General features: G+C 39.6%; 3 pseudogenes; all 3 read left to right on the forward strand.

Annotated features, from left to right (window-relative positions):
- The first annotated feature begins 14,529 nt into the window (after positions 1 to 14,529).
- Positions 14,530 to 16,102, forward strand: LOC149216404 (ABC1 family protein YPL109C, mitochondrial-like; annotated as a pseudogene).
- A 5,646-nt stretch (positions 16,103 to 21,748) lies between these two features.
- Positions 21,749 to 23,410, forward strand: LOC149216405 (ABC1 family protein YPL109C, mitochondrial-like; annotated as a pseudogene).
- Positions 23,411 to 29,034: 5,624 nt separating this feature from the next.
- Positions 29,035 to 30,696, forward strand: LOC149216406 (ABC1 family protein YPL109C, mitochondrial-like; annotated as a pseudogene).
- Positions 30,697 to 72,089: the final 41,393 nt, after the last annotated feature.

Genomic DNA, 72,089 nt, shown 5'->3' on the forward strand with positions numbered 1-72,089 from the left:
AACATACATCAAATTTTTAAGCATATTATAAAACATAAAACATAGAGCATATTATGATTTATCTAGCAAGTGAGCAACTGTCAACATTTGTCATGTCCAAAATTCAAATAATAATGTTTACAAAATATGTCACTTGGTCACCGCCAAGCCAAAAAGGTTCAAAATTCAAATTCACAAGTCTACAAGTCTAATGAGTAATCTATGAAAAAAAGTAGTAGATTGTGAATATATCTACTAATCTCTCCTCCTTCCACCACGAATAGAACATGGTGGCGGGCCTCCACATGGTGGCAATGAAGAAGATGGTGCCTGTGGGAGTCATGGCACTGAAACTGATGAAGAAGAACCCCTTGCTGTTGGTGTTGAACCATGGAACCTAGGAACCAAGGGACTAGATGGGGGTGGGGGTGGCATATCAACACGGTCATCATCATCCTAGAATCGCTCAAAAAATTCATGCAAAAAAAAAAACACTAGTTAACAAAAAAATTAAAAACATGAATTAGAGAAATGCTTTATAAGGGAAAATTGGAAAATTCATACCACAATGGACATACCTGGATAAGAGCATCCTCTAATTGCTCTAATCGCAACACTCCATCCCCCAAATTGGGCTCCTCTGGATTCTTGTCCCAAATCAACAAGTCTTTATTAGACTTTGCATCTTCACAGTAATGGGACACCAATCGCAAGTTGTAATGAACATAAACCAAGCTCTCTGCCCGGTCTAAATTCAACCTGTTCCTTTTAACACTGTGGATGAAAGAATAAGAGCTCCAACACCTCTCTGCAGAAGAAGTGTTTACCACCTGTGATAGCACCCACAATGCCAAACTCTGTAGAAGTGGAGTACCCCCTCCATGCATGTTCCACCACTCAAGAGTAGAAAAAGTCTCTCGATCTTTAATTACATGCATGCTCCCAAATGGACCAGTGTTGAGCGTATAGTTGCTCACCTGTCTCCGTACCAATGCAACCTCCTCCTCATCAGGGATTAATTTACTCAATGCAGCCATATATTTTTTGTGAACCTCTTGATCTTGGTGTGGTTTTCTCCTGCTTCCCCCCCCAGGTGCTAGTGTTGAAAGCCATGATGGATGATAGTATTTAGGTGTCAAAACATATGCTAATGCATGCAATGGAACATTTAGCATTTCCCATCGGTTTTCCACCTCTACACGAATATAATTGTACAAGGTGGTATCTCTAGGCTCAACAATGTCTTTAATCTGCCCCAACATGCTATCCATTTGCTCATACACCTCCCCAATTACTGGTCGATCTGAATCTGCAAACTTGATCATGTAATAAATTGGTTTGGTGAATTGCAAAACATATTTAACCTGTCCCCAAAAGTAACTGTCAAGAACAATGTCCTTGACTGCATTAGCACCATCTATGTCAGTGTTAATTTCATCCCATGTTTCAGCACACACCAGATTAGTTAAAGCTTGTCTCACCTTCACTAGCCGCCTAAAGGTGAGGTAATAACTAGCAAATCTTGTCTTTGCAATTTTAAGCAATTGCAACTTGGAGTAAGTGCCATAGAAGTAGTTTACCCTTGTATGCCCTGTGATGAATTTAATGAGCTGCTTCCCTCTCCTATAAACCTCAGCAATCCACCCACATTCTTTGTGTTTCACAATATCATGCATCAAAAGGTTCAATGTGTGAACCAGGCACCCAGACCAAAAGATGTGTGGATGAGTACGCTCAATAATTTTTCCTGCTGCCTTACAATTTGCTGCATTATCTGTGATCACTTGAACCACATTATTCGGACCAACATCTTTGATTGATTTCAATAGGAGATCTGCAATGTTTTGTGCAGATGCAGTGATGGAGGAGGAGTCATGACATGCAATAAATACTGCACCACTAGAAGAAACACCAAGAACATTTATCAAATGTTGGTTTCTAATATTTGTCCACCCATCTGATACAATGGATACCCCAGAATCTACCCACTCATTTGTAAAACGTGTCAAAGCTCTTTGAACCTTAGCTTTTTCTGTTTCTAATAACATTGTTCTAGCTTTCTCATAGTTGGGGGCCTTGTATCCTTTTGGGGCTTCATTGATGGCCTTTACCATTTCATGCCAATAGGGAGAGCGAAGCACATTGAATGGTACACCGCAAGCACAAAGAAAACGGACTATCTTTCCATCCACATCATCCCTCCCAGAAACATTAAGGAAATCCCCTATTGTTCTTCTACCTCCAGAGCTTGCAGAAGTACCATGAGGAGATGAGAAACTACCAAATTTAGAGGTTGCACTTGATTCAGAATGAGTTTTTTGTTTCTTGTTTTTTTGTTGTGCATCCATCTCTATTTGGATGTATTTTCTTCTTTCTTCAGTTGAAATGTTTGGGAAAATTTGTACCCCCACAGGACCCTTTTTTTCATCACTGTCCAGCACCCCACAAAGATGCCTCCTCAGACGGGTATATGAACCACAATATGGTTTTCCTCCATGACAACCATGAGGGCACACAAATTTGTAAGATCCACCACCCTTTCCCCCATCAAGTTTGGTCACATAGTTCCACAAGGGTGTTGATGTAGCTTTACCATCTTGTGTTTCAGTGTCCCCTTCAGGTTCATCCCCTTCCTCTTCAAACCCTTCCTCCTCATCATGCATTGGGTCACTCCTATTGGGACCATCACCACTGTCCTCTTTTGTTTCTTCCCTTCTATTCCTATTCACTTTTTCCATCATTAAAACCAAGAGTGGAATGATACATAGAAGCCAAAAGAACACCATCTTGGAATATGGATATAGGTGGTGGACAACCTGTAAATAAAGGAGCAAGTAGAAACAATGGGAAAGAGTAGGAGAGAGAGGAGAAAAATACAAAAAAATTGTCAAAAAAACAAGGGAGTTTGGGGTTTGAACTTACCTCTTTAGCTCTTGTAGATGAAGTCCTCCAAGCTCTTGCTCCAAGCTCCTCCTCCTTCTCCTAGCTCCTCCTTCTTCACTCCTCCAAGCTCTCCTCTCTTCTCCTCTCCTTTCCTCTCTTCTCTTCTCCTCTCCTCTCTTCTCTTCTCCAACTCTCATAAACTCAAAGTGAGAAAATGAGGAATGAATGGGGGCTTTATTCTTTTCATTCCTCAACTTAACCTCACTCTAACCTCACCCTAACCCACCCCCTTAATGCTGAGTTAACATAACTTAAAAAAAATTAAAAAAAGAGTGTCTTTTTCCCTTGCGCGCGCCCTGTTTGGCCGAAGCGTACGGAAGCGTGCGCTTCCTGCTTCGAAGCGCCGCGCTTCTGAGGCCAGAAGCGTCGTACGAAGCGCGCTTCGGAGGCATGGAAGCGACGCTTCCATCCGACGCTTCGGAAATTCCAGGAAGCGGCTTAAAAAGCCGAAGCGCCGCTTCCGTTGAAGCTTCCTAGGCGCTTCCGTACGTGACGCGCTTCGGAGCTTCGAACCGGGGGGGTGGGCGCTTCGTGCAACACTGGTCACAAGTCAACGGTCAAACATCCTCCAAATGAGCTCGATCAAAGGTCAAAATATTTAGTCTTCCAAGTAATTCAAACATCAATCAAAAGAAACCCCAAACAATTCGATCAAACTTGGTCAATGGAGAGAAAAACCAATGGTTAGACCTGCAGTCAACTGCAGTCAAAGTGCCCAAAAAACCTCGATCTTTGTGCCAAAGAATGCAACCTCCAAGAAAAAATCTAAATCAAAAGTCAAAGTATGCCCAATCTCCAAAAAGGCAATGCTGGTTCAAGACAGATTTCAACCCTCCTGAAATTCTCTCTCTCCTACTCACACACATGAAAAGAAGACCTACAATTTCAGATCGTACGAACCTTCAAAGAGAAGAAGATGTGTGAGATGTGTGCCCAAATGCAGTGCCATTGAGTTGTACTTATATGTGATTTTGGAGACCCAATTTTGTATTTAGGTCGACCTGTACTTTTGTGCACATGTAGGTTTTCTCATTAAACTTGTATTTTTCATGGACCAAATTAAATTCTTACAAGGGAAAAAGGGTCTTCTCTAGAAGAGGAAGGTCGTCCAAAGGAGGGAATTTGTCCCTAAGCTACCAAATTAACACTCCCCCTCAGCTAAGGAGAAATTTTCAATTGCATCATGAATCTCATCTCAAATGTCTTGTCATCATCAATTCAAAAGTTGTCACTGCTCATATTTGCTCATCTTTGCTAAACACTCTCGAGTCTTAAAGAAGAATAATTTGACACCATAGGGGAGCTCAAGCTACTACCCTCTATCCAAGGACAATAGGCAGGATACGACTTACCATGGAAGGTAAGGATCGCAACTATCCTATTGTTCGTTTATCTTCCCAACTTGACCCTCAAGATTTGGTGGTAGAACACCTGCATCCTTTCACTTGGGCAAGATACTACACTTACCATAAATGTTAAAGATCACAGTTATCCCAAGTCACCTCAACCCATTGGCCAGATGGGGAGGTACAATCTCGATAAGCCAGCTTGAGGGTAGGATGCCAACTAGAGTATACTCTGTCAAGTCCCAAAGATGACAATAGGCAAGATGCTAACTACCATGTGGTAAGGATCTCGACTATCTTATTGCGAGACAATAGACAGGACACTAGTTACCATGAGATAAGGATCACAATTATCCTATTGTCCAGAGTTCCCTCAACCCCAAGGGCTCTCCAGCTCAATTCCTCTCCCTGGGGGCTTAGACGGGGTGGAAGAGCATAGCTCAGTGTCCTCGATCAGTCGAGACCCTAACCCAAGAGGCTCACATCCATCAGTCGAAGATGCTCTCTAAAGACCAAGAAGTTTCCTTTCGGCAAAGCCCTTGTGAGTATGTTTGTTATCTGTTCATCAATCGGAATATGATGGAGTCTCACTGCTCCCCTCAACACCATGTCTCGAATATAACGATATCTAATCTCGATGTGCTTTTGGATCATGAAATAGAGGATTCTCTACCAATCGGATCCCACTCTTATTGTCACAATATATGATTGGCATATCAAAGACCTGCTCAAACAACTCTCCAAACAGCTTCTTCAACCAAACAACCTCATAGCTAGCCATGCTAGCAATAATGTACTCTGCCTCGGTTGTGCTTAAAGCTATGGAATTTTGTTTCCTACTCATCTAAGATATCATGGAAGACCCCAAGCTAAAACAACACTGTGATGTGCTTTTCCTATCAATAACGTTTCCGGTCCAGTCAACATCAGTGTATCCATGCAATCTCACATCTCTGGTAGTATATCTTAGACCAAGATTGATCATCCCATGCAAATATCTCAGTACATGCTTGGCAGCAACCTAGTGTCCATGAAGAGGCTCTGTCATGAATTGACTCAAAGTGTTAAGTACAAAACATATGTTTGGATGGGTGTTCACAAGGAACATCAATGCCCCAATCAACTATCAATAATTAGAATGGTTCGTCAAGTTAGGTCTAGCAGCATCTTTGCATAACTTTTTGAAGTTCATCTCCATTGGTGTGCCCAGGAACTTGCATTCTACCATTCAAAATCTTTCCAACAGCTTCATGAAGTAATGCAACAAACCAAGATCCTTCATTTCAAACTCAGAAGCCAACTCCCTCTTACACTCGAGCATCAGAGACTCACTACCTATCAAGAATAGATTGTCAACATATAAAACCAAAAACAAAGGCTTACCTTGGACCACTTTGAAGTAGAGGTTCAGGTTAGCACTGCTTCTTATGAATCCAAGCTTCATCAGGTAACTATAAATGTGGGCATACCAGGAAATAGGGGCTTGTTTTAAAACATATAATGCCTTCTTCAACATGCAAACATGAGTCTTATTGTCTTTTACATCAAATCCCTGAGGTTACTCAACATATACTTCTTGTAGTATGCCATGAAGGAATGTAGTCTTCACATCCATCTAGTGAAGGGTCCATCCTCTACTAGAAACAAGGGCAAGAATAGAATGGATAGTAGTGTATCGGGCAACTAGTGCAAAAATGTCATCATAATCTTCTCCCTCTTTCTGGGAGAAGCCTCTAGCCACAACCCTTTCTTTATACTCCTCAATGCTTCTATCATCCCCATGCTTGATCTTGAATAGCCCTCTTGAGGTCACAATAGATTTTCCTTTAGGTCTCGGTACAACATCCATACATCATTCTTCATGATAGACTCATATTCTTCGGTCATGGCATCCTTCCAAACATGCGCTTACACTGCTTCTTCAAAAGTGGTAGGCTCAACCTGTATGATGGAGCGCATAGTTACAACGTATCACATGGAGGGGGATCTAAAGGGTCCATAGGCTCCAAGGATCATCGACAACATCTTTCTCTAGCTTAGGCACAGAAGGGCCATCTAGTAAATCCATGTCATCATCTTTCTTCTCAAAAGGAGGCAAAGGAAGGTCCCTTGCTTTTCCATGGGCAGTGTCTTCATCAAAGATTACAACACTGCTAAACTCAATTTTCTTTTGAACAAGCACCTATATTCTAAAAGCTTTAAAATTTCACAATACCCAACAAACGTACCTTTCTTTCCGGTGGCTTCCAACTTGTTCCTCTTGTCCTTTGGGAGATGAAATTATACGGGGCAGCCAAATATCCTTACATGTCCAATATCAAGCTTTACACCTGTGAACACTTCTTGGGGAGTTCTGTTATCCAAAGCTCGATGAGGCACCCTGTTTTGATCATAGAATGTTGTAATTTTAGCTTCTCCCCAAAGGAACTTTGGTATCTTTTGATCATGTAACATGGCTTAAGCAGGTTCAATAATAGACCTATTTTTTCTTTCAGCCACACCATTTTGCTCTGGATTGTATGGTACAATAGTCTCTTTCTTGATTCCAGCCTCCTTGTATGGTACCATAGTCTCTTCCCTGTTTGATTCTCTATCAGTGCCTTGAAGTCCTCAGACATATCGAATGCCTCATCTTTATGCTTCAAATAGAATATCCATGTTTTCCTGGACAAGCCATCAATAAAGATTATGTAGTAGAGATGGCCACCAAGAGAGTGCATTGGCATGGGTCCACATAAGTTGGAATGGATGAGTTGTAGAATATCATTGGTCTTATTTTTGTTGGAGGGGAATGGTCCCCTTGACTCCTTTCCAATAGCACATCCCGAACAAACACCATTGTGATTAGATGGAACATCAAGCATCCCTGAAACTAGCTTTCTTACTTTAGGCAGGGCTTCATAATGTAGATGTTCCAACCTTCGGTGCCATAGCTCACTTTGATGATTGTTATTGTAAACCAATGCTTGCAGTGGTCTTCCATTGACTCTATAGAGTCCTTCAATTCTAGGTCCCAAGGTGAAAGCATCTCGCATGTGAGATACCATGGGTTAGGTGCAAACCTTTCCTTCTTTGAAGGCAACTCTCATCCCTTTGTCTTCCGAGGCAGAGATAAATACCAAGTTCTTTTTTAATCCCGGAACATACATTACTTCATGAAGAAGAACGGATTCCCTAGATTCCAAATGAAATTTAACAGATCCAAAGCCCTTAACAAGATATGTAGAGTTGTCCCTAAGGATGATCTTTAGATTTCTCTCCCCATCAACTAGATTTTGAGAGGACTTCCTTGTACCCAGAGAAATGTCTAGAAGCCCCATATTCTACTAACCAACTATCACAAAGTATCTGGAGGAGAGGAACTAGAAAGAGAAGAAATAATAACATATTCATATTGAGAAGCAACAACATTGTTTTCAGACCTTGAGTTCCTTGATCTATTTAGTGGATGATAGTCGCCTTCTCGATCATCAGGGGTATCTCTCCTTCTTCTCTCATCTCTCCTTCGTTCATCACTTCTTCTTCTATCATTGAACCTGTTGTTGAAGCCACGGTTAGACCTTGGAGCATTTCTTTTTTCCGGGCATTCTCGAGCATAGTGACCATGCTTGTGGCAGTTGTGGCACTCAACTTTTGATAATTCCTTTTTGAATCTTCTATTGGAGTCCCTTGGAATCTGGGAGAGGTCTTTTAGATGGTCTCTCTCTTCCTTTCTTCTTCTTGTCTTGGGAAGCAAACGCAAAGGGTTCTCCTTCTTCATGCTTTTCAATCCTCCCTCTGGCAATCATCCTGGTCTCTTTCATTTCCCGAATAGGAGTAAGATCTTGAAGAGTGACCATCACCAACTCTCTATCAAATATATGTTCACCAGCAATTTGCAATTGATCCCTTAGTTGGGATACCCTCATGACATAGGATTGCACATATTCTCCAAGAGTGACCATCACCAACTCTCTATCAAATATATGTTCACTAGAAATTTGCAATTGATCCATTAGTTCAGATACCCTCATGACATAGGATTGCACAGATTCCCCTCATTCATCTTCAGTTCCTTGAGTTAATTCTTCAAGGACAGGATATGATTCAAGTTGTTGACCTCATACATCCCAACCAACTTATCATAGATTGCAGTTAAAGTGTCTAGAAAACCTCAATCTTTGTGCCAAATAATGAAGCCTTCAAGAACAAATCCAAATCAGAAGTCAAACCAAGCCAAAGTATGCCCAATCTCCAAAAAGTCAATGTTCGTCAAAGGCTGATCCAAGGCAGATTTCGACTCCCCTGAAATTCTCTCTCCTACTCGCACGTGTGAAATTAAGACCTGCAATTTTAGATTGTACAAACCTTCAAAGAGAAGATGTGTGAGATGTGTGTCCAAATGCAGTGCCAATGAGCTATATTTATATGTGATTTTGGAGACCCAATTTTGTCTTTAGGCCGACCTGTACTTTTTGTCGTGGCATGTGGGTTTTCTCATTAAAAATATATTTTTCCTTGACCAAATCAAATTCTTCCAAGGGCAAAGAGGGTCTTCTCTGGATGAGGAAGGCTATCCAAAGGAAGGAATTTGTCCCTGAGCTGTCAAATTAACAAGATGAGGGTGGTGGCCACCATGGCCAACACTCTTATTCATCTCAATGAGCCATGTGAAATGGATCACTATTGCAATTAGATGGAAATCCGAGTTCTTGGGTGTACTAAGTGTGTTTCCTCTACAACAGCAGGTTGGTGGAGTTGTGATGATCTAAGATTGAGGATATTGCACTGTGAGACATGAGTTCTGATGGAGCCTAGTGCGAGATCATCATCAAATGAGCTACTTGTTTAGCCAAGCCTAAAAAATATCAATCGAAGAGACTTAATCATCATGACAATTTCCACTGGGAGAAGACCTAAGTGTTGCAGTTGGACTATTGCTGGAACAACAATAACTTTGAGTGGGCAAGGATGTGAGGCTCTAGAGTTGTGCATGCCTTTAATCGAGGTGCACACCATGGGCACGAAGATATTGTAAGCCTGACATCCCCATCACACATTTCACGACAAAGATATTGCAAGAAATGTGACGAAAAAGGATGATGGGAGAGAGTGCACCAACACAAGGGGTCAAAAAACCGACAATCAGGGCTTCCAATGGGTGTGTGTGGGAAGCTTGTGGAACGTTGGATGTGGGTGACCGGGCACCTGACTTGGCCAAATGATGGTGAGGAGGTCTAGAACAACACCATGAGGAGCAGCATGAATGCCCTAAGACATGGACCAAAATGCCCCTAGTTGACCGACCAAGTGGTGGACGAGGTCAATCCGAGACGAGTTGGACCAACGAGATAGTGCCCTAGCCGAACGATGGTGGGCTAAGAGAGCCCAAGACAAGCCGAGGGAAAGTCGGGACGAATTTTGAGGGCACTTGGGAAGAAAAAAAGTCGGTCTAACCCAAAGCACCCAACAGCCAGGCAAGTCGACCCATAGTGTCAGACGAAATGATGATAGTGCAAAGTGAGTGAGCCAACTGAACGTGAACCGCAAAAATCTGGGACACACTGTATAAACACATCACTCACACCATGGAATAAAACAACAGCCAAAGTCGCACACACACGTCGTTTGAAGAGGAACGAAGTGCAAGATGAAGGAGAGGGCAATTTGGGCTTGTGGTCTTGTAGAGCCAAAAAGGCAAAGACAAGCTAACCAAACCGATCCTATCGAAAAGCAGATACAACCCATCCTGAAGAAGGGACAACCCACGGTAAGGTAGCTAGGTGGCCCGATGGGGTCAATAAGTTTCGCATTGGTTTTCTTTGTATATTCTATGGATTCTCGCTTTCAGATTTGGTTGGGTCGAGACATTGTCTTGGGTAGATATTGTACATGTACATTTTAATAAGAGTAGACAGCCTGAGGGCCATTTTGATTGAAATTGTGCATATGTATGATGATGGTGTCTTGGATATGATGGTCATGATTTGCATTAATGGAATATGGAATTAATACTTCTTATATGAATGAAGGTTTAATTGAAGTGACAATGAGATTGCTTGCCCTATATCGAAGAGTTATAATATTCCGCTACATAACAAATGATGTAGAGATTATATAAGTGAACATACCATGAGGCGTAGTCTGGGTGAAGTAGCACTGTGACCTTGCGGGTGAAGTAGCTTTGTGACCCATGAGGCAAAGGTGAAACATGTTGGTGCCACACCTCCAAGGGATCGTGGTATGCCCAAAAGGTGCCTTGTGACCATAGGAGGCCCTGGGGTCGTGACGGGCAGGGTCCGATGCAAGTGGTGCCATAAATACAAGTTGCAGAGGATCATCTCGCGAGTAGAACGATATGTTAGGCATGATCAAGTAACTGCGCGATGCAATGGGAAACAATGAATCATTGGGAAAGGGATTTGTCACAATAGGTTGTGAGTAGAGGTGCCAACAAGGTCAACAAAGCATGGTACAAAGTACAACACTAAGATTTCCAACAAGATTGGCGATGGTCAACCCTCAAAGGGAGAGAGGGACACTGTACCAATCGGGGGATTCGATATATATTAGTGGGTGTCTCAAAGGACTAACACAGACCCACAAGGAAGATCTTCACATATCTATAAACCAACATCTTTCTTACGCATGCTAGAAGGACTTCGCACAGGGGTCACAAGTAGAAGCATAGCAACCATGCATGAAGCAAAGCAGTGATAGAGAATAGGAAACATGCAACTCCAAAGGTTGAGAAAATCAAAGGGATTCAACCTTCAAGTTCAAGAGCGTAGGAGTAGTGAGCAAAATCTTCCCACTCTCTCAGGAAGGTCTATTCGTATGAGATGATAGCACAGGATGTTTAGGAGCAGGAGGCTTTCAGGAACAAGTTCACAAGGAGCACGTCTTCAGGGATTATGGCAGGGAAGTCTTCTAGTTCAGAGGGAGCAGTCATCGCAGCAGATGCTAGTCAGGACCAGGTTGCAGAACTACCTCCCTCACTAAGAGGGAGTGTTGATATTTGTAGCTCGAGCAAGTACTTCTCCACAAGCCTAAGTGTCTAGATGTGTAGAAGTCACCCACAAGATCTCCCTAGGATGCTTGCTCTAAGTTGAGAAAGTTGCTTTGTAACTTAGGAAAAGCACATAAGTATTATGCATTGACTTAAAGTAAACTTAGGAAAAGTGAAGTAAATTACTTTGGTGACTTGGTTTTAATCTTAGCCATTGATCTCAATTGAGGCAAGATCTAATATTAGTCGTTCATCATGTTGAGATTAGGGTTACGGTTAGGGATTTAACTCAATGTAAAGTTATAAAAGAAAGTCGAGGGAGAGGGAGAAGACACCATACAATGGCACTAGCCTTAGGAGAAGTGTGATACTCCAAAGTGTCAATTCCAAGGAGTACAGGAGGGCGCTTGGAGATTGAGGACCGATCTAGGGTGTATCTATTGGATCATATCCAAGGCATTTGTATTTTCTCAGTTGTGCCACTTTCTTAGGACGAGAACCCAAGTAAGTTTTGAGGTTATTTTAATAAAGAACTATGATTAGGAAGAAATATCTGTCATTGTGATTGAGATTTAGCGTGCTTCCACTAAAGTTTTAATGTGTCAATAAACCTGGCTATGAATTTAATCATTAGCTCTGCTAACTCTACTAGAAATTAAGTGTTGAATGCTAGGTTTGCATTAAATTTAACATTGCCCCAGAGGGTCCCAACAAAAGCTACAAAGAGAAACAACAACTCAAAGTGGTATGAACGAGTTTTCCAATTAGAATTGACTAGTTGGGAGACAAGATGTGCACATTACTAAATGGGAGTAATGAAGGAGTGAAGGTAAAATGTGGGAGATATGCCAAGGCAAGAATTCTCCCACCCTTAGGGAAAAAGAGGAAAGGAGGAACTTCCCCAAGAGAGTAAATCAAGACAAGGAAGAGTGGATGCAACCCAAAAGGAGACATCAAATGGATGAACTAAATTAGCACTAACCATAGGGAAATGATGGAATTGCCCAATTTCCTAGAAAAAATGGGAGAAATAACATGCATGCCACTATTCAAAGGAGGGGGAGAACACAATAAAGAAAGATTATGAACACAGGAAAGATTAAAATAAGAAATAATAAGTAATTATCAAATTAGAAGATCTTTGGAAAACCAGCATGGTTTCAGAGCTAGTTCGAAGAGCAGCCAAGAAAAGCCCTAATCTGTATCCTGTAACCCTAAGTCAAAAAAAAAAACTCAAGACAATTGAAGTCAAATCATGGTTCTAAGGATCAGAGTCTTATTCCTTTAAGGGTTGAATTTTGTTGAGGAACGAAAAGCCTCAGTCTAGTTGCAGAGATCTGAAAGGCCACAGGGCTGATCTCAGGAAGGCCGAAAAGGCCTCAAGTCTACTAATAGAAGACCAAGAGGCCTCAGAGATGACCTCAGATCTTAGTGTCTCAGACTGTAACAACCCGTCTCCAATCCCGAACAACATAGCAATATTAGCATGCATGTGAGGCATGCATGTGATAGCTACATATACATGCATCATATACAATGCACTAGTACAAGTATATATATATATATACATCGACTATATATCGACTACTCATGGAGAATGTCTATAAGATAAATGAATTAATTATCAAAGGTGTAACTAAATAACTAATTCTCGTAAATAGAAGAAATATACACTCACTAAGAAATATAGTTGAGTTATTCATATGGTTACATATATATATAACCCAAAAGGTGTACTAATAAAACTAAACCCATAAACCTTATGATTAAACTGGATATTTTATAAGACATAAAATAAAATGTAATATTTAAATCATCATGGTTTTATACTATTAAAATTAAAAGTACCATCTGTCATAAATTAAAGTGGCACCATCCGATGTTGTGGAAATCTGATTCTATTAAAGGCAAATATCAAATCTGATTCCATTAAAGGAAAATATCTTGACAAAGCAGTCACCGCCTAACAAAATCTTATCCTTTCATGAAGGCGGTGAACTGAGGCGTAGAGAGGAGGAACCTCTGCTATAAAAGGGGGGGTGTTCTATGTCTCAGGGGAGGAATGTGAGGAATGTGGGACGGACTGTGAGTGGGAAAACTGAACCGGGGGCTGTTGAAGGGCGAAGGAGAGTGCTGAAGGAGAGGAAATTATCCATACTGCGGAACTATTGAGCTTGAGCCTTACTTGTTTTGAAGTCTCTGGGCACGGGGGAACGGTATGCCTCGGTTGAGAGGCATACTGGATTGAGTATCCAGGTATACTCGGTTTGGCTGGGTGGTTTGGTCATTCGGTAACGAGAGAAGTTTTGCAGCATCTTCATCGCAACAGCCGTAGCAGATCAGGTAAGTACTCCATCAAATCAATTAATACAGTTTCAGTAATCTTACAGTTTCGGTAAGGACTCTTTATCATAGGACAGTCATTACATATGGTATCGGAGCACTGGTTCAACTTTCGGACCTGTTGAGTTTGTTAAAAGACTTAAATTTTCAAAATAAGGTGGTGTTAAAGCCATTCAAATCATGCATTCAATAATAAATCTGACTGAAACTGTCTGTTAGCACTCTGCAAACGTTAGGTAACCAGAACTGTAAGCTATTAATTACAAAAGTAATCCAGTAACTGCTGCTTTGCAATCATCTAAGCAATACTGTTATGCTTCTCCAAAATACTTTCCTACACAAGTTGTCATGGGCTGTGATCTAGATTATTACGATCTGAGCCTGCTGGACTGAGATTCGAAGCTGCTATGACAAATTCAAAGGGGTGCAAAATTCATCTCCTTTGATCATGTTTGCTTGTCCTGCAGCAGCTATGATGATATCCGCCTCACTTATTATACTCTTTGGATCTGAAGTTTTAGAATGCACCATTGTCACAGTTGCATCTAATTTGACTAGCAGCAATGCAACTGGAAATCCTACTATGTTACTCCTTCCATCCTACATCCTTTTTTATGCTTATTGCACTCAGTATCTTCTCTTCATTGATGTGTCGTGGAAGCTGGATCAAGATGCCTATTAAACAATACAATAATTAGAACAGAAATGCATTTATTACTTATTTGTGCAGGTTCCTTCCATTGATTGAAGACAGTGATATTAGATTCAAGTCTCTACTATATGCTATAGGAGCATCTCTTATCATCAATTATATGTAATATTGAGGTGATGCATTTAACTTCCAAGGAGGAATTTGGAAGAGGCCAAGGTCGGTTCGTTTGGCCGGGATATCTCGTCGTATGGATCTCCTCGTCTTGCATGCGAAATCTCGTAGAAATAGAGACAGAGAAGTTTCGACCTTTTTCTCTCACTCAGCAGTAGGATGCTAATGGCGTCTTCAGACGAAACCCCATCAATCACATGGAACGAAATTCGGATCAAACACCTCCAGTAGTAACAGCAACGAGGATGTTGAATACGTAACGATGTTTTTAGCATATGGGCGTGCTAAGAAAGTAGGACGTGGTTTCTCAGTCCGAACGTTCCAAGATATAGAAGTTAGCACACATGGACACCCAACTTCTCCCGGGTTACCTAAACCACTGTGGAACCGTTTTAGATTTTATCATTTACAGTGCCAGAAGCCCCACTGGAGTAGGATAGATGACAAGTATAGTTCTGTCCAGGAAAGTGGAAGAAAGGCACATTATATCCCATTGCTTTCAAGATTCTTCAAACTCATACATGATCTTTGTAGACCACATAACACCAAAGGCGTTTTGTGATGTCTGCAAGTGCTGGCATGACTTGCCATGCTCGAGCTGCATGGTGGAAACTCTCGCTGATATGCTACTATAGTGGTCCTGCATTTCCGAATATTAGTAAGATTGCTTGTGCTGTGAGCTTGGCTTGTTTTAGGTCGCATCTTACCCCTCGAGTCTTGGCTGTTATTATTGGGGAGGCTTCATGGGCACGTAATAGGTGGGCTGAATCGCAAGAATTACATCCCAATTTCTATCTAAAACAGTCAAGAACTCAATAGACATGCCACTTTCACTTCATCTATCTGGTCATTCGTGGAGGGACTGATTTTGGTGCTAAGGGCACTTTATTTGATTACTTTATTCACACCAGCTATTGCCATGGCTCCATTTACCTCTGCGTTTGGAGGAAAGTATAGAGAAATGTGGCTGCAACTTGTTCATAAATCGTTGGAGAAATCAGGGGCTGCCGTTATCAAGTGGGGTCAATGGGCATCTACACGTCCTGATCTTTTTCCCAGAGATTATGTAATGAGCTTACAAAATTGCAGACAAAGGCACCGGCACATAAATTTTCATATACACGGCAAACTATTGAAAAGGCTTTTGGTCGTAGAATTGATGACATATTTGAGGATTTTGAAGAGGAGCTCGTGGCTTCTGGCAGTATTGCACAAGTCCATAAAGCTACTCTGAGATTTCGTTATGCCGGTCAGAAGATGAATCCTATGACTGTTGCAGTGAAAGTCAGGCATCCTGGAGTTAGTGAAGTGATTCGGAGGGATTTTGTGATAATAAATTGGGTTGCAAAGGTTTCTAGTCGTCTGCCGGCACTGAGATGGCTGCGACTTGATGAAAGTGTACAACAATTTGCTGTCTTTATGTTGTCTCAAGTTGATCTTGCCAGAGAAGCTGCACAGTTGAGTCGATTTCTTTACAATTTCCGCAGGTGGAAAGATGTGTCTTTTCCCAAGCCCTTATATCCACTTGTACACCCAGAAGTTTTGGTAGAGACATATGAACAAGGCGAGTGTGTGGCACGCTATGTTGATCAACCGGAAGGGCACAATCGTATCAGTAAATCACTTGCTTTCATTGGCACACATACTCTCCTCAAGATGTTACTGAAGATTGTAGATTAAAAGAGAAAGGGACTCAAATACCGAGGATGCTGTGAATTGGGATGCAGTCAGATATGCTGATCTTGAAGATACTGCAGATGCCATCAAGGACCGAGGGATGAACAATGTTCTTGCAGGGAGAATAAAACGGTTTCTTGAGACGCTTCACACAGACATTGGCAGCATTGACCTAGAGTGGTTGAAGGATATCCCACCTGATGATACAAACTGGCCTTTCCTGCCGATGATGATATGGACTCCTTGATGCTGTGAATTCCTTGATGATATGGATTTCCTGATGAGGATAATATGGACGAGATTAACTCCTTGAAGAGTTGAACGAAAAGGAGTTGACGTATTCTCTAGAGATAAGTACTTTCTTGAATATTTTGATATTATGCTTTTTATTATTAGTCTCTTGTAATTGTAAATTTTGCTTGGATGAATTCGTTTTATTATTATTTATGCTCCAGTAACAAACAAGTGGTAATGATGTTTATATTCTTACAAACTTCTAGATATTCATTCTGTTTAGTCATCCTCCTTTATAATTACTAGAGGACTCACTCCTCAAGCGGTCTTCTTCTATCTTGCATAGAAACCACAAGTTGTTGAATGGTTAGAATCTGCTCTCGCCTTTTATAATCAATGGTGCTCTGTAATGATATATTCTTCACTGTTGGATTAATGCAATTTAGGATCATCTTTAACAATTGTTTGAAGGCTAGTTCTGTTGTTACATGCCTACCTCACACATGAACAGAACCATCTCATAAACCTTAAACCTCACACATTCTACTGCTGGTGCAATTGATTACAGTTAATACAGTCTTTTATATTGGCTCCTATAGTTAATGTTCGGGACATTTCAATCTCTAAGATATTTTGCTGAGATGTGATGATAATTCTACTCTACTACAACCACGTAGATGTTCCTCCTTGATAATTGAGTTTGTATAAAGTTCTTCTATGAGACCTTTCTTCAATTTCGTATGAAAACTTCTGTAGATGTCTTCATAATAGTTTTTACCTCAGAAAATATATATATACTGTGGACAAATAACATTCAATGAGGTCTCTAAAAGAGTCAAATATAATATCTTCCTTACTCAAAATTACCCCAGCTGTTATACATAATTTAGCCATATTATTATCACTATACCACAGTAAAAGATGTAGGATTCCCTCCTGTATATTCTCTTAATTTCTGACAAATTTCTGAGTTTGTGTGAAGGATACAGTGATCCCCTTTTTCACATCGGTTGTTATCTGTAAGCTGTAGATTGTGTATCATGGCATCGTTTGAAACGAAAATGGAAACAAAGGCTGATAAAGATAATCCTTGTTACAAAACCATATTGGTTCCTATTTTGTTTTAAACTGTTTGAGTCCTTAAAACAATTTCAAAGGCCAGTCATTTAACCCTGTTAAGGCTACTGGAATATGGATGGGGCTTGGAAAAATACCAGATATACCTAATGTTATGATGGATGAAGCAAAATCACCAATTTCATATTTCTTGATCTGCCTTTGTCAAAAGTGGCTTTGTTTGAAAGAAAGTAGAATCAGCTCCCCAAAATTACAAAATTGCGAAATATGGTGTTGTGTAACTTGTCCAGAGTGGACATATGCCTTCACAGGAGTGTGCCAAAGCATGAAGTTTTCTATCTGGTTAGCAGACCTACCTCAAAAAGTCTATCTTATCTGAAGTAAAGTCATGAACAAGTACAATCATAGGTGCTGCTGATGATATTCTCGAACCAAATAACATTCTAATCTACTTGCACTGTGATCCAATTATTTATACCAAGTCCAGAGATGTAAATTATACAAATTAAGAATAGGAATTGTGCTTAAATCGCAGGAGTCAGGTTATTATTTTCTAGGGTTCTTGATGTTGTAGAGCACAGTGGACTGGCATTAATTTTCTTTTGTAGCAGGACATGATTATGTGCTTATCTGGTCAACTGACATGAACAAGTGCCTAATGCTCCTAGAGATATTGTCAAGAACGTGCAAAACCCTGTTGGCCTTCCAATGGTCATGTTTGCAACGATTGCCATATTTTGGAATGTTGATGGAAGCGCATGTTCTGCAAATTTTGATGGTTATTCTGTTTCACCAGACTGGTTAGCCCTTTTTCCTCTGTATCGGGTTCAAATTTTGACAGAGGTGTGGGTTCGAAGAATGTCATATCTATATCTATCGATATTCAAATATTTTCAAGGGCGTTAAAGCCATATCATGCCTTTTATTCTGCATTTTAATGTTTTGCAACACAGTGGTCAGATATATAATAGAAGGTTAATATCAGGAATATTAGGATGCAAACAGGTTTTATTTCCATTTTGATTTGTTACATTCAAACAATCTAAAGTGACGTGTCTCAGCTTTCAATTGAACTCTGATGAACAGTTTTTCCACTATACTTCCAGCTAAATGATAACAGAACCAGACAATTGAACTCAAGCGGTTCTTTATACCATTCTCAATTATTCAACAAGGAATACACTGCTATTAAACGCCATGTGATGAGGAACTAACTCAGAATTGCAACAGCCATTTCATATAGAGGCATATAAATAACTGGTATAATGCATAGAACTTAAGTTCGGCCCCTGGAATGTGCGCTGGCAAAAGATCTGGAAACAGTAGTTCACTTGGCATGAATATCAAGTCCTTGATAGTGGATCAGTCAATAGGATCGGATACTACGCAACATTCAGACCTAATTTAGCAATAAGATAAGTGATGAATACAACCTGAGCAAAGGTTCCATGAGCATAAATTCAACCTATAGGGCCAAGGTGTTGAAAGAGTACTACCATTTAAACATAGAGCAGTGTTCGGTGTATTATTGTTAAAAGAAATGTTGAGTACAAAATATGTTCCCAAAATGTGTTGCATACCATACTTTGAGCTAGGTATTTCAAACAGTCATATATAAAAGAATACACCAAATAAACATTATTGTAAAAAAAAAAAAAAAAAAAAAAAAAAAGGAATTGAGATTTGTCCTTGCTAATGACTGTCCATATGATGCATTTCGTTACCAAGTAAGACAATAACCCAGTTAGTTGTTACTGAGCAAACTCATGCAGATCAATGAAAGTTTGGAACATAACGATATGTGCTCGTAAGATCAATATCAAGTGTCAGTTAGCAATTTAAAGTCATGAGTTTTATGCACAAGCAATACACAAAAAAAATGATTATATTGTAAATATGAAAGCTAATGACATGAATAGATTATGGCAAGGTATGTTATACTTTAAATGACATGTATGAAATATACATATGCTAGGTGTTTTGTTTGAAAATATTAATGCACATGTTATAAATGCATGGACAAGTGTTTATGATTGCAGATAAAATCCGTTACCAAATGACCACGTGATGACAGAAACTTCAGAACAATTAAGGCTCAAAGAGATTCCATGATAGGGTATTAACCCTGATTCTACTGGGAGGGGTGGAGGTGTTGCCCACCGTTTATCCTCTAAAACCTGGGGTCATGGGAGGATTGTGCGAGTCACGCTCCCCTAGACGTGTGATGATGATTGCCGGATGCCTACTGGGAAATCAGGTCGATATAATCGACGCTGCCATCCTTAGAGTTTATGCATGGTTAGGTCAGTATAGCTGACGCCATGGCATACTCCAGTAGAGGACGGATAGGATGGGAGCGGAAGAGATTAGGAAGGATAGGGTGATTTTAGAATAGCTTGGGAACCTGGTTTGGGCAAGGCATGACTATTAAAATCGGAAATCTATCAGCGTTCAAAATCACAAAGTTTAAAGTGTCCTCACGATCATAAATGAAAATTCAATCACATAATACAATCCTTACATACCTTAAAGGAATTATCAATATACTTTATAAACCCTTAACTTCGGGACGAAGTTCTTTTGAAGGAGGGGTGTATGTAACAACCCGTCTCCAATCCCGAACAACATAGCAATATTAGCATGCATGTGAGGCATGCATGTGATAGCTACATATACATGCATCATATACAATGCACTAGTACAAGTATATATATATATATACATCGACTATATATCGACTACTCATGGAGAATGTCTATAAGATAAATGAATTAATTATCAAAGGTGTAACTAAATAACTAATTCTCGTAAATAGAAGAAATATACACTCACTAAGAAATATAGTTGAGTTATTCATATGGTTACATATATATATAACCCAAAAGGTGTACTAATAAAACTAAACCCATAAACCTTATGATTAAACTGGATATTTTATAAGACATAAAATAAAATGTAATATTTAAATCATCATGGTTTTATACTATTAAAATTAAAAGTACCATCTGTCATAAATTAAAGTGGCACCATCCGATGTTGTGGAAATCTGATTCTATTAAAGGCAAATATCAAATCTGATTCCATTAAAGGAAAATATCTTGACAAAGCAGTCACCGCCTAACAAAATCTTATCCTTTCATGAAGGCGGTGAACTGAGGCGTAGAGAGGAGGAACCTCTGCTATAAAAGGGGGGGTGTTCTATGTCTCAGGGGAGGAATGTGAGGAATGTGGGACGGACTGTGAGTGGGAAAACTGAACCGGGGGCTGTTGAAGGGCGAAGGAGAGTGCTGAAGGAGAGGAAATTATCCATACTGCGGAACTATTGAGCTTGAGCCTTACTTGTTTTGAAGTCTCTGGGCACGGGGGAACGGTATGCCTCGGTTGAGAGGCATACTGGATTGAGTATCCAGGTATACTCGGTTTGGCTGGGTGGTTTGGTCATTCGGTAACGAGAGAAGTTTTGCAGCATCTTCATCGCAACAGCCGTAGCAGATCAGGTAAGTACTCCATCAAATCAATTAATACAGTTTCAGTAATCTTACAGTTTCGGTAAGGACTCTTTATCATAGGACAGTCATTACATATGGTATCGGAGCACTGGTTCAACTTTCGGACCTGTTGAGTTTGTTAAAAGACTTAAATTTTCAAAATAAGGTGGTGTTAAAGCCATTCAAATCATGCATTCAATAATAAATCTGACTGAAACTGTCTGTTAGCACTCTGCAAACGTTAGGTAACCAGAACTGTAAGCTATTAATTACAAAAGTAATCCAGTAACTGCTGCTTTGCAATCATCTAAGCAATACTGTTATGCTTCTCCAAAATACTTTCCTACACAAGTTGTCATGGGCTGTGATCTAGATTATTACGATCTGAGCCTGCTGGACTGAGATTCGAAGCTGCTATGACAAATTCAAAGGGGTGCAAAATTCATCTCCTTTGATCATGTTTGCTTGTCCTGCAGCAGCTATGATGATATCCGCCTCACTTATTATACTCTTTGGATCTGAAGTTTTAGAATGCACCATTGTCACAGTTGCATCTAATTTGACTAGCAGCAATGCAACTGGCAATCCTACTATGTTACTCCTTCCATCCTACATCCTTTTTTATGCTTATTGCACTCAGTATCTTCTCTTCATTGATGTGTCGTGGAAGCTGGATCAAGATGCCTATTAAACAATACAATAATTAGAACAGAAATGCATTTATTACTTATTTGTGCAGGTTCCTTCCATTGATTGAAGACAGTGATATTAGATTCAAGTCTCTACTATATGCTATAGGAGCATCTCTTATCATCAATTATATGTAATATTGAGGTGATGCATTTAACTTCCAAGGAGGAATTTGGAAGAGGCCAAGGTCGGTTCGTTTGGCCGGGATATCTCGTCGTATGGATCTCCTCGTCTTGCATGCGGAATCTCGTAGAAATAGAGACAGAGAAGTTTCGACCTTTTTCTCTCACTCAGCAGTAGGATGCTAATGGCGTCTTCAGACGAAACCCCATCAATCACATGGAACGAAATTCGGATCAAACACCTCCAGTAGTAACAGCAACGAGGATGTTGAATACGTAACGATGTTTTTAGCATATGGGCGTGCTAAGAAAGTAGGACGTGGTTTCTCAGTCCGAACGTTCCAAGATATAGAAGTTAGCACACATGGACACCCAACTTCTCCCGGGTTACCTAAACCACTGTGGAACCGTTTTAGATTTTATCATTTACAGTGCCAGAAGCCCCACTGGAGTAGGATAGATGACAAGTATAGTTCTGTCCAGGAAAGTGGAAGAAAGGCACATTATATCCCATTGCTTTCAAGATTCTTCAAACTCATACATGATCTTTGTAGACCACATAACACCAAAGGCGTTTTGTGATGTCTGCAAGTGCTGGCATGACTTGCCATGCTCGAGCTGCATGGTGGAAACTCTCGCTGATATGCTACTATAGTGGTCCTGCATTTCCGAATATTAGTAAGATTGCTTGTGCTGTGAGCTTGGCTTGTTTTAGGTCGCATCTTACCCCTCGAGTCTTGGCTGTTATTATTGGGGAGGCTTCATGGGCACGTAATAGGTGGGCTGAATCGCAAGAATTACATCCCAATTTCTATCTAAAACAGTCAAGAACTCAATAGACATGCCACTTTCACTTCATCTATCTGGTCATTCGTGGAGGGACTGATTTTGGTGCTAAGGGCACTTTATTTGATTACTTTATTCACACCAGCTATTGCCATGGCTCCATTTACCTCTGCGTTTGGAGGAAAGTATAGAGAAATGTGGCTGCAACTTGTTCATAAATCGTTGGAGAAATCAGGGGCTGCCGTTATCAAGTGGGGTCAATGGGCATCTACACGTCCTGATCTTTTTCCCAGAGATTATGTAATGAGCTTACAAAATTGCAGACAAAGGCACCGGCACATAAATTTTCATATACACGGCAAACTATTGAAAAGGCTTTTGGTCGTAGAATTGATGACATATTTGAGGATTTTGAAGAGGAGCTCGTGGCTTCTGGCAGTATTGCACAAGTCCATAAAGCTACTCTGAGATTTCGTTATGCCGGTCAGAAGATGAATCCTATGACTGTTGCAGTGAAAGTCAGGCATCCTGGAGTTAGTGAAGTGATTCGGAGGGATTTTGTGATAATAAATTGGGTTGCAAAGGTTTCTAGTCGTCTGCCGGCACTGAGATGGCTGCGACTTGATGAAAGTGTACAACAATTTGCTGTCTTTATGTTGTCTCAAGTTGATCTTGCCAGAGAAGCTGCACAGTTGAGTCGATTTCTTTACAATTTCCGCAGGTGGAAAGATGTGTCTTTTCCCAAGCCCTTATATCCACTTGTACACCCAAAAGTTTTGGTAGAGACATATGAACAAGGCGAGTGTGTGGCACGCTATGTTGATCAACCGGAAGGGCACAATCGTATCAGTAAATCACTTGCTTTCATTGGCACACATACTCTCCTCAAGATGTTACTGAAGATTGTAGATTAAAAGAGAAAGGGACTCAAATACCGAGGATGCTGTGAATTGGGATGCAGTCAGATATGCTGATCTTGAAGATACTGCAGATGCCATCAAGGACCGAGGGATGAACAATGTTCTTGCAGGGAGAATAAAACGGTTTCTTGAGACGCTTCACACAGACATTGGCAGCATTGGCCTAGAGTGGTTGAAGGATATCCCACCTGATGATACAAACTGGCCTTTCCTGCCGATGATGATATGGACTCCTTGATGCTGTGAATTCCTTGATGATATGGATTTCCTGATGAGGATAATATGGACGAGATTAACTCCTTGAAGAGTTGAACGAAAAGGAGTTGACGTATCCTCTAGAGATAAGTACTTCTTGAATATTTTGATATTATGCTTTTTATTATTAGTCTCTTGTAATTGTAAATTTTGCTTGGATGAATTCGTTTTATTATTATTTATGCTCCAGTAACAATCAAGTGGTAATGATGTTTATATTCTTACAAACTTCTAGATATTCATTCTGTTTAGTCATCCTCCTTTATAATTACTAGAGGACTCACTCCTCAAGCGGTCTTCTTCTATCTTGCATAGGAACCACAAGTTGTTGAATGGTTAGAATTTGCTCTCGCCTTTTATAATCAATGGTGCTCTGTAATGATATATTCTTCACTGTTGGATTAATGCAATTTAGGATCATCTTTAACAATTGTTTGAAGGCTAGTTCTGTTGTTACATGCCTACCTCACACATGAACAAAACCATCTCATAAACCTTAAACCTCACACATTTTACTGCTGGTGCAATTGATTACAGTTAATACAGTCTTCTATATTGGCTCCTATAGTTAATGTTCGGGACATTTCAATCTCTAAGATATTTTGCTGAGATGTGATGATAATTCTACTCTACTACAAACACGTAGATGTTCCTCCTTGATAATTGAGTTTGTATAAAGTTCTTCTATGAGACCTTTCTTCAATTTCGTATGAAAACTTCTGTAGATGTCTTCATAATAGTTTTTACCTCAGAAAATATATATATACGGTGGACAAATAACATTCAATGAGGTCTCTAAAAGAGTCAAATATAATATCTTCCTTACTCAAATTACCCCAGCTGTTATACATAATTTAGCCATATTATTATCACTATAACACAGTAAAAGATGTAGGATTCCCTCCTATATATTCTCTTAATTTCTGACAAATTTCTGAGTTTGTGTGAAGGATACAGTGATCCCCTTTTTCACATCGGTTGTTATCTGTAAGTTGTAGATTGTGTATCATGGCATCGTTTGAAACGAAAATGGAAACAAAGGCTGATAAAGATAATCCTTGTTACAAAACCATATTGGTTCCTATTTTGTTTTAAACTGTTTGAGTCCTTAAAACAATTTCAAAGGCCAGTCATTTAACCCTGTTAAGGCTACTGGAATATGGATGGGGCTTGGAAAAATACCAGATATACCTAATGTTATGATGGATGAAGAAAAATCACCAATTTCATATTTCTTGATCTGCCTTTGTCAAAAGTGGCTTTGTTTGAAAGAAAGTAGAATCAGCTCCCCAAAATTACAAAATTGCGAAATATGGTGTTGTGTAACTTGTCCAGAGTGGACATATGCCTTCATAGGAGTGTGCCAAAGCATGAAGTTTTCTATCTGGTTAGCAGACCTACCTCAAAAGTCTATCTTATCTGAAGTAAAGTCATGAACAAGTACAATCATAGGTGCTGCTGATGATATTCTCGAACCAAATAACATTCTAATCTACTTGCACTGTGATCCATTTATTTATACCAAGTCCAGAGATGTAAATTATACAAATTAAGAATAGGAATTGTGCTTAAATCGCAGGAGTCAGGTTATTATTTTCTAGGGTTCTTGATGTTGTAGAGCACAGTGGACTGGCATTAATTTTCTTTTTGTAGCAGGACATGATTATGTGCTTATCTGGTCAACTGACATGGACAAGTGTCTGATGCTCCTAGAGATATTGTCAAGAACGTGCAAAACCCTGTTGGCCTTCCAATGGTCATGTTTGCAACGATTGCCATATTTTGGAATGTTGATGGAAGCGCATGTTCTGCAAATTTTGATGGTTATTCTGTTTCACCGGACTGGTTAGCCCTTTTTCCTCTGTATCGGGTTCAGATTTTGACAGAGGTGTGGGTTCGAAGAATGTCATATCTATATCTATCGATATTCAAATATTTTCAAGGGCGTTAAAGCCATATCATGCCTTTTTATTCTGCATTTTAATGTTTTGCAACACAGTGGTCAGATATATAATAGAAGGTTAATATCAGGAATATTAGGATGCAAACAGGTTTTATTTCCATTTTGATTTGTTACATTCAAACAATCTAAAGTGACGTGTCTCAGCTTTCAATTGAACTCTGATGAACAGTTTTTCCACTATACTTCCAGCTAAATGATAACAGAACCAGACAATTGAACTCAAGCGGTTCTTTATACCATTCTCAATTATTCAACAAGGAATACACTGCTATTAAACGCCATGTGATGAGGAACTAACTCAGAATTGCAACAGCCATTTCATATAGAGGCATATAAATAACTGGTATAATGCATAGAACTTAAGTTCGGACCCTGGAATGTGCGCTGGCAAAAGATCTGGAAACAGTAGTTCACTTGGCATGAATATCAAGTCCTTGGTAGTGGATCAGTCAATAGGATCGGATACTACGCAACATTCAGACCTAATTTAGCAATAAGATAAGTGATGAATACAACCTGAGCAAAGGTTCCATGAGCATAAATTCAACCTATAGGGCCAAGGTGTTGAAAGAGTACTACCATTTAAACATAGAGCAGTGTTCGGTGTATTATTGTTAAAAGAAATGTTGAGTACAAAATATGTTCCCAAAATGTGTTGCATACCATACTTTGAGCTAGGTATTTCAAACAGTCATATATAAAAGAATACACCAAATAAACATTATTGTAAAAAAAGGAATTGAGATTTGTCCTTGCTAATGACTGTCCATATGATGCATTTCGTTACCAAGTAAGACAATAACCCAGTTAGTTGTTACTGAGCAAACTCATGCAGATCAATGAAAGTTTGGAACATAACGATATGTGCTCGTAAGATCAATATCAAGTGTCAGTTAGCAATTTAAAGTCATGAGTTTTATGCACAAGCAATACACAAAAAAATGATTATATTGTAAATATGAAAGCTAATGACATGAATAGATTATGGCAAGGTATGTTATACTTTAAATGACATGTATGAAATATACATATGCTAGGTGTTTTGTTTGAAAATATTAATGCACATGTTATAAATGCATGGACAAGTGTTTATGATTGCAGATAAAATCCGTTACCAAATGACCACGTGATGACAGAAACTTCAGAACAATTAAGGCTCAAAGAGATTCCATGATAGGGTATTAACCCTGATTCTACTGGGAGGGGTGGAGGTGTTGCCCACCGTTTATCCTCTAAAACCTGGGGTCATGGGAGGATTGTGCGAGTCACGCTCCCCTAGACGTGTGATGATGATTGCCGGATGCCTACTGGGAAATCAGGTCGATATAATCGACGCTGCCATCCTTAGAGTTTATGCATGGTTAGGTCAGTATAGCTGACGCCATGGCATACTCCAGTAGAGGACGGATAGGATGGGAGCGGAAGAGATTAGGAAGGATAGGGTGATTTTAGAATAGCTTGGGAACCTGGTTTGGGCAAGGCATGACTATTAAAATCGGAAATCTATCAGCGTTCAAAATCACAAAGTTTAAAGTGTCCTCACGATCATAAATGAAAATTCAATCACATAATACAATCCTTACATACCTTAAAGGAATTATCAATATACTTTATAAACCCTTAACTTCGGGACGAAGTTCTTTTGAAGGAGGGGTGTATGTAACAACCCGTCTCCAATCCCGAACAACATAGCAATATTAGCATGCATGTGAGGCATGCATGTGATAGCTACATATACATGCATCATATACAATGCACTAGTACAAGTATATATATATATATACATCGACTATATATCGACTACTCATGGAGAATGTCTATAAGATAAATGAATTAATTATCAAAGGTGTAACTAAATAACTAATTCTCGTAAATAGAAGAAATATACACTCACTAAGAAATATAGTTGAGTTATTCATATGGTTACATATATATATAACCCAAAAGGTGTACTAATAAAACTAAACCCATAAACCTTATGATTAAACTGGATATTTTATAAGACATAAAATAAAATGTAATATTTAAATCATCATGGTTTTATACTATTAAAATTAAAATTACCATCTGTCATAAATTAAAGTGGCACCATCCGATGTTGTGGAAATCTGATTCTATTAAAGGCAAATATCAAATCTGATTCCATTAAAGGAAAATATCTTGACAAAGCAGTCACCGCCTAACAAAATCTTATCCTTTCATGAAGGCGGTGAACTGAGGCGTAGAGAGGAGGAACCTCTGCTATAAAAGGGGGGGTGTTCTATGTCTCAGGGGAGGAATGTGAGGAATGTGGGACGGACTGTGAGTGGGAAAACTGAACCGGGGGCTGTTGAAGGGCGAAGGAGAGTGCTGAAGGAGAGGAAATTATCCATACTGCGGAACTATTGAGCTTGAGCCTTACTTGTTTTGAAGTCTCTGGGCACGGGGGAACGGTATGCCTCGGTTGAGAGGCATACTGGATTGAGTATCCAGGTATACTCGGTTTGGCTGGGTGGTTTGGTCATTCGGTAACGAGAGAAGTTTTGCAGCATCTTCATCGCAACAGCCGTAGCAGATCAGGTAAGTACTCCATCAAATCAATTAATACAGTTTCAGTAATCTTACAGTTTCGGTAAGGACTCTTTATCATAGGACAGTCATTACATATGGTATCGGAGCACTGGTTCAACTTTCGGACCTGTTGAGTTTGTTAAAAGACTTAAATTTTCAAAATAAGGTGGTGTTAAAGCCATTCAAATCATGCATTCAATAATAAATCTGACTGAAACTGTCTGTTAGCACTCTGCAAACGTTAGGTAACCAGAACTGTAAGCTATTAATTACAAAAGTAATCCAGTAACTGCTGCTTTGCAATCATCTAAGCAATACTGTTATGCTTCTCCAAAATACTTTCCTACACAAGTTGTCATGGGCTGTGATCTAGATTATTACGATCTGAGCCTGCTGGACTGAGATTCGAAGCTGCTATGACAAATTCAAAGGGGTGCAAAATTCATCTCCTTTGATCATGTTTGCTTGTCCTGCAGCAGCTATGATGATATCCGCCTCACTTATTATACTCTTTGGATCTGAAGTTTTAGAATGCACCATTGTCACAGTTGCATCTAATTTGACTAGCAGCAATGCAACTGGCAATCCTACTATGTTACTCCTTCCATCCTACATCCTTTTTTATGCTTATTGCACTCAGTATCTTCTCTTCATTGATGTGTCGTGGAAGCTGGATCAAGATGCCTATTAAACAATACAATAATTAGAACAGAAATGCATTTATTACTTATTTGTGCAGGTTCCTTCCATTGATTGAAGACAGTGATATTAGATTCAAGTCTCTACTATATGCTATAGGAGCATCTCTTATCATCAATTATATGTAATATTGAGGTGATGCATTTAACTTCCAAGGAGGAATTTGGAAGAGGCCAAGGTCGGTTCGTTTGGCCGGGATATCTCGTCGTATGGATCTCCTCGTCTTGCATGCGGAATCTCGTAGAAATAGAGACAGAGAAGTTTCGACCTTTTTCTCTCACTCAGCAGTAGGATGCTAATGGCGTCTTCAGACGAAACCCCATCAATCACATGGAACGAAATTCGGATCAAACACCTCCAGTAGTAACAGCAACGAGGATGTTGAATACGTAACGATGTTTTTAGCATATGGGCGTGCTAAGAAAGTAGGACGTGGTTTCTCAGTCCGAACGTTCCAAGATATAGAAGTTAGCACACATGGACACCCAACTTCTCCCGGGTTACCTAAACCACTGTGGAACCGTTTTAGATTTTATCATTTACAGTGCCAGAAGCCCCACTGGAGTAGGATAGATGACAAGTATAGTTCTGTCCAGGAAAGTGGAAGAAAGGCACATTATATCCCATTGCTTTCAAGATTCTTCAAACTCATACATGATCTTTGTAGACCACATAACACCAAAGGCGTTTTGTGATGTCTGCAAGTGCTGGCATGACTTGCCATGCTCGAGCTGCATGGTGGAAACTCTCGCTGATATGCTACTATAGTGGTCCTGCATTTCCGAATATTAGTAAGATTGCTTGTGCTGTGAGCTTGGCTTGTTTTAGGTCGCATCTTACCCCTCGAGTCTTGGCTGTTATTATTGGGGAGGCTTCATGGGCACGTAATAGGTGGGCTGAATCGCAAGAATTACATCCCAATTTCTATCTAAAACAGTCAAGAACTCAATAGACATGCCACTTTCACTTCATCTATCTGGTCATTCGTGGAGGGACTGATTTTGGTGCTAAGGGCACTTTATTTGATTACTTTATTCACACCAGCTATTGCCATGGCTCCATTTACCTCTGCGTTTGGAGGAAAGTATAGAGAAATGTGGCTGCAACTTGTTCATAAATCGTTGGAGAAATCAGGGGCTGCCGTTATCAAGTGGGGTCAATGGGCATCTACACGTCCTGATCTTTTTCCCAGAGATTATGTAATGAGCTTACAAAATTGCAGACAAAGGCACCGGCACATAAATTTTCATATACACGGCAAACTATTGAAAAGGCTTTTGGTCGTAGAATTGATGACATATTTGAGGATTTTGAAGAGGAGCTCGTGGCTTCTGGCAGTATTGCACAAGTCCATAAAGCTACTCTGAGATTTCGTTATGCCGGTCAGAAGATGAATCCTATGACTGTTGCAGTGAAAGTCAGGCATCCTGGAGTTAGTGAAGTGATTCGGAGGGATTTTGTGATAATAAATTGGGTTGCAAAGGTTTCTAGTCGTCTGCCGGCACTGAGATGGCTGCGACTTGATGAAAGTGTACAACAATTTGCTGTCTTTATGTTGTCTCAAGTTGATCTTGCCAGAGAAGCTGCACAGTTGAGTCGATTTCTTTACAATTTCCGCAGGTGGAAAGATGTGTCTTTTCCCAAGCCCTTATATCCACTTGTACACCCAAAAGTTTTGGTAGAGACATATGAACAAGGCGAGTGTGTGGCACGCTATGTTGATCAACCGGAAGGGCACAATCGTATCAGTAAATCACTTGCTTTCATTGGCACACATACTCTCCTCAAGATGTTACTGAAGATTGTAGATTAAAAGAGAAAGGGACTCAAATACCGAGGATGCTGTGAATTGGGATGCAGTCAGATATGCTGATCTTGAAGATACTGCAGATGCCATCAAGGACCGAGGGATGAACAATGTTCTTGCAGGGAGAATAAAACGGTTTCTTGAGACGCTTCACACAGACATTGGCAGCATTGGCCTAGAGTGGTTGAAGGATATCCCACCTGATGATACAAACTGGCCTTTCCTGCCGATGATGATATGGACTCCTTGATGCTGTGAATTCCTTGATGATATGGATTTCCTGATGAGGATAATATGGACGAGATTAACTCCTTGAAGAGTTGAACGAAAAGGAGTTGACGTATCCTCTAGAGATAAGTACTTCTTGAATATTTTGATATTATGCTTTTTATTATTAGTCTCTTGTAATTGTAAATTTTGCTTGGATGAATTCGTTTTATTATTATTTATGCTCCAGTAACAATCAAGTGGTAATGATGTTTATATTCTTACAAACTTCTAGATATTCATTCTGTTTAGTCATCCTCCTTTATAATTACTAGAGGACTCACTCCTCAAGCGGTCTTCTTCTATCTTGCATAGGAACCACAAGTTGTTGAATGGTTAGAATTTGCTCTCGCCTTTTATAATCAATGGTGCTCTGTAATGATATATTCTTCACTGTTGGATTAATGCAATTTAGGATCATCTTTAACAATTGTTTGAAGGCTAGTTCTGTTGTTACATGCCTACCTCACACATGAACAAAACCATCTCATAAACCTTAAACCTCACACATTTTACTGCTGGTGCAATTGATTACAGTTAATACAGTCTTCTATATTGGCTCCTATAGTTAATGTTCGGGACATTTCAATCTCTAAGATATTTTGCTGAGATGTGATGATAATTCTACTCTACTACAAACACGTAGATGTTCCTCCTTGATAATTGAGTTTGTATAAAGTTCTTCTATGAGACCTTTCTTCAATTTCGTATGAAAACTTCTGTAGATGTCTTCATAATAGTTTTTACCTCAGAAAATATATATATACGGTGGACAAATAACATTCAATGAGGTCTCTAAAAGAGTCAAATATAATATCTTCCTTACTCAAATTACCCCAGCTGTTATACATAATTTAGCCATATTATTATCACTATAACACAGTAAAAGATGTAGGATTCCCTCCTATATATTCTCTTAATTTCTGACAAATTTCTGAGTTTGTGTGAAGGATACAGTGATCCCCTTTTTCACATCGGTTGTTATCTGTAAGTTGTAGATTGTGTATCATGGCATCGTTTGAAACGAAAATGGAAACAAAGGCTGATAAAGATAATCCTTGTTACAAAACCATATTGGTTCCTATTTTGTTTTAAACTGTTTGAGTCCTTAAAACAATTTCAAAGGCCAGTCATTTAACCCTGTTAAGGCTACTGGAATATGGATGGGGCTTGGAAAAATACCAGATATACCTAATGTTATGATGGATGAAGAAAAATCACCAATTTCATATTTCTTGATCTGCCTTTGTCAAAAGTGGCTTTGTTTGAAAGAAAGTAGAATCAGCTCCCCAAAATTACAAAATTGCGAAATATGGTGTTGTGTAACTTGTCCAGAGTGGACATATGCCTTCATAGGAGTGTGCCAAAGCATGAAGTTTTCTATCTGGTTAGCAGACCTACCTCAAAAGTCTATCTTATCTGAAGTAAAGTCATGAACAAGTACAATCATAGGTGCTGCTGATGATATTCTCGAACCAAATAACATTCTAATCTACTTGCACTGTGATCCATTTATTTATACCAAGTCCAGAGATGTAAATTATACAAATTAAGAATAGGAATTGTGCTTAAAAATCGCAGGAGTCAGGTTATTATTTTCTAGGGTTCTTGATGTTGTAGAGCACAGTGGACTGGCATTAATTTTCTTTTGTAGCAGGACATGATTATGTGCTTATCTGGTCAACTGACATGAACAAGTGCCTAATGCTCCTAGAGATATTGTCAAGAACGTGCAAAACCCTGTTGGCCTTCCAATGGTCATGTTTGCAACGATTGCCATATTTTGGAATGTTGATGGAAGCGCATGTTCTGCAAATTTTGATGGTTATTCTGTTTCACCAGACTGGTTAGCCCTTTTTCCTCTGTATCGGGTTCAAATTTTGACAGAGGTGTGGGTTCGAAGAATGTCATATCTATATCTATCGATATTCAAATATTTTCAAGGGCGTTAAAGCCATATCATGCCTTTTATTCTGCATTTTAATGTTTTGCAACACAGTGGTCAGATATATAATAGAAGGTTAATATCAGGAATATTAGGATGCAAACAGGTTTTATTTCCATTTTGATTTGTTACATTCAAACAATCTAAAGTGACGTGTCTCAGCTTTCAATTGAACTCTGATGAACAGTTTTTCCACTATACTTCCAGCTAAATGATAACAGAACCAGACAATTGAACTCAAGCGGTTCTTTATACCATTCTCAATTATTCAACAAGGAATACACTGCTATTAAACGCCATGTGATGAGGAACTAACTCAGAATTGCAACAGCCATTTCATATAGAGGCATATAAATAACTGGTATAATGCATAGAACTTAAGTTCGGCCCCTGGAATGTGCGCTGGCAAAAGATCTGGAAACAGTAGTTCACTTGGCATGAATATCAAGTCCTTGATAGTGGATCAGTCAATAGGATCGGATACTACGCAACATTCAGACCTAATTTAGCAATAAGATAAGTGATGAATACAACCTGAGCAAAGGTTCCATGAGCATAAATTCAACCTATAGGGCCAAGGTGTTGAAAGAGTACTACCATTTAAACATAGAGCAGTGTTCGGTGTATTATTGTTAAAAGAAATGTTGAGTACAAAATATGTTCCCAAAATGTGTTGCATACCATACTTTGAGCTAGGTATTTCAAACAGTCATATATAAAAGAATACACCAAATAAACATTATTGTAAAAAAAAAAAAAAAAAAAAAAAAAAAGGAATTGAGATTTGTCCTTGCTAATGACTGTCCATATGATGCATTTCGTTACCAAGTAAGACAATAACCCAGTTAGTTGTTACTGAGCAAACTCATGCAGATCAATGAAAGTTTGGAACATAACGATATGTGCTCGTAAGATCAATATCAAGTGTCAGTTAGCAATTTAAAGTCATGAGTTTTATGCACAAGCAATACACAAAAAAAATGATTATATTGTAAATATGAAAGCTAATGACATGAATAGATTATGGCAAGGTATGTTATACTTTAAATGACATGTATGAAATATACATATGCTAGGTGTTTTGTTTGAAAATATTAATGCACATGTTATAAATGCATGGACAAGTGTTTATGATTGCAGATAAAATCCGTTACCAAATGACCACGTGATGACAGAAACTTCAGAACAATTAAGGCTCAAAGAGATTCCATGATAGGGTATTAACCCTGATTCTACTGGGAGGGGTGGAGGTGTTGCCCACCGTTTATCCTCTAAAACCTGGGGTCATGGGAGGATTGTGCGAGTCACGCTCCCCTAGACGTGTGATGATGATTGCCGGATGCCTACTGGGAAATCAGGTCGATATAATCGACGCTGCCATCCTTAGAGTTTATGCATGGTTAGGTCAGTATAGCTGACGCCATGGCATACTCCAGTAGAGGACGGATAGGATGGGAGCGGAAGAGATTAGGAAGGATAGGGTGATTTTAGAATAGCTTGGGAACCTGGTTTGGGCAAGGCATGACTATTAAAATCGGAAATCTATCAGCGTTCAAAATCACAAAGTTTAAAGTGTCCTCACGATCATAAATGAAAATTCAATCACATAATACAATCCTTACATACCTTAAAGGAATTATCAATATACTTTATAAACCCTTAACTTCGGGACGAAGTTCTTTTGAAGGAGGGGTGTATGTAACAACCCGTCTCCAATCCCGAACAACATAGCAATATTAGCATGCATGTGAGGCATGCATGTGATAGCTACATATACATGCATCATATACAATGCACTAGTACAAGTATATATATATATATACATCGACTATATATCGACTACTCATGGAGAATGTCTATAAGATAAATGAATTAATTATCAAAGGTGTAACTAAATAACTAATTCTCGTAAATAGAAGAAATATACACTCACTAAGAAATATAGTTGAGTTATTCATATGGTTACATATATATATAACCCAAAAGGTGTACTAATAAAACTAAACCCATAAACCTTATGATTAAACTGGATATTTTATAAGACATAAAATAAAATGTAATATTTAAATCATCATGGTTTTATACTATTAAAATTAAAAGTACCATCTGTCATAAATTAAAGTGGCACCATCCGATGTTGTGGAAATCTGATTCTATTAAAGGCAAATATCAAATCTGATTCCATTAAAGGAAAATATCTTGACAAAGCAGTCACCGCCTAACAAAATCTTATCCTTTCATGAAGGCGGTGAACTGAGGCGTAGAGAGGAGGAACCTCTGCTATAAAAGGGGGGGTGTTCTATGTCTCAGGGGAGGAATGTGAGGAATGTGGGACGGACTGTGAGTGGGAAAACTGAACCGGGGGCTGTTGAAGGGCGAAGGAGAGTGCTGAAGGAGAGGAAATTATCCATACTGCGGAACTATTGAGCTTGAGCCTTACTTGTTTTGAAGTCTCTGGGCACGGGGGAACGGTATGCCTCGGTTGAGAGGCATACTGGATTGAGTATCCAGGTATACTCGGTTTGGCTGGGTGGTTTGGTCATTCGGTAACGAGAGAAGTTTTGCAGCATCTTCATCGCAACAGCCGTAGCAGATCAGGTAAGTACTCCATCAAATCAATTAATACAGTTTCAGTAATCTTACAGTTTCGGTAAGGACTCTTTATCATAGGACAGTCATTACACAGACCGGAATACTTCAGCCAGTGTAGAAGCCAGCAGAATTGTCTTTTCTGCATGAGGTCTACTAAAATCCACCAGCAGAATTGTCTTTTGTGCACGAGGTCTACTAAAATCCATTTGCAAAAAGTGGTTTGTAACCCTTTGATTGTAGAAGGAACTATATATTCAGGTCAAGAAAAGGAAACTCTCTTAAACAAGGATTTGACTGTTGTTTCATGGTTAATAAAGTTCATTTCATGTATCACAAACAACATATGTAATCAAGGACTCTATAGCTACACTGCAAAAGAAGTATGTTAAAATCTGCTTGGATGGTGTCAAGAAGAATGATCCTTAAATTATGAAGCAGCACCCATATTTACGCCAAGTCTTGTAGAGTGACAGGTTCAAAGTATTCTCTATTCCTGTGAAGGATCATTTCAAGTACTATGCAGAGCTTGACAGAGCATACCTTGTTTGACTGATGACAATTACATACTATTATCCAAGTTCTCATGAATGGTCAGTGTTACCACTCATAAGCCCTACCCCAAGACAAGATAAGACATGCTAATCGGAGGATGGACCAATATACAGAAGATGCCTTGCATTGCACTATTGAGATTATGATTGTATCTAATGCCATTACTTATATGGCAGAGCGTTTTATAAATATGATAAGGATATTTATATGTTTACGATAAAGATGAGACCGAGTTCCACATCAAGTTTGGAAATCAAAGTTTTCTTGTAAAGACCAAGTCATTTTGCTATTGTGATTTTATCTATTGGAAGAAGAAGATCTCCATAGAAAAAGTATGTTTATTATGAAATACACCTGTACAGAAATATCTTGGCAAGCCTGAAGAGTGGCATGCTGAAAATGAACACTTTCATGATTAAGGGTGGGCCAATATTGTATAAAATAAGCCTCTATGAAAGCATTGGAAGATAGCCTGAAATTGTAAAGCATTAATTAAGATCACCACTCTGAGCCAAACAAGCCAATCTTTAGTTCCTAATTCTCAGACAAACCCTACCATTGTTTGAAGAAGGAAAATAGACTTTGCTAAATCTGAAGCAAACCTATTGAGATCACTTATTGAGGCAGAATGAACAATGGATACACTTGCTTTCCAGTGTCATGGACAGATAAGACATACTGATGATCAAATTCAGGCCAATGATCTAAATTTGAAAGCAAGAGAATTCATGTTTGTCATTGTGCTATGTTGATCATGCACAGAACCAGAATTCTATTGAGATGGTTTACTAGAGGCTGAGCGACTTAATTTGAAAGGACCGAGAGAAATCATCTCTGTGAACAAATCCTATGGACAGAATTTGCTAAATGACTCTGAAGGAAGTCTGGACCGTACTCATGCCACCTGAAGATTGTTGTTGGTGGAGCAAGGTCTATTCTACAGTGCTACAAAGAACATTGATATGGCATTCCCTCCTTGGAGATTTGTATCTATGACTCGACCTGCTATATTTATCCTTGATGATAGTTGGTGGATGTTGTTTGAAAGAGACAGAATACAAGTCCTACAAAAACTATAATACTTTTGCATGCTATCAATATGGAACATCCTTGATTGTTTGATGACATGATAGATTTCAGATGCTAAGGCAAGGGGACTCTGTGGTTTTGGACATTTCAATGAAAAATTTACATATGTTAGAGTCTGCTGGACTTGCAGAAGATGTAAATGAGAAATTGTAAATCTAGGGTATGTAAACCCTCGAAGACTTGAAATCTCGGATGCAAGATGGATGCAGGAAGGCTAAGATCAAAAGGGAGTTGACGTTTCCCTATAAGACTTGAACGAAAAGTACTTTATATCTCTCTTCCTTGATTATTATTGCTTTATTATTGGTTAGCCTCTTGTCTGTGTTTCCTTTTGCTAGGTTATAATCAATTCTTCCATGATCTCCTAGTGAGGGTTGCAGGTACATCATAATGGTTGCCAAGGCTTTGGCGGTAGATGAAAGAATTGGTAAGAATGAAGCAAAGCTTATGACAAGAGGATTCTCCCAAAGTGATTTGTGTTCCAGAGGGAGAAGTTGTACTGACATCTAGAACCATGTCAGATGACCGTAAGAACTCCAAGTTCGGAGGGAGCAGGAAGGCTAGCAAGTTTGAAGGATGCCATAATGAAGACTATCTCAAGATTTGAGGAAATTCAATGGTGAATTCCAAGTGGATCTACAAGTATGCGGTAGATGGCAACATAGAGAAGTATACAGCGAGATTTGATGATTCGTACAGAAAGAGGGAGCAAACTATGACAAGACAATTTCTCAAGTTGTCAAGTACACTTCTGTTAGAACTATTATTATTGCTTTGAAAATTGCACCAAGTGGATGCCGAGATTGCTTTCCTCAATGGAGTAATTGAGGAAGAACAAGTGTACATACAACTATCTCAAGGCTTTGAATTACATGAGAAAAAAGTCTCATGATTATAGACCAACGAAGGTTTGGTACAGATCTCAGGCATGGTATTCATGGTTTTTGTAGATATCTTATGAGTCTTGCTTGATCTTGTTATTGTATGACCTATTTCTGACAGGAATAGAGGGACCCACATGACAGAGGGAGAAGCAATGGAAGGAGGATTTGCTTTCGTGATAGAGGGAGCTATCAAGCTTGCTTCAGTGTCAAAGAGAGTTGACCTCTGAGTTCAAGACAAAGGATCTTTGTTGGATATTTTACTTCTTAGCACTAGAAGTATGGCAAAGGCTGGAGGGAGCAGTCGAATTGCCACAACAAGATCTGTTTCAGTGTCAAAGGAAGCACCTAGTTAAGGTGTCCAAAGAGTACTTGTGGCACAACATCCGTTGAGGTACCTGCGTGGTACAATTAGATGTGCATTGAGAAGAACAATTGCAAGGATATACAGATGTAGATTGGTCAGACAGTAAAACAAGAAGAGCACATCAGGATGATGATTCAATTTGGATTCTGCTTGGGCGGGAAGCAGACATTTGTCGCACTCAAGATTGCAAAAGTTGAGTATATTTCAATAACTACTCGTAGGATTGTTTGATCAGGTGCAGGAGACAACAATGATGATAGGTCGAAGCACATTGAGATCAAGTATCGAGACATGGTACAGAACGAAGCAATGAGGCTCTAATGCATTTCTACAGTTGAACAGGTTGCTAACATTCTTACAAAGCCTCTGTCCCAAGGACAAGTTTGTACACTTCAAGGAGAAGCTTGAGACGTTTGTACACTTCAAGGACAAGCTTGAGAAGTTTGTATACTTCAAGGGAAATCTAGAGTGGTTTAGAATGTTTTCCTTGGTTAGAGGGAGTGTTGATGGTGTTGCATAAAGGGTTAGACATTCCCCTAGGTCGGAATATAGACAGGTCAAAGTATTAGTAAGCGGCCACAAAATGTGGCTAGAGATAATGGCCTAGAGAGCATCAAGGCTAGGAGTACTCCCTAGGTGGGTGAGTGAGTGCCTCTAGCATCAGGCGGGAGAGTTACCATTTAATTAGCATGCAAGAATTGTAATAGCCTAGGGTTTCACCATAGGTCACAGGTGTTGACTAGATTCCAAGTGACAACTTGGATAACTAGTGAATGGCTCCATGTGATGCCTTGTTGAGCATGATGCTAATGTAGGATGTTTTCCACAATTAGTAGATAGATACATCAACATAGCTATCTCATGTAGCCTTTTTCCTAAAGAATTTTTTCAACAAGAGAACACTTGATGAAGTCATTATGAATACCTCCCTAACTAAGAGGGAGTGTTGATTTTTGTAGCTATGGTTGGTCTTGATAATTACTATTTTGGACCTCCAAATATAAATGTAATATCAAATTCAAGACATGTTCTTCATGTCATTTTCAAAAGAAAGAATTTGAGTTTTTGGCTCCAAGAATGTCAAGTCAGCCTTCCAAAAGATCAAGTTGGCCTCACCCTTCGAACACACAACTTCGGGTTCACCCAATCACTATATATACCCATTAGACTTCATTAATTGGGAGGCAATTTAGATTACTTCTATTCAAGCGAATGTTCACTTCTGTTTAAGCCAAGGAGGAGAAAGACGAGGGAAAATTGAGTTTAAAGGGCAAGTCGAGAATCTGGGTAGACCTGATTACTAAGGTAGTAGGCCGAAATTTCAAGTGGCCGAAATTTTAGGAAGCCAAGATTTCAAGAGGCTAAATTTGTCTCTAGTTGACCAGGTTTGACCTGGGTATGTTTGTGGTCAATTTCACTTTGTTTTCAACTGGAATATCTGAATGTACCTTTTGTTGAATTAAATAATTTCTCTAAGGAAAAAGTTGATGGGTTTCCCCCAAGTAGGTTTTCCACAGGTAAATTTCTATGTCTCATGTGTTTGGTTGTCTCTATATGATCCTACTAGAATTTTTGTTTCTACTATTGAGATCTTTTGTGTAATTTCTTTATGATGAATGTGAACACAAGAAAGATTAACATAAGAAATCACAAGTAATTATCAAATTAGAAGGTATTTGGAAAATCAACAAGTTGCATTTGTAACTTAGCCTAAGTTCAACTTAGGAAAAGCACATAATTAGTATGTTGGCTTATTGGGCGAAAGTAAACTTAGGAAAATAAAATTAATTATTTTAGTGATTATGTTTTAATATCAACCCTTTATCTCAAAGGAGGCAAGATATATTCTCGACCGTCAATCACTTTAGAGATTAGGGTTAGGGATTTAGTTCTATGTATAAAATCAAGGATAGGGAGAAGAAGAAGACACACCATACAACAGTACAAGATTGAGAGAGGCATCTTAATGATTGTGTTGGGTCCAAGGAATTGATATTTTTGCAACATCAGTTAGAAATTTTCCCATTGGGTCATGTTGATTTGACTGGTGGGAAAATGATGCATTAACCCATGGGGCCATGCTGATTTGGCTAGGGGTGAATGGCCCAAAGGAAGACTTTCTCCCATGGGGTCATGCTGATTTGACTAAGAGTGATTGATGCATTTACCCATGGGGCCATGCTGATTTGGCTAGGGATAAATGGCCCACTGTATTCGTATTGCTAGCTCCAAGGTGAAGTGATTTATTTTATAGAGCAGTTTGAATTGTTTATTGACTAGGGATTCTCACCCAACAATGGAGTAAATAATACTTGTCTAACGTTGGGTTGACATTTAGGCTCCATTTGTGAAGGGTCACCTTGTGATGAGGTGTTGCCTAATGGGGTTTACTCCACATTAGAGCTCTATATAAATAAACAGACTTATGAGAGCCAAATCAATAAACATAACAACCTCATTGATCTTTTCTAAGTGGAGGAGAAATTCAACTAATGAGAAATGTGTTGGAGATCATCGTTATCATTCTATCTCTCGTGTTCTACATGCACGTGTGAGAAGGATGAGTTGTTTGACTGTTGTTTGACTGAGTTTGACTAGGTTGTGTTTCACCGCGTTGACTGAGCTTTTGACCGAGTTGAATAAGTTTTTGAACAAACTATATGACTAATTTTTTGAACCTATGGGTGTGGGTTTGACTACAAGCTGCACTTGTGGATTTGACCATAATTTTGACCGCAAAGTTGACCATAGGTTATTGGCCGCAAGGCAGAATTTGACCACAAGATGACAGTTTGACCACCATTGACTTCTGAGTATTCTGACTAGTTTGACTAGTGTTGGGTTGTTGTGGTTTGAACAGGTTTGATTTGTATTTTGACTTGTGTATTGGCATAAATTTCTAGACAAATATCTAATTTGTAAACCTTGAAAATGACAATTTCTCCTCAAGAAAAGATTGTTGGGTTTTCTCATAAGGTTGGGTTTTCCAGGGTAAATTTATTGTCTCTATTGTGCATGGTTCTCTTTCTATGATCTTTCCTATTTTCGTTGCATTTACTGTCAATATTTTGTGAGCGTAATTATTCAATGATAGCAGTGGCATACAATATTGTGTGAAAAATCATTAGGAAGTAATTATCTGGAAGAAAATTGTACCCTATTGCACATGCTTTAGTATTTCAACATGGAATCAGGGCTTTGTTTAAAGATCAACCACTGAAGTCAACCTAAGAGACCAACATTTAGCAACTTGATTAGATTTTGGATCTCTTGTCAAAATGGTGCCAAGTCTCAAAGAAGAAGACAAGTTGGACAGTGCTACCAATTTCCGATCTTGGAAGACTAAGATACTCCTTGTCTTGGAAGAAAATGAGATTCAGGATTATGTAAAGGAAGACATTCCAGAGCCAGAGGGAGCTGAGGAGAAAGCCAAGTATAAGATAAATGAAGCAAAGACTAAGACAATCTTGATAGATTCTATCAAGGACCACTTGATTCCACATGTTGAGTTGAAGACTGCCAAAGAAGTATATTATGCTTTCGTGGGATTGTACGAGAGTAACAACACTAGCAAGAAACTTACCTTAACACATCAACTCCATAGTGTCATGATGTTTAGATTGGATTCTTTTGTCTCAGTTGAGAAATGAACTTAAGAGCCATTAGAGATACCATTGATGATGCAGAACTTGTTACAGTGACTTTCAATGTATTTCCTTCCTCTTGGGATCCATTTGTTCAGGGAATTTGTGCATGAGATAGCTACCCAAGTTTGACAAGCTATGGATTGATTGTGTCCAAAAGGAGGCCCAATTGTTGTCCAAGAACAACTTGCAGAGACCTCAAGATGAAGAAACTCAAGCCCTTGTAGCTCATGCAAGGAAAGGAAAAGGGAAAAGAAATTTTGGTAAGAAAGATATAGGTAGAAGATCAGAGCCAATTCATCATCAACAAAAGAAGGATCTTTCTAAGCTCAGGTGCTTAAATTGTCATACTTTTGGTCATTGTGCCTCCCAGTGTCCTCTGAAGAAAAGGAAGTGAAAGCAACATGCATCAACAACAGATGTTGATGATGATTATGAGCATCCGACACAGAGTTAGTCAAATAAATTTGTCTTTGTATCCAATCTTTTAGGCACTATTACCGATAGTAGTGATATTTGGTTGGTGGAAAGTGGTGCTTCTAGGCACATGACTGGTTTTCGAGACTCACAGATTTGACAGAGAGGGATTTGGCTTTGCACATGGAACTTGGAGATAATACAAAGTATGCAATGAAAGGAGCTGCAACAACATGGTTTCAATTGGAGTCCAAAGATTCTCTACACATGAGAGATGTTTTGTTTGTACTAGGATTAAAGAAGAACCTGCTCCTTATATTAGCTTTGGATGATAGAGGTTACAAATTTGCGTTCCTTAATGGCCGAGTTTTTGTCTGGCCTAAGGGCTTAAGCATAGACTCAGTAGAAGTGATTGGTTTTCAAGAGGGAGGACTATACAGACTGATAAGACGACCAACCCAAGCATTGGTACATAACAATATCAGTTTATGTGAGTTATGGAATCAGAGATTTGCTCACTTGCATTACAGGGCTTTGTTAGCATTGAGGCAAGATGGTTACAAGTCTTCCAAAGCTTCAGGTAGAGCATGACGGTGTTTGCAGGGGATGTGCACTTTGCAAGAATGCCAAGGGATATAAAATGGGCAGTAATAGTAGGTCCAAGGAGATCTTGTCTCTAGTGCATTCAAATGCATGTGAACCGATGAGAGTGTCATGTTTGGGTGGCTACCTGTACTATGTGACGTTCATTGATGATTTCTCCCGGAAGACTTGGATCTACTTCATGAAGACCAAGGATAACGCTTTCAACAAGTTCCATGACTTCAAGGCTAAGGTGAAAACTTGACCGAAAGGAAGATCAAATTTTGAGGTCAGATAATGTTGGACAATATACTTTCAGGGACTTCAGTGATTTCTGCAACGAGGTAGGGACTAAGGAGTGGATAATTCCTTGCAACTGTCAGTAGAATGGGGTTGTGGAAAGGAAGAATAGGTCCATTGTGGAAGTGGTGAAGGTGATGATTCATGATTAGGAGTGAAGCAAGAGGTCAGTCATTTAAGGATCTTTGGTTGTCCAGTATACATTCATGTCCCCAAGGAGAAGAGGAAGAAGTTGGAACCTTCTAGAAAGAAAGATACTTTTGTGGGATATAGTGAGACTTCAAAGGCCTACAGGAACTACATTCCAGGACAACATCAGATCGGGTTAGTCAAGATGTTCCTTTTGATGAGGAGGTAGCCTTTAAGAGGTCTAGAGAGTTCCACATGGAGATTGATAGTGAGGATAAGGAGCGATACGAAACATGCGGGTCTGTTGTTCGTCCTTCAAACTATCAGGATGAGTCAGTAGAGCCAGTGAACATTCCTAGAGATGTTGTCATGATCAGGAAGAGATCAGCATGGATTTGTGACACTTTGTAATCTAGAGAGGCATGTAGCTCCACGTGGTACCTTGAAGGAGAGTAGATGACCATAGAGGTTCTTGAGTTATATAGTATTGATGAGCCACACCATTGATTCTAAGCCTTCTAGTTATGAGGAAGCAACAGACCAGCAAGTTTGAACTTTGGAAGGATGCCATTATGGACGAGTATTAGTCCATCATGAAGAATGATGTGTGGGAGATAGTTTTGAGACCAAAAGGGAAGTCCGTTGTGACTTCCAAGTGGATCTATAACATCAAGCATGGAGCATATGGCAGCATCATGAAGTACAAAGTGAGGTTTATGGTGAGAGGGTTCTCCCAAAAAGAGGGAGTGGACTATGAGGAGATGTTTTCTCCAGTCGCCAAGTACACTTCTATCAAGATTGTTTTTTCTCTTACTTCGGTTATGGGTTGGAAGGTACACCAAATGGATGTAAAGACCGTGTTCCTCAATGGTGTGATTGAGGAGGAAGTGTACATAGAACAACCTCAGGGCCTTGAGATACATGGCAAGGAGTCCCATGTATGCAGATTGAAGAAGGCTTTGTATGGACTCAAGCAAGCACCAAAGGCATGGTATTCCAAGATCGATGGATACTTAATGAGTTTGAGCTTTACCAATAGTGTTGCGGATCTCGACCTTTACTTCATGGTTTCTGATGGTGATCCTTTGATCTTGGTGATGTATGTTGATGATATGTTCCTTACTGGAGTAGAGAGACTCATCGTCGAGTGCAAGAGGGCGTTGGCCTTGGAGTTCGAGATGATCTTGGCTTGATGCATTATTTCTTGAGAATTGAGGTGTGGCAAAGACCTAGTGAGATCTTTCTTGGATACTGAAACTACATAGTTCAAATCTTGAGGAGATTTGCTAAGATGGACTGCAAGTCCATGGCTACACCCATGGTGACCAATCTGAAGAAGCTAAGTGATTCTGCTTCAGATTCAAATTTGGTAGACCCCACGATGTATAAGCAATCGATTGGATCCTTAATGTACCTAGCTAACACTATGCCAAATATTTACTCTGCAGTGACCACCCTGAGGCAGAATATGGTCAGACGAGGCATGTACATTCAGTTGCAGCAAAGCATGTGTTGAGGTACCCACTCTGGAAATTCATTCATCACCAAAATCACCCTCCTACAAGTCATTCCACCTCCTTCTACCTTTGAAACCCACTCACTCTGCCTCTGAACAATAGATCCAACCTCTAGAAACTGAAACGCGGTCTCCTCCAACAACTCACACTGGGAAATATGGCTAGTCGCACTAGCTGTAGTGGCATCCTCTGTAGATGAGCTCGGCCCCCTCTTCTTGTCTCCCTGACACTAGAAAATACTGAGGAAATCTTCCTCTCGATCTCTACTCCCAAATCTCTGTTGATCCCTTTGCCTCTTATGTTTCCCTTGCTTCAACTATGCCCTTGCTAGATACTTGCAACTGGGTAGTCAAATTGCTCACAAAATACTTGATACACTGATGCCTTCTTCAAACCCTTCGACTTGCTCTTATAATTTCTCATTGGAGTCTCAACGGCCACAATTACATCTCAACTGATGACTTAGATCATCTTGATCTCATCAATAGAATTCTCTAGAGAAAAATCGAACTTTCTTAATTAATTCACTTTAATTAACCAATTTTCCTAAGTTAGAAGTAGGAACATTTTAATTATTGACTAATTAAGGTGTCTCCGAGTCTTTTCTAGCGAAACTGTTTCTAGATTTTGGAAATCTCATGTTCCTTAGCCTCTTAGACATCATAGAGACTAGAACACATGGTCTTTGCTACCCCAAACATAAATAACTAACAATAGGTACTGATTAGACCCAGCGGATCCGGTTGACGAGCGAAATGTTCTATTAATTAGAGAGAGCAACTTGTATAGGCTAAAGGGCCAGCCTATTCAAGCGATGACACGAAGTAGAGAAGTGACAAAGGAGTAAGTGGCTCCAAAGGTTGAGCAACTCGAAGGGAGTCAACCTTCAGTTTCAAAAAGAGAGGAGCGGTCGTGGTCGACAAATTCCTCCAAATTTGTCAAGGAGTCTTGGTACAAGATGAACTTACAAGATGTTCAAGAGTAGAAGGCTTCTACGAACCAAGCCAAAGAGAGCAAAGACTTCAAGGATATTTCCAAAATAGGTGGCAGGGAAGGATTCTAGTTCAGAGGGAGCATCCATAGCAGCAGACATAGTTCGAGGATCGAAGTCAGTTTTAGGTTGCAATAGAACCTCCCTCACTATGAGGGAGTCTCAATGATTGTAGCTTGGGAAAGTACTCTACACAAGCCTAAGTGTCTAAACATGCAAAATTCGCCTAAGGATCTCCTTAGGACACTAGATCTAGTGGGAGAGAGTTGCATTTTAACTTACTTTAAGTTCAACTTAAGAAAAGCACATAATTATTATGTTGGCTTAATATCAAGTGAAGTGAGATCTAATCTCAGTAGTCAAACACTTGGGAAACTATGGTTAGGGATTTAGCTCTATATCAAGATATAAAAGCGAGGCTAGGGAGAAAGAGAAGACACAACATACAGAAACACTATAGTATCCCCAAATAGAGATTTTAGACAATTAACAATATTTCCAAAATGAGGGCACAACAAAATCTGAAATTTTATTTGCATATAGAAATCAAAAATTAGAAATATGAAGATTACTTGCTGAAATAAACACAAATCTTAAACTGTCGTCTGAATTTTATCTCCAAACCAACCTCCAAGTTTGATGAACCAGTGTTGTGAAAATCGCGATTAAATGAAAAAATCGTGATTTTTTCACTTTGCCGATTAAATCGCGATAAATAAACAAAAAAATCGCCATAATTTTTTTTTGCCGATTTTTATTGAAAAAATCGTGGGGGGTCGGGACACCACAATTTTATAAAAAAAAAATTGGTTTTTCATTTGCTCATTTGGACAATCGCACGCGCGGAGGGAGGAGGAGCTCTTGGATACCAAGCTGAAGAGGGTTTTTACTATTTAGCCAAATCTAAGTGCTTAGAGGAGAAAATCAAGAGGAGACCACCGATTTCTCCATAGAAACGGTATGCGGATTAATTTTTTTTTGTTTTCATTGTTTAAAAACATTGTTTTTGTATGTTTTTCATTGTTTTTGGTTGAGAAACTTCGTATGGGCACCATTTTCTTTTGTTTTCATTGTTTTTAAAGATTTTTTTGTATTTCTTCATTGTTTTGGGTTGAGTAACTTGGTATGACTATGGGAACCAATTTTTTTTTTGTTTTTATTGTTTTTAAACATTGTTTATGTTTTTTTCATTGTTTTTGCCATTTGCTTGGGTAACTTGGGTTTGGAATGGTTGGGTAAATTGTGTTTGAAACTTTGAACTTTGGAATGGTTGTTTTAGGTTGGGTTACGAGTAACTTGGATTTTCATTGTACAATCATCAATGTAAAAATTAAAAATTAAAATACTAAATTGTAATTTGTAATTTGTAAATTATGTAACTTGTAATTTTTTAAATGCTAAATTGTAATCCTAAATTCCTAATCCTTATTTTCCCATAGGTTCACAACTGCACCAACACACCATTCAAGAATCAAGACTTCAAGTTTGCAACTTCAAAGTTCAAAAACAAACATGCCAAGGAAATTGGATCCTTTCTGGGAATGTGGTGTACCTGATGATCCGAATGATAGAGTAAACTTGAGTTGCAAATTGTGTGGAAAGGAGATGTCCGGGGGGATGTACAGGTTGAAGTTTCACCTTGCAAAAATCCCTGGACATGATGTGGAGCCTTGTACAAATACAAATCCTGAACTTATCCAAAGATCCATGAGAGCATTGGAAACTTTAGAGCAGAATAGAGAGGCCAAAGAAGAAGTCAAAAGGCAACTAAAAAGGTCAGCTAAAGGAAGTGGGCCAAGTGGCACTGGTTCTACTGCAGCATCAGCCAATCCGGTAGCTGCATCATCAGTTTTTGTTCCTCGAACCACACCTGGTTCACAGCCATCTATTGGTTCAATGCTAAAAAGAACCGAGAAAGAACAAGCTGACAAATTGCTGGCAAAATTTCTCCTCTCGAGTGATATTCCTTTCAGCATTGTAAGGAATAATCCATTTTTCCAACCTGCCGTTGATGTTATTGCCAATGTTGGCCCGGGGTACAAAATCCCTTCTTATCGTGATTTCAGAGGCCGGATTCTTCAAAATGAAAAGCGTGACTGCACCCAAACATTGGAGGATTTTAGGGCATCATGGGCAAAAACGAGTGCACTGTTATGTCAGATGGTTGGATTGACCAAAAGGGGAGAACCCTTATAAACTTCTTGGTTAGTTGTCCCAAGGGGACTATGTTTATCAAATCTGTTGATGCATCTAATCAAATCAAAGATGCAAGAACTTTATGTGATTTGCTAGATGTGTTTATTTTGGAGGTGGGTGAACAACATGTTGTCCAAGTCATAGCGAACAATGCTGCAAATTATGTTGCTGCTGGTAGGATGCTTATGGACAAGCATCCTACTTTATTTTGGACACCTTGTTCTGCCCATTGTATTGATTTGATGTTAAAGGACATAGGGAAAATTCCCTTTGTCAAAGATATTGTTGACTCATCAAGAAGCATTACAAAATTTATATATAATCATACATCTGTGCTTAGCTTGATGAGAAGATTCACCAACAACAAAGAGTTGGTGCGCCCCACCATTACACGGTTTGCCACCAGTTTCAATCTCTTCAATCGCTCTTGATTTCTATGTGGGATGTGAAGAGAATGCTTCTTTCAGAGGAGTGGCGTGCTTTGCCAATGAGTCGCAAACCAGAAGGAGAAGCCGTATGCAGACTGGTTTCATACCAGGAAGAATTCTGGGCGGGAGTGCAGGAGGTGTGCGCCGTTACTGAACCTTTGGTAAAGGTTCTTCGGGTGGTTGATGGTGAGAAGCCCGCAATGGGCTATTTGTATGAAGCCATGGACAGGGCCAAAGAAGCCATTCGAGCCTACTATGATGACAAGGGAGATGATGGGTTTCAGAAACAACTCCTTCTATGGGGAGTGATTGATGAACGATGGAACAACACACTCGATCGTCCCATTCATGCTGCAGGGCTTTTCCTGAACCCTGCATTTTCTTATGCATGTGGGTTTGATTGTGATGCTGAGATCATGGATGGATTCTTATCCTATGTCCAAAAGATGGTGCGATCTCCAGAACAACGTATAGAGATCTCTAAACAAATTGAGACATATAGGATGGCAGGTGGCACATTTGGCTTTGAGATGGCTGTCAATGATAGGATGATTAAAATGACAGGTATTTTTTAGTTTGTAACTTTGTTTCAAATTTCATTGTCTCTTCAAATTCCATTTTTTCTTATGTTTATTTAAAATTTTATTTGTAATTTTGTTGTAGATGCATGGTGGAAAATGTATGGTGGCAGGCTACCCCTTCTGCAAAATCTTGTCATTCGCATCCTCAGCCAAACATGTAGCTCCTCAGGATATGAGCGCAACTGTAGTGTATTTGAAAAAATACACAACAAGAAGTTCAATAGATTAACACTTGAACATTTAAAATATTGCAAATTTCCAAATAGATTTTTTAATTCATTAAACAATTTTTTTTTTTAATTATTAATTATTATTTCATGATCTTTGTACAGGTCGGAGTCCCAGCGACTTAATGACATGGTCTACGTCTACTACAATCTTCAAATGTGGGTGAGGCAACTTGAGAAGACACCTGTTGTGGATGCCATCTCATTGGATGGGATTGACACCACTGCTGCATGGAGGGTTGAGGCTGAGAGGCCTCTCATGGAGTCTGCTGATGATTGGTTAGTGCAGGATGTCATGGAGGGGGAGGAGGAGCAGGAGCAGGAGGAGGAGCAGGTGGAGGAGGAGGAGGAGGAGGAGGAACAGGAGGAGGAGGCGACACCGCCTGCCCGGATACCACTGCCACCAGTAGAGGACATGGTCTACCTCCTATACCTCCTACTTCTAGTTCTTCAGCTTCTAGAGCACATCAGACTCCACTGCCATCTCCACTAGCACAGGCACCATCCTCTACATCTAGAGGGAAAGGGAAAGCTGTGGCATCTTCTCGCAAGAGGGGCAGAGGAAATCAATAGGATTAGACTTTCATTTTATTGTATATGACATTATGACATGATGAGATACATTATCATATTTTTTGTTGATATTTTGAGGCTGAGTTGGGACTCAGGAGTCAGGACTTACTATTCAGGACGTGATTCAATGTTATGTGTGATTTTAGCGCTAGAAATGATATTAAACATCTTATATATTAGTTTTTTTATCATATTTATGTGTCAATGTATTTATTTTATGTTGTAGATGGTTTAGATATTAAAAAAATTGAAAAAAAATATATTTTTGTACTAAACGATTTTTTCCGATTTTTTCCTGATAATTCCGATTTTTTCCCCGCGCCGATTTAATCCCGAGTACGATTAATGCAACATTGTGAAGAACAATTGCAGCGTAGAAAAGATGACGTAAGCGATTTTTTCCAATTTTTTCCTAATAATTCCGATTTTTTCCAATTTTTCCCTGCGCTGATTTAATCCCGAGTACGATTAATGCAACATTGTGATGAAAAATTGCAGCCTAGAAAAGATGACGTGATAGGGTCTCACAAACTAAAGCTCTTCCACCAAAACACACCCTTCTGACTAGGCAGGGAGGGCATATGTTTATCCAGAACTAGGGATACTCAAGGTTGTTAGACCTTAAGCCCAATAATGCAACATCCAAGAATAGAAAACTCACAACAACAACTCTGAGCTACCAAACTGACCTTCTCCTTTTATCAACTATGGAAGTCAAATTATCCATGCAAGACTTTGTCTTCAACTCATGCGCATTAGTGAGACTCAAGTTGATGTGTAAGTGAGCCTTGTCAACTTGAGGACAACCCAAAGTAAAGTGTTGAAGCACTGGAGTTAAGAGACAATTTCAAGGAGATGTGCATTGTTAACTCACTAGTCTTCTTGGAGTTCTCTTCCATGCATTTTGGTTAACTAATGGTGAACTAGGATGAGATGGCCATGTGCATGGCTAAGGGAGTATGCTTGAGTTCAACTGAAGTAGAAGTGGAGAGAAGAAGCATGCGCTCAATCTAGTGGAGATACTCTAGATCTAACTCATGTCAAACTGTTGTGAAGTAGGAGAGAAAAAGGCATGCACCTAGTTAACTAGACTACATTCTCAATTATCTCCCCATGCATGCATTCACTGTATTTAACTCTACGAAAAGTGCCAACTCATTCCTAAATCAGTGGATGCATCTCAATGGTCTTTAGTTCACTCATGCATGTGCTACAAGTAACTCCCAATCATGCACAATCTTATCTATGCACACCAATATACATGCATGCACCCAACCTCAATGTGGCTCTGCGTCATTTTCCTCTTGGGTAAGCCAAGGAAAGGACAACCGAATTGGTTTTAGTTTTCATGGTTTGAGTTGGGGACATTACAAGCATGAGATTGAGAGAGGGGTCTCGGTGAGTGTGTTGGGTCTAAGGAGGGGGGGGGCAATAAAGAAATCCAGATCAACCAAGGAGCGCTTGATCATTTGGATCAGATCCAATTCTTGTTGTTGGAATTTGCAGACTAGAGTGAAAGAGTAGGCATGAATTACATCTCATTAAAGATGATACACATATAAGTATAATATTTTGACTATTGGGTTCAACTTCCAAGGTTTCTTGGACTTCCAGAAACTATCCACATTCCACACCTGAACCCTAACAGATTAGGTGTCCAACATTCCCCCCTTAATCTGAAGGGGTCCAAGAAGAGAGCTAAAGGGAAAAAATCCATGGAATCCAATGGCTAGACGTGCTCTATGAAATGGCGGTTGTAGGAAGACCAAAAACCAAATGAGGTAGAAGAACATGAGGTCTCTACCAACAGTGGTTTAAGGTTGGAGCCTGAGAACACTTCAGGGCAGCAGGGTGATGCTAGGGCAAGTCATAGTCTGTGCAAGGCATTGAAGCGTATGTCCAGTAGCAGCTGATAAACAGGGTGTTGGAGGACTCATCAGGTTGAAAACTGATATCAGGGCATTGGAGCGTCCTTTTGGTTGCAATTGGTAAATAGGGCATAGGAGCGTCCTACAGGTTGGAGCCTGTAAATCTGGGAGTTGGAGCCTCCTTCAATTGAAGCTAAAATCTTGATGTAATTATTTTTTAAAGATAAATATTAACAAGCGTTTGGTGGTTTTTGACCCAGAGGGGGTTTTCCACCTAAAAATCTTTGTGTCTACTGTCTTTATTACTACACATTGTTGAATGGTGTTGTTTACTATTTATGTTGAAAGGTTGAACATAATTAATGCTCTGAAAGACTAAAAATAATAATTGATAAGAAATATTGATTCACCCTCCTCTCAGTGTTTCCAAGAGCATCCACCTCATTGTTGTGTCTTAGTTTGGCTTTTGTCTTGTGAATCCTCTCACAAGACCTGCTAGATTTCGAGGCAACAAGCCTCTAGATAAACCTCAGATATTTCAGCATGGTAACTTGTTTACAAACCCTAAACTAACAATACATTTGAAGATAATATTTGTGTGAAGTACTTCAATGCCTTTTGCATTAGAAATTGCCCAATGTGATACTCTTATGGCTATTTTACCTATGATGATGATCTCACTTGATTTTAGGAGTATGTTTCAGATGCTTTCTCTCAAGTACAACTATTATCCTTTGAGGGATTGTATAGGATATCTCCAACACTTTAGAGAGCACGTTCAATCCCACTTGATAACCCTTTTGCACATTAAGGCCATGATGTTGACCACTTTTTGAGGAGCGATGACCTTGGTATGTAACTAGCACTGATGATGACCTTCTCCTCTCCGTCTAGAACTTGGAATGCTACCCATTGAAGCCAGGGTGTTGCCTAGAAGACAATAGTACCTCAGAGACCAAAGGATGCCCCTAGGCTAGCATTGTACTTTCTCAATGGGCGTTGCCTTGCTTTTGAGCCAATTTTATTATCATGATGACTTGAGTTCCCTCTAGAAGGAACAATACACCTTTCTATATGATGATGCCATACCCTAGCCATGTGATATGCCCCTCATGTCGCTTGGAGTGATGATGTGGGCTTTGTTGATGATGACATATTGATTAGGATGGTTTTTCTTCATCACTATACACTTGTTAATGAGGATATTTCTTGAGTGAGAAATACTCTTTTGACCATCCATGGCACATTTTGATGGAGATATTTACCTTTAGAGGATGACATATTTTGCTCATGCATGTCAACTAAAACGATGCCCCATCTATCCCTATTCCATACTTACCACTTTCCATCTTATATTATGAGCCCCTATTCCACCTCCCTTCTTCTGTTCAACCGACCATTGGTTCACTAGGATTTGCCACCCACACATCCTCATACTCGAGTAGGGCCTAGAAATGCACCCTATTAGGTTGATGCAACTAAAAGAAAAAGAAAGAGCATATGGTGGACACAAGAAAAACAAAAATGTAAAAGATGGTCAAGACATTTCAAGTTAGCATGTGGGCAAAAGCCAAACATGAACCATACCTCTATCATATGGCCATAACCCAGTTCCTAAGCCAATGTTGCCTTATCTGATAGAAGACAATGAACCCTTGAATGTCCCAACCCCTAATGGGAAATGAACTGCCCCATCCTAAAGGGGGTAATAACTGTCATACATCTCATACAAAGCAAGCTCTCATTCCTCAAGCTATGAGCAGTAATACAAGGAAAACCAAGAAAAAGTAAAATGCAATATAGAGGGGTGGAAAAACAAAGGCCAAGATAACGCATGCATCCACGATAGCACCCTCCTCATATCTATACACCCAAGATGAGTTATTCCATCATATCCAATCCCTTTGACCATGGCACCTGGCCATGGAGTCCTTTCCCCTTCTTTCCATCATTATTCACATGGCACTCATCAATTTAAGGGTGGACCAAGGACATGTCACTTCCCTTTGAGGGTTGAGAACACCTAATAGGATCGTCTATTAACCACTCCTACCTAGGGAGGTAACACCATTACGTGACCAAGGCCCCAGTCTTGAAAGAGAAGCCTCATATGAAGTGTTATTTTGCCCATTTCTTTCAAGATTTGTTCACTTAGATGCAATAATGATTGATGTACCTGACGGTGATGTACCTGATGGTGAAAGTTGTAGCACTAGATGTTGTGTGTAATTGCCAGGTGCTTCCATCCATAGATCTCGGGAACTTAACTAGGGTCCAAGTCCTCTAAAGGGGCATATTGACACCCACAGCGTTCCTGCATTTGCTTTATTATTCATGGGATGATGCACTTAGACCAATATGCCCCCAACCGACTTAGCAGTAATTACCTGGTGTGGTAGTTTACCCAAGGTCTGGATGAGGTTGAGACATGGGAGGGCTAGCACCATCTTCAACACCCTCGACATTGGAGAAAAACTCGACTTATTCATCACTTGGAGACATGAGACCCATTTTTGTGCCCCAAACCCACATTTGGGAGCTACAAGATGATTTTCAAAGATAACTAAGGCCCACCACCAGACCTTGACTTTAGGAGCCCTTTACACTTGTCATGGCACTAGAGGAGCTCAACGCATTTCCTTGAAGGGGACACGATAACATGATGTCAACATTTCGGCCCTCTTATTGGAGATTTAATTATGTTTCACATTAGCTACAAGGTCGGCTTGTGACCTTACTTGTAATTTTCCCAATAATGATTTGAGGGGCTTCTAGGCATAATTAGACATTAGTAGCACACATATATATTGGATATCATTCATTTGTGATCTCTCATCATCTCATCACTTGGAATTTCGACTCTTTTGAGCAATTCACGCTTTTCTCTTGTGGAGGATTTGGAGTATTCTTGATGCACTTTGACATTTGGAGATGATTTGTCTATCTTTGGAGCTATTCTTTGGATGAATGGAATAGATTCTTTGCATGTTATCATGTAAGTGTAACTAGGTGTTGAAAATTTATCTCTTACATGTGTAATGTGTGGAAGTCTTTTTATTCTAGTAATTGTAATTGTGCCTTGATTTGTTGAATATTTATTGAATGCTAATCTAGATGATCTATTGCATGCATTACTCAAAGATAATGTGTAACTGAAGGTCCTTAGTGGTGAACTCTTTGGTAGCTCTCCCATGAAAAACCCATCTTCCATTGCATAGGTAATTGTTGGAATTTTGCTTGCTAAGGCATCAAATTTCGACCTCCTTAGAATCTCTTTGGCTAATCTAACACATTGAGGACTCCATAGTCCCAAGGAACAAGGGATCGGCCCACATTTCTCTTAAGCAATTCACACATTTCTCTTATTGAGGATTTGGGGTAATCCTGATGCACTTTTACATTTGGAGTTGATTTGTCTATCTTTGGATCTATTCTTTGGATGAATGGAATGTACTATTTTCATGTTATCTTGTAAGTGTAACTAGATGTTGAAAAATTCTCTTACATGTCTAATGTATGGAATTTTGTTGATTCTAGTAATTGCAATTGTTCCCTAATTTGTTGAATATTTATTGAATGCTAATCTAGATGACCTATTACATGCATTACTCATAGACTAAGTCACCTGACACGGGGATTCGGGATTCGTGGTGTCGGATTCGGACACGTTGACCCCTCGGAACAGGACATGTAGGATTCGTTATATATTATTTTATTATATATATATATATATTAGAAATTAGATATTTCTTACACAAATTTTAATTAATGATACAAATTTATTGATTTCAAATATAGATCTTCATCTATAGCTATTAGCATGCATAGTACATACAAAATTCAAATACATGTCAATCTATTATCTATTTCTTATGCTTGGCCCTCTTGCCACCACGAGAAATGTCTAATATTTTAGTCTTGTTGGAAAATCAGGATCTTTGTCATTAATATCACCCTCTAAGCATTAATATCCAGAGGTATCTTTGTCATTACCTCTGTATCTGTAGAGGGATCTTTGTCATTAATATCACCCTTTAAGCACTAACATAAGATAGAACAAGCATAACATGTCAAGTCAAGATTTTGTTTGAGTGATGCGTACATTTTTAGGAGGGTCATGATACAGGAGTTCGACAACCAATGTCACTAACATCAAGGTACATAGAGGGATTGGTGCTCTTCATTAAATACGAGTTCCATACCCTAATACATGACAAAATTCAATGGAAACATTCCAATACCCCAATCCTAAAATCCTGAAAAACTGATAAGTCTGCTGGATTTTGAATGAAATCTAAAATTCTACGTTCTCCATATGAAATCCAATGAGGCCGGAACCACTCTCAAACATCCTGAGTCATTTCATGGTAATGTTAAAAATTTAAGTAAAAGGATGAAAAAGAAGATTAAGGATAATCTTCATTTTCATCCTTTTACTTTAAGAATTTAACATTACCATGAATAGCATATCAATACTAGGGCCAAAACGCTTGTCAAATGAAAATATGCATGGCTGTAATGACCAAATGCGGCCTTTTCATACCCGTGTAGGTCACTTTTGCCGCCTAACGAGTCCTGGAAAATAGGACACGCTGCCAAAATCGTGACACACAGTTGGATTCGACGTGTCAAAATAGGACACGACGTGTCATGGTTTTTGGACACGAATCTCGAGAGAATCGTGTCGAACACGATGGATTCGGGATTCGTGGGGCCTATAGGACGAATCCGGTTATCTAGCTCATAGATAATGTGTAAATGAATGTCCTTAGTGGTGAAATCTTTCATAGATCTCCCATGAAAAATCCATCTTCCATTGCATTGGTAATTGTTGGAATTTTGCTTGCTAGGGCATCAAAATTTCAGCCTCCTAAAAAGCTCTTTGGCTGATCTAACGCATTGAGGACTCCATACTCCCAAGGCGCAAGGGACTTGTCCATTTGGTTGGTCATCATATCTCAATTTTATCCACTTTCTTCTTCTCTTAATTTCGGCCCTTTCAAGACTAGGGTAGAGAACTAGGTCTTAGTGCCAAATTCTAGGGAAGGAGGTATTTTGGTGGTGGAGAGCCTAAATATTGAGAGGGTAGGGTTTTCCAAAAAACCTATCAATTTGGTGGGCATCCACTCCAATTTCATCCATAAATTCTCTTGCCCTAGGTGTTTTCCCTAAGAGGAAACCCTAATTTTCTTCCATCAAATTAAGGACTTCCTTGAAGGTTTCATGAGACTTCGCATAGCTAATATGCGTTGTAAGAAACCTTTTCTCCAAAGCCTTGTCCTTGAGTCGCTCCAACACTCGCCAAATTTATCAAACCCTAGGTCTTGTGCCCTTCTTTCTAGGCTTCTTTATAGAAAGAGTTCTAGTGAGATCATTTCACACATTAACCCTAGATTACCTATTATAGGTGATCTCTTTGTTTTCGAGACTCCTCCCATCGGTGAAAATCCGTAAAGAGTAAGGGTTTTAGCTGTGGTGACAGTGAGAACTAGGCATTATTGCTTCTTGGTCTAGTTTACACCTCGTAAGGTTTATCTCTCCAATGCCTGCTTGATTTTGTGGAAACAGATCCTTTGGAGGGTATCTAGCCTATGCATTCTTGGGTTACCTAATTTCCAAGATCCATTGAGGAAGCCTCCCTTGTGGAGATAATATCCATCCAAAGAACAATAGGGGAACGTCTTATATGGTGACAGTGTGGTTAATCCCATTATTACCCTTCATCTAGAGTTCTTAGTGATGCTTTTCACTAAGGTGCTAGGTTTTGCAATAACAACACCCTCCACAACATAAAGGAATCAAGAAAGGACCATAAAAAATAGGAGACGAATGAGGATTCCTTTACTACAACTCAGTGTAGGGAGTGTGTAATGGTTGCAATGGGGGTCGATGAAGGATATCAAAGATCGATCATAAAACATGCCCATAAGACCTTTATGACTGAAGGGTACAACAATCAAATAGTAAGGAGGCTAGCAAGTTGCTCCATCATCAAAAAATTCCACAAAATAACAAAAAATAACGATGAACCAATCAGTTGCAGTAGTGAACTCCCTTCAAAAAGAGAGAAAGTCAACATGGAAGGAAAAATGCACGTAAAAGCAAAGCCAAGATAAGATGAGTGCTTCTAGTGAAAAGTTGAGGTTAGTAACAAAGAGACAGAGAAAAAGTAATGAAGATCCCACAACCAAGGTGAGAGGCAATACAGGTATTCCTTAGGCAACAATTGTGTAGACTAAATCAAAGGTAGGCCATAAGAAACACAACATGCTCAAAGGAGGTGAAGAACAAGGAAACAAGGTCCTCAAAAGAAAAAGAATAATAGAACCACTTCTTTGTTGATGTTTGTAGCTCGGGAAGGTACTTCTCCATAGGCCTAGGTGTCTAGGTGTATTGAAGTTGCCCACAAGATCTACCTAGGATGCTTGCATTAGGTTGAACAAGTAGCTTTGTAAATTAGGAAAAGCACATAAGTATTATGTTGGCTCATTGAGCAAAAATAAACTTAGGAAAAGTAAAGTAAATTGCCTTAGTAACTTTGTTTTGATCTTAGTCATCGATCTCAAGTGGGGGTAGATCTATATCTCAATTTTTAATCACTTTGAGATTAGCGCTAGGGTTATGCATTTAGCTTAACATAAAGTTATAAAAGCAAGGCTAGGAAGAGCAAGGAGACACGCCACACAACGGCACTACCCTCAAGAGGAGGAATTTGATACTCCAAAGAGCCAAGTCCTTGGAAATACAGGATGGAGCTTGGACATCAAAATCTACCAAGGAGATCAAGAACCAATCTAGGGCAGATCCACTGGATCAGATCCAAGGCATTTGTATTGTGTCAATTGGGCCATTTTTCCAGGATAGGAGCCCAAGTAAGTTCTGAGGTTATTTTATTGAAGAATTGTGATTGGGAAAAAATCTTTGTCATTGTGATTGAGATTGGTTGTGCTTCCGCTAAAGTTTTAATGTGATAAGAAACCTAGGTGTGCATTTAATTAGTAGATCTATTAACTCTAAAAGGAAATTAAGTGTCGGGTGCTAGGTTTGCAGAAAATTTAACATGTTAACATAGCATAAACTCTAGAGTCTAAACCAATCTCAGAATCATAGGTTGCAGTTTAGAATTGGATCGTCGAGGGTCGAGTTTGGCCACGATCATACCAAGACAAGAAATAATTTTTATGGTTGAAGAAATCAGCCAGCACTAGGTTTGATATTTTTTTGTGGCCAAACAGGCACATGGGGTCCATTTTTTTGTACATTTAAAAAAGAAGGGAATCAATGTCTTGTGGCCAACATCCGACAACTGCCAAGGAAGGCCAGTTGGAGACCACAATGAAAAATTGAGCAAGGAGCGCATATCAAGTACAAGCCAAGGATCATAGCTTGGGCCTTAGCCCAAGGTTACTTGGAAGTGGGAGAGAGGAGCGACATTTTCAAAATCTCTCGGGTTAGGAATGAATCAGGAGTGAATTTTTATATAATATATATTTTGATGCATATATGTCAATAAAAGCATGTAGAATGATGAATTAGATTTAAAAAAGCATAAAAAAATGGATTGAATCATATAACGTCAATCATCTAGAAGTTATAATCTTCATCAACCACATCCACAAGTTACAAGTTCTCATTTATATAGCATGTAAGGGTGCACATAACCAAAATAGCATTGAGTGTGATCCATCTCTGAACTGAAAATACATCAACAAATAGGCCCTAGATGGCCTCTAGAATCCAAAAAAATCATGCTACAAGAAATAGCTACATATCATCAAAATCATTGCCTATCTTGGGATCTTTGTCATTAATATCACCCTCTAAGAAATTAACATAAGATAGAAAAAATTGTAGCATGTCAAGTCAAGATTTTGTTTGAGTAGTGGGTATATTTTTAGTAAGGTCATGATAGAGGAGTTTGACAACCAATGTCACTAACATGAAGGTACATAAAGGGTTTGGCGCTCTTGATTAAATACGAGTCCCATACCCTAGTACATGACAAAATCCAATGGAAACATTGCAATCCCCCCAATCTTGAAATCCTGAAAAACTGATAAGTCCACTGGATTTTGAGTGAGATCTAAAATTCTACTTTCTCCATATGAAATCCAATGAGGTTGGAACCACTCTCAAACATCCTGAGGCATTTCATGGTAATCTTAAAATTTTAAGTAAAAGAATGAAAATGAAAGATTACTTTAAGAATTTAACATTACCATGAATTGCATATCAATACTAGGGCCATAAGTTTGAATATTAGGCTACCCTACTAAAAAAATCTTGTTTCTTTGAAAAAAAATGTGAGTTTGGAACATCTTTGTGACAAAAAAATTGTCAAAAAACCAAGGAGCAATTCTTTTTGCGGGAGCACGACGGGAGAAAATTTTGGGAGCAAAGCGAATTTCAAGAGCGCACTCCCGGGTTGCTCCGGATTTGCTCCCGCTCGGAGTGCGCTCCGGGAGCAATTCGAAGGGGCGGGGGGGGGGGGGGCACTCCCCTGCAACCCTACCTCAGCCATCGCAAAGAAACAAGTTGTGTGGCTAATACACGGCAAGTAACAGCCAACAACCCGTGGTTATAATTGCCTAGATGTGATTGCGATATGTCGTTGGGCATGCGTGAGCCACGAGAGCAGTCGAACTGATAACCCAGCCACCAAATCCGATAGTCGAGGAGGCACAGGCAGAGCTGTCACCGATAGGGAAGGAGTAACTAACAAGCCAACGGGCAACAATTCGAAGTTGTAGTTGAGAGTGGCAAACAGGTTGATGGTCATAGGTCAGGGAGTGATCTAGGTACTAGAAGTGTCCTGGAAAGAACTATGCAAAGTAGGCAAGGCAGGAAACATCGAGAGCTAGAGCCTCCAACCACACAAGAAAATCTGATAGCTTGAGCCCTTCTGATTATTAGGGGAATGGGATTCTGTAATCGATTGTCGTGTGGGAAAAGGAGTTTTGGCTATTAGTTCTAGGTATAGGTTGTAGATGGGAAATTTGAAGTGAGCCTGAGAAGGTCACATCTAGGAACGAGCAAGTCATAATAGTCAACATAAGGTCTAACCCAATGGATCAAGATGAGGTGGCATTGCCAAAGAAAGTCAGAGATCTTAAGATGTCTTTGGTTTAGATGGTTGAAGGTATGGAAGGTCATCTGGTTACATAACACGGGACAAAACCATGAGGAGTAGCATGGACGCCCCAAGACATGGACCAAAATTCCCCTAGATGACCAACCAAGTGGTGGATGAGGTCAACTTGGGATGAGTTGGGCCAAGGAAAGGGCACCCTATTAAAATGATAAGGGCACCCAAGATGAGACGAGACGATACGAGGGCACGCCAAGACGAAGCAAATGAGTTGAGAGCTTGCCAAGATGAAGCAAATGAGCTAAGGGCGTGGGACGATGTCAGCCGAAATGAAATTTGCATCAACTAGTACAAATTTTGAGGGTTCTTGTGCAGAACGAGAGTAGTGCTGACCCAAGGCGCCCAACACTTGGCCAAGTCAACCTGCATTGTGAGACGAAATTATGGGTTTGCAAAGTGAGTGAGTTGACCGAACGTGAACCACCCGAAGGTGGGACAAGTCATATAAACACATGACTCACAGCATGGAACAAAACAACAATTGAAGTCGCACACACACATCGTTTGAAGAGGAATAAAGTGCGAGACGAAGGAGGAACAGAATAGGATAGTTCAAGCCTGCAGTCGTGTAGAGCTAGCAAGGCAGAGACGAGCCAATCAAACCGGCCCGACCGAAAAGGGGAGACGACTCATCTTGAAGAAGGGGCAACCCTCAGTTGGGTAGAAGAGAACCAGATTGGAACGAATTGTGGGATTACTTCACCTAGAAGGATATCTGTTGTGGGGAAAAATGCCTATGCAGGACGATCCTATCCACCTAAGGTGTGACAGTGCCTTAGCAACAAACAAGTACAGCTATACTGGTTTCTTCCTTTATGAAATGTGAAAGAAGAGAGATCAATAGACTTACCGGTGTCTTCTGTTTGTCCCTCGATCCAATCTCCCTTCTCTTTGGGTGTTCACAGCTACTTGCCTTCCTACTTATCCAGCTACAACTTCCTGCAAGATCACAAGAGAACAGCTACTTGCGACAAGAGAACATCTACTTGAGACAAGAGAAGAACACTACGCAAAGACAGATATTCACATTCATAACTGATTTAGGATTAGAAATAAACCAAATACACTAATATATTCAAACATCAAAATACATCAGCATATAGGAGAAACCAAGATAGCTTTATTGATGAATAACAAGGTTCAGGAAGAGATACAACCCAGAGGGCTCCAATCCAGCATCTCTTTCCCAGCAAATGGAATTCCTATCTTCAGCCCCTTCAAAGCATTAAGCACCCAATGATTCCAGTCTCAAACCAACTGCAATTCTTTGCAATAATAAAATTCCAGCCTCTAGATCTCATGGAGGAGAGATCCATATATAGATGTTTGGAGAGAGGATGAGTCAGCTTGAGATCTGACTAGTGTCCTCTCCCTCTGTCAGTTCTTGAGTCCACTTGGAGGTTCTTGCTTCCACTTGGAGATTTGGAACCTCTTACTCATCACCAGTCGAATTCCCTGAGGCAAGTGTCATTTTGGAAGCTTCCTAGGTTCTGACACCTTGAGGAATGAGTCTGCCACTTGTCCAATCTCGCTCAGCGCAGGTAGCCAGTGTTGGAGTTGATATTCAGCGCAGGTAGCCAGTGGAGCCATTGACATTCAGCGCAGATGGTCAGTGGAGCAGTTGACATGATCCTGAATTGACTTGTTTTTGAGCAGTTTCAGGTGGAGAACTTTTGTGAATTGTTGTGGTTTGTTAGCCTTGTTCCTCTAGAGGTAGGAACAACATGTTTAGGGACTTTGTATCCCTTAGATTATGGACATTTCATGCTCAATGTTGTAAGGCACAAAAATGTCTATAACAGTTGCCCCCTAAAGTATGAGGCTGTTTATCGGGCGAAATGCTTTATCAGGGGGATCCGAAGTTCATCCAATGCTGGGAGGAGACCTGTAATACAATACAATACAATACATTATTTTTCATACTGCTTTCATGATCTAGCTGAGGCGGGCATTCCCATGCTCAGCTTTATAAATTCATTTTTCTGTACATAGAACAGACAATCGTCTCATGATAGACTGATAATTTTGATGAAATTATCATCCTTTGAGTAGGATGATTATCTGCTACAATGATATACATGTCAATGTCTTTATCTTTCTTGAATATATATCGCAGCCCGGATGGATGAAACTAGATCCGGGGTCTTCAAACTCGTTCGATCTTCACTCTAAGTACAAGTCGATCCATGTGAGAAATGTTCTGAAGTCGAACATGGAAAGACATCGCTTGATTACCGGTCAATGATGTAAACCGTTAACAAGCGCGAGAGGAATCACCGATAATGATGATGACCCTCAAGGTAGTGCAGTACAATTCACGTGGTGTGAATAAAGGACTTGGCGTCGAACACCACGCAAAATCTTTCGGTCGAAGGTCATTGATGTATACCTGTCGCCGGAAGTGAGAAACTTGCCATTGTGGCATGCAAGCTTCAAAGTACTAAAGGGGTTGTTCCTAGATCAACTTCTTGGATAATGAGCTGACGTCGACAAGAAGTGATCCGTCACAGGAGGGCCTTAATGAATCCCACATCAGTGACACGGAACGGAGCTAATGATTTTAATGGAGGTGAAAACGATCTGTGACATATGATTCAGGGTGGCGGTCATGAATGGATGAAGGATAATGTATGGCAGTGGATGGGACACGGTTGACTCTTTCTGAACGACTCCTCTTGAACATATGGCGACACTGATGCGATGGATCGGTAGCATTACCCCAAATATGGATGGTATGGCGAGACCATGGTGATGTGACCGGTGAATGAAACAACCCAACCCGATTGTGGTACAGAGGAAAAGTGTCATGTTCAAGAGCGACTTGCTACCATCAAAGTTTTCTTTAGTTTCTCCCAATTTTTCCCCAGTCATTGCTGACCAGTACCTCTTTATTTTTGTCAAGCTTGAGGAGGATAACATATGCTTGTTCTATAACCTGCCCTTCGGGCAAGCCCATCGCTATGTTTTAACGAGCCTAGCGATATTGAAACTCGTTCTCGTCTAAAGACAAGTTTGGCGCTATTTAATGATTTTAACGAGTCTAACGACAAGGATAACTCGGTCCTTTTCATTTTTAGAGAGTCTGAAAAGGTACATAAAGTCAACTCCAAAATTCCTTTTTCGTCATTTAATCCCTTAAGTCCGAAAAAGTATAAAACCATACAGAAGGGATGAGTTTTCGATAGTTTTAACGAGACGAACAAAACAAACGCTCGATCTTTTTGTGCAATAATCCCCCAGGTCCAAAAAGATTAAAATCTAGAGGAGGGATAGCTCTTCCTGTCCTTTAACGAGCTGGAAGGCCAAAACTCGGCAATCTTTTCATATTTTACGAGTCAATTGAAAAGAGCTTGTTGACCTCTGCTGGTCAACTACCCATGCAGTACCCCCCCTTTTTCTTTGCAAAAAAGGGGTAGCACCTGAACGACGTGTCCGTGCCAGCCTGCAGTCATCAACAGCTTAATCATTTTAATTGTAAACCCAGTCTGCATGTATGAATTGTAAATAATCTTAGCAGATATGAGTCGTTTATGTAAATTGCCTAGGTGGACCTAACTTTCTAGTGGTAAACTACGTCCCAGAAGGTTTTTCGTCTCACCGATCCATGGATCGGCAGAGTTTTCCTTCAAACCTGACCCCAAAGCCGGGATGGATTTTGTCATTGGAATTTTAGGAGAATCCTAGTGTGTTGATCTGCTAGATTATAGTTGTGTCACAGAACTGAGTGATTTGTGAGGGTCTATGTTAAAGGGGTTTTCTCCCTTAAGATGTAAATTGTAAAAGTCATGATGTAATGTGTCCTGAGGGTCGAAAAATGTTTTAAATCCCCTTGTGAGTCCTAAGTCCTAGGTCCTAGGTGATGTTTCCGAAGGCTTAGTTCGATGATCCATTTAAAAAATGAAATATAATAATAAAATAAATAAAAAATTAAATAAATAAAAAATTTAAAAAATAAAATAAATAAAAAATAATAAAAATTAAAAAAAAATGAAATAAAATAATAAATAATAAAAAAAATTTAAAAATTTAAAAAATAATAATATTTTAAGTGAATAAATCGACGGATGAGATCAAGAGATGTCTTGATCCTCATCAACGGTCGAGATCATTTCTACATGGATCATTCGAACTAGCCGTTGGGATCATTTCCTTTATATAGGGTCGTAGGTGGTCATTTCAGATGAATGGGATCTGTGAGTTTGAGACTGAAGAAGCTCTATTGTAAATCTGTTTCTGGTTAATAAAAGAAGACTTTGGGGTCTATATCTTGCTGGTGTTACTCTCTTGAAATGTTGTGAGATTGTTTAATTTTCTGCATATGTTTCAGCCGTTAATAATAGTTTTTTTGTAGAGTATTGTGAGCACAGGTATCTTGTTCACTTGCTAGGGTTTGGGTGTTGTTAGGGTTTCTGAAGTAATGGCAGGTATCTCCATTACTTCCTGAGATCTAGCAGCATTTTTGCCCTCTTTACTGATGGTTGTTTCTGAGCTGTGCAGAAAAAATTTTCCGAAGAAATATTGTGGGCGTTAGGGGAAGTTCTCGGCTGAACCAGCCAACTCCCGCAAGCATTTTTTGCTGAGCCCAGTTGGATTTGATCCTGGGTCTATCATTCGGTTTATTTTACTAAAATTTGCATGAGAGATTTTCTGAAGTTTTTCACAGTGAAAATCTGAGTTTTTTGATCTTTAAAATTTTCCTGTGCTCATTGCTGAATCTGGCTTTTGGGGGGCCAAGTCTGTAAATTAAACTAGTTGTTCTAGGGTTTTATTTTTTTTTTGTTTTATGCAGTTTTTATTAAGGTTTCGGGTTTTTAGGTTTTATTTTATCACATGAAAAATTTCGAAATCATTTTTGGCAGGTAAATCAGATTTCACCCGTGGCTCCCATGCCCTGTCAGTAGCTACCACTCTATCGATGCTGCCGTGCCCAAAACTGGCTTAGATTCGATTTCAATTAACACCGTTCCAGTTACTCAGTTCACGTGGGAGTAACAGTTCATAACTCACACTTCCCTGCGGTGAAATCCTTGGAAGTTTTCAGGACGTTGGCAGAGAGTAGGGTTGCTGACAGCGTGGGTAAAGAAAATAAGAGGACGGGTCAAACGATTCAGTGTCATAACGCAGCCGCCAAGCAATTTTCACGTGGAGTCTTGCAAAGCCCGCGATCTGGTTTCAGTTGACTCCATCATATTGTGTATATTCACATTGACCTGCAAAGCATTTAAAAACTGTGCGTTTCAAACATCGGATGGCTCAGACTTAGGTTTTGTATTCAACTTCGATGGAAATATGTATGGCGTAGGGGTTTCGCCGGTCAGCTTCATCGTGTCTGCAGAAATCAATTCAAAGTTGCCATCGAATTGTAAATCGCCGCTGTCGATCTGCATATGCCATTCTCGATTTCCATTTGCTCGCCGTCAGAGTCTGGTAAGGTTACGCAGGAGGTTTTTATGCTATGAAACCATCACCGTAGGCCATCACGCAGGTGATATTCGATCGTTTCCTCATTTTCCTAAAGTCTCTGCGTGGGTCATCAAAGTAAATTCTTTTGGTTTGCCTGGTATCTATCTTCTGCGGCTGCGATTTTTTGCTTTCCGATTTCCTTTTCTGTGTTTTTGTTCGAATCCGTTTTGATGTAGCTCTGTCATCGATTTAATCCTTAGGGTCATTGTAAATCGTATTTCTTTTTTCTAGGTTTAATCGTTAAGCTTTTGTTTACTTTTAATTGTTAAGTCTTTGATATATGGGTAAGATGGGTTAAGCGTATAGTTCCGGTTAGATTTTTTTCATGTTTTAGATTTTAGTTTGTTTTATATGGTCACGGTTTTAGATTCTTAGATTTTAATTTATTTATGTTTTAGATTTAACTTTAGGTTAGATTTTAATTTATTTTTTAAGTTTAGTTTAGGATTAAGCTTAGTTTTAATTAGATTTTGATTTAGTTTTTGTATAATTAGATTTTAGGTTTAAAGTTTTTCATAAATTTTAGATTTAGATTATTTTTATAAATATAAAAATAAATAAAAAAAAAAGATTTTTTAGTTTAACTTTTTTTTTTTTATTTATAGTTTAGTTTTAGAATAGATTTTAAATTTTAAATTTTTAGATTTTTTATTTTCATTTTTATAATATTGAAAAAAAAAAATTAAAAAAAAGGATTTAAAATATTTTGAAAAAAATATTAAAATTTTGTGGAAAATTAGTTTTGCCGGTTTCAGTGGTTTTTTCATGTTATATCTTTCATGATGAGATCTGAATTTTTTCAAGTCGAGATGCGAATATGATATCTAGTTAATGGTCTAGGATTCTCGTGGTGGTTTAAAGCATTTATCTTTTCGAAGCTTTCAGTTGCTGGATATCGTTTTGGTTATTCTTAAAGCATTGTGTTTTAGCTGATGCCTTTGATGACAAATGATTGTTGTTCACGGTTTATTTTTCTACATCATCTAACAAGTAATCGTTTTAATAACAATCTTTTAAGGCACTGGTCTGCTCAATTAATTAAATCATTTTAGTGCTTATCTTGATCGTGTCTCGTGTCTCCCACCCAACTGTTTGGCAGTTGGTCTTCATTATCTCGCAGGGTCTACCCCCCTTAGCCGCGGGAGACAGGGTTAAACGGAGGGATCGGGGATCAGAGTGACAACCCCCGATCTGAGCGTTGTCGTGTCAATTCGCGCGACAAAAGAGCTTAAAGAAGACTCGTCTTTTGAGGAATGAGTGATAAACAGGGTTAGCAGCAGATTCCAGGTACAGGTTGGAATTTTCCAATCACGGCAGTGTCACAAGGATGGCTAGGTGAAATCACTCTTCGCAGCTGTTCCTCAAAAATGGGTAAACAATCATATGGAGGTGAACGATCGGCCAAATGAAAAGTGGAGGTGACGGTGCAAACACGACCAAGGCTTTAATGGCTGATGATATTACATTCACAGTGGTTATTTACCGGGATAGTTCATTTTTTAACGAGCTTAAACGCGGGTGGAAACATTTGCTCGACCTTATGTTTATTTTTTAACAAGCATGAACTTTGCTAAAACTGCTCGGATCTTGCATTTATTTTTTAACGAGCATGAACTTTATGCTAAAACTGCTCGAATACCCAGTCATAAGATAAGAGTGTCTCATCAAGATTCTATTTTTTATGGAGCTTCATCTTACTAAGCTTTGCTCCGTATCCTTTCTTTATGCAAGTTAGGAAACGACTAACCCAAAAAACAGATAAATAACCGCTCTTTGCTTGCACTCCAAAAGGTTTGCATGCCCCCAGGTATAAAGTACGATTTCAAGGTTACCTCTACTTCTCTTCCTTCAAAACAATTGTTTTAAAGAGAGAGGCCTATCTCTTTCAGGTTACCCAAAGATTGTCTCGTTAACTTTTAAACAAAACACTTCCTCGGCAATGTCTATCGAAATAGACAAAGGTGAGTGACAATTCTCGTCAACTTACATAACTTTGACAAAAGAATCTTATTCCAGAATAACCCCTCTTCCTCTTTGGACGGGGTACAGACCGGTCATATTCTCCCGCGGAAACCTACTCTATACCCAAAGTTTCCTTGCCGAAGCAGACCAGGATGCATGCCCCCTGGGTTCCAGTCATATCCTCCCGGATTACTCGCGCTCATCAGGAGGACGGACTGTGGGTTGAGACACTTCTTGCATGAATAGACCATTTAGGGATGGTACATGACTATTTGCGATGCGTGATCCGGCAAACGAAAGTTGGTCTACGAGCTTGACCACTCTTCCTTCATGCGGAAAACACATTACTCTAAAGAGTGAGGAGACTATAGCTCCTATGCAATATATATAGTCTCGTCCAAGGAGTAGGTTATAATCCAAGGGTCCTTGAACGACCATCACGTTCATTTGAACGGTCTTCCCTTTCAATGTTATAGGCACATTGGGGAGGATCCCTAAAGGTCGACTGGTTCCTTTATCAAAACCTGATAGATTTCTCATTTCAGGTAAAAGCGCTGGCGAACCAAGCGCTTTCCAAGCAATAGAGGAAAGGATACTCACAAATGCCCCCTCATCAATGATAGTGCCAGCCATTACCATTCTGTATATTTGAACGATAATTCTGAATGGTATGCTTGCTGGCAACCGGGGTCTGCCTAGTTGGTTCCAATCAAAGGACACAACCAGGTTGCTTGGTGGTGGGACCGAATAAACGGCCGGATATCGCTCTGATGAACTTCCTTCCTGCGATAAAGGAATGGGAGCATTGCCCCCTTGTTCATCAGAGTCAGTGTTGATGAAGAGAATTTGGACGGTGTCGTCTTTATTCTCCTCTGTGATGGTATCATTCGAAGATAGAGCCTCTGAAGGCAAAACCGGGTCAACTGCCGTATCAACCTTTTGACTTTCGTCAGGCATGGATCCAGACGGTTCATATTCAATGATAGGTGCTTCGGCTGACCACCTAGGTGGGCCAGCCGGGTTCTCAACTAGTGAAGGACTTGGCAGGAGTTTTTGATATCCAGGAGGAAGTTGCGCTCGTAAAATCGGGCGATCTTCCAGAACTCTTTTAACCTCGTCTAAGAAGGGACAACGGTGGATGGCGTGATCGCCTTCACACAGTTTACGGGGAAATCTAGCTTTCCCTCTCTGTCTTGTGACTTCACTTTCATTAGTTGACGGTGAGCAGTCAACATGGCTATCAGAGGTTGATGCTACCGAATTGTGCAAACGGGGAGACCAGTCCCTTAGTATTCGAGGGATACAGGGACAATCTCTATGGAAGTGGTCTCCCTTGCATATGACGCATGGCGATTTAGGCCTGGTCAGTGCTGTGTGTGGATTTTTGTCAGACGACTCTCGTTTGCCCCCAGTCGCCTTTGGCTCCTTCTTCTTCTTTTCTTTCTTCTTCTTCTCCTTCTTCTCCTTAGGAGCCTGGTTTTTTGTTTTACCAGTTCCGTCTAGCGAAGAAGAAGGAGGAGAGGAAGATGAAGTAGAAGGCTGGTGGGCAACTCTAGTCTGGTCTAACTGTTGACTCGACTGTTCAGGAATGGTGGTGTTCTGAACGACATTGGTTGAAAAGAGCCAGACTGGCAGGCCAATTGTCAGTCCTGGAAGCGACAAGGTGGCCATGTGGGGCGCACCAACATCTCCCCAAGAGGAGAAGGGACTAGGATTTCCACCAAGGGGAATTCCTTGGTTGGTGTGCTCCATCTTTCAACCTAAAGATCAACGCAGCAATTAAAGGGTGATTGTTCCGTTTAAAATAAATTTTAACGACGCTTTAGACACAACTTGCTTTTTTCAGTTTTAAAGAGTCGAGAAAAAGCTAAAGATGACTCTAGTCTCCTTCGATGTTTTAACGAGCCCGAAGTGACAAATGCTCGGATGGACTTTTTCTGTTATAGAGTCTGAAAAAGGCCAAAAGGAACTGCTCTGGAGTTCTAGGTAGAGGGTGTGCCAAACTTTTCGCAAAACCGCAGAATACTTTTTAGGGTATGGGCGGTCGATCTTCGTGAATGCTGTGTTCACTGCATTGCGATCAGTAGGGCGGCCGACACGGCTTCCTAAGGATAAAGGATATATGCCTATAGGGGTCTCCCAATATATACACGACGGTACGTGGGAGCACAATCCGTACTAGTGCTATCGTCCCTCAGGAGGAATCACCCACCTTCCACGAGATCGACAGTCACTAGGCTTAACGACGCCGGAACACGTCTCTAGCCTAGACCTCTATGTTGTGCGTTATGTTGCAAAGCGTTGTTAGGTTCATTCAGTTTATTTTAGGTTGATCTTTTTAAAGTTTGCCTTTCAAGGTTCACCACGAGATGTATGATACAAATTCCTAAATGCAGTCTAAAGATGATAAGAAAGCTTTATATCTTTTCAACTTTGAAAATCCTAGCTACTAAGGGAAAAGAAAGACACCATCTTTTCTCAAAGAGCAATCAGCACACTCTAATGCACTTTTCCTAAATCCAACATGCAAACTATCAAATGCAAAATGCACAATGCAGGTGTTTGTTTTCCGCTTTCTTAGTATTGATGCCTACAAAGAAAGCTTTTTGTACAACTTTGAATTTGCTTTTAAATGATCAATACAAACAAGTTCACTTTTTCGAAATCAGAGAAGATAGAAGAGATTACAACACTTAACGATTTTCGAAATAAAGACTTGTTTTGACACTTAAAAGAGACAAATTCAAACCAATAAGAAAAAGTAAATGTATAATCAATATGCAAACAGCCAATGAACTCTCTTCTAAGATCACAATTAATCAGATCTGAATCAAGGGCTACAGGATGATTATTTCACTCATGCAAAAGAAAACTGTAAATGACGCCACAAACACATAAAAACACTCACAGTCTTTTTGTACAAAAAGGAGGCGGAATCTAAGCAAAGAAAAGGAGTTATCTGACTGGTACCTATGCTGGTTAAAGGCTGCAAAAAACAGAGATCAAAACAGGGCAACAGAGAGCAGAGAACCCCAGCTACACAAGGCCAAACTGGTTCAGCGCAACCTCAACACTGAGGACTTGACATTCAGCGCAGGTAGCCTTCACGGGACCTACGTTGAAATGCAGACTGCCTTCACAGCAGTTGCGCTGAAGGAGAAACTCTCGTTTCTCCTGGGTTCTGGGTCACAAATTGCTCAAAAATCAACAGTTTCAGGCCAAATCAGAAACACAAGCAAGGTATAATCAAAGGGATGCTTTGAAAGCTACTAAGATCTATCACAAGGATCATCAAATCATTTGTGGATCCATTGTTTAGATCATAGACAAGTCCAGCAATTGGATCAAAGCAGCAACTTTCTACTTTGCATCCGAGAAAGATGCAGTTCGACTGTCGCTATCAAGTCTATGATGCAAACAAATGATAGAAACACAAACAAAATGACTAAACAAATTCTCCCCAGCGGAGTCGCCAATTTGTTGTGGGGAAAAATGCTTATGCAGGACGATCCTATCCACCTAAGGTGTGACAGTGCCTTAGCAACAAACGAGTACAGCTATACTGGTTTCTTCCTTTATGAAATGTGAAAGAAGAGAGATCAATAGACTTACCTGTGTCTTCTGTTTGTCCCTCGATCCAATCTCCCTTCTCTTTGGGTGTTCACAGCTACTTGCCTTCC

Source organism: Pinus tabuliformis, chromosome 1_1, assembly GCF_031772625.1.
Source record: "Pinus tabuliformis cultivar Carrire ecotype Pingquan chromosome 1_1, CPIR1, whole genome shotgun sequence".
NCBI classification, from domain to species: domain Eukaryota; kingdom Viridiplantae; phylum Streptophyta; class Pinopsida; order Pinales; family Pinaceae; genus Pinus; species Pinus tabuliformis.